Genomic DNA, 72,089 nt, shown 5'->3' with positions numbered 1-72,089 from the left:
TATGCTTTGCTTTAGGGAGATGTACATCACTGATCACTGTACTGGGCTGTGTATATCCACTTGTATTACTGTTGTGGGTCTCACAATTTATTTGTCTATTTACATTGTACATATAGGTGGATTTGGGTGCTAGTACATCATTGGTCTCAACATGTTCACTTGTGTTACAATTTGGGGTCATATTTGTTACATTCTTATCTACAATATGTCCACTTGTAGTACAATGGGGGGGAGAGGGTCATATATGATATTTTGTTGTTTACATCATACATATCAATCGGTTTAGATGCATCATAAGTCGTATGTTCATTCATAGTACAATGGGGGTCGTATGTGATATTTGGCTATTTACATCATGCATATCAATGGTTTTAGGTACATCATAGGTCACAATATGTTCACTTGTAGTACAATGGGGGATGACATGTGGTATTTGGCTATTTACATCATACATATGAATGGGTTTAGATACATCATAAGTCATATGTTCACTTGTAGTACAATGGGGTGTCACATGTGGTACATGTATTTGGCTATTTACATCATACATATGAATGGATTTAGATACATCATAAGTCACAATATGTTCACTTGTAGTACAATGGGGGGTCACATGTGATATTTGGCTATTTATGTCATACATATCAATCAGTTTAGATACATCATAAGTCGTATGTTCATTCATAGTACAATGGGGGGTTGCATGTGATATTTGGCTATTTACATCATGCATATCAATGGTTTTAGGTACATCATAGGTCACAATATGTTTATTTGTAGTACAATGGGGGGTCTCATGTAATATTTGGCTATTTACATATGCATATCAATGGTTTTAGGTACATCATAGGTCACAATATGTTCACTTGTAGTACAATGGGGTGTCACATATGGTATTTGGCTATTTACATCATACATATGAATGGGTTTAGATACATCATAAGTCATATGTTCACTTGTAGTACAATGGGGTGTCACATGTGGTATTTGGCTATTTACATCATACATATGAATGGGTTTAGATACATCATAAGTCACAATATGTTCACTGGTAGTACAATGGGGGGTCACATGTGGTATTTGGCTATTTATGTCATACATATCAATCAGTTTAGATACATCATAAGTCGTATGTTCATTCATAGTACAATGGGGGATTGCATGTGATATTTGGCTATTTACATCATGCATATCAATGGTTTTAGGTACATCATAGGTCATATGTTCACTTGTAGTACAATGGGGTGTCACATGTGGTATTTGGCTATTTACATCATACATATGAATGGGTTTAGATACATCATAAGTCATATGTTCACTTGTAGTACAATGGGGTGTCACATGTGGTATTTGGCTATTTACATCATACATATGAATGGGTTTAGATACATCATAGGTCACAATATGTTCATTCGTAGTACAATAGGGGGTCACATTTGGTATTTGGCTATTTACATCATACATATGAATGGGTTTAGATACATCATAAGTCATATGTTCACTTGTAGTACAATGGGGGTCACAGTCACGTGGTATTTGGCTATTTATGTCATACATATCAATGGGTTTAGATACATCATAGGTCACAATATGTTCACTTGTAGTACAAACACCAACTACCACACACAGGATCATTTCGTTCCGCTTACTTGGCGATCTATTATTCTGTAATTATCACCTTAATCATCGACAGCCAAGACCATCCGAGACGGGTGCGCTTCCCTTGATTGACATGATTGACAACACATTTGTCTTTAAAATACTACCAGCAACGACAGTTTGATCAGTGTTAGAGGTGCATACTCCATTAAATCTTTATGGCGGGACCAAAGAATTAGGTCGAGAGAACATGTTAACGTTTGTGTTTAAAAACACTATGTGCAATATATCAACCAAACTATGACCCATAAATATCAGTACTACAACTCCTACCTCAAAGTATTAACTGAAGAAAATGGTACCTTTCATGGCTCATTTTTGGTATAACCAGATGTTTTTACAACACCCCTCGTTTCGCACAAAATTTGAGTACTTTTTTTTACAGGTACCCCATACATGTTTCAAGCACAAGGCTACTTGACACAGTGGTACTAGATGAAATACAATTGCATACATTTTTAGCCCAGATGAAACTATTATTTTTTACAACCAACATATATTTATAACCATTACTTCTCTTTCAAAAGTTCGCTGCACCTCGAACTTTGACCCAGCTAGACGTTATTTGGTTTAGTCTGGCTTATGGGTGGATAACTCAAAGTGTTTGTGATCAACCTGTTCTGAATTTGACTAGATTCAAAAAGTTGGAGGCCACTTAGCTTTTGGCGTCGCATTGTTTTACTTAAGTTTCGAATCTGTTGCTATTATAACAGTAACTAACATATTGCCGCAAATTTTGACTGAAATTTGCAAATATCCATATACTAGTATTAATGTGTCTGAAATATCAAAGATACAGTCCCCATACTTTTTAAATTATTCTATATTCAGTAGGGTTACCGGGTTTAAAAAAATATATATTCATTCAAATCCATAGTTTGATCGCTTTTCAACTGGCGGTGGGGGGGGGGGGGGCTGGCGAGCTTCAGAAATTGGAGAGGGGGGGTAAGTTTTTTTTATCCCTCCCCCTACTTCCAACGCCTTAATATATGTTTTGACATGATGTTGTCACTAAATATAGATACAGTTAACTAGGCCTACTTGCGGGAAATTCCAGTAGTAGAAAGGGATAAAAGTGACCTGATGACTTGTTAGCGAAAAACGTCAACAACTGAACATTGTAACACTTCAAAACGTTTTAAAGAATTTAAATACACGTTGAATTACGTGGCAAAAATAACTTTTATTTGATATCATCATTTCTTTGTAAATTGTATCACTCACAACGAAGATGCCGCGACAGCCTCAACCCGTGAACGTCGATTCAGGAGAAAATTCGTTTGTTCAAGTTGGTGGAAATAACTCTCGAAACACTATGACGGTTCGGCACGTGGATATTAAAGCGGAAAATGTATACATTTCCGGATCGAACAGTCATTTCAATATACAGGCAAACAATGTGGTTATTTCAGGCCATGACAACGTTGTTAATACTGATTGTTTGGACATCAAGAGGGTACGCCGACAGAACAAGGAAAAGAGAACTCCTGACCACGAATGTGAGGTGACCGATTCTCACAATATGCAAACTCAGTCTGGTGATGCTCTGGCACAGATGGACATTACCACGACTCAGTCTGAAGAAGTAGCTCGGTGCCTGGGTGAACGCGTTAATGTTGGTGATGTTGTTCGTATTCTACGACGTGGTGACGCTACGGGGTTTTCTAGACGTCTCGCTATCGAGTTGTTAAAGTGAACGTCAGACAAGGCGGAAAGTTCTACGTCCTGAATACTTTTGGCCACAGATCGCCGAAATATTCAAGACGTGAAGTAGTAGAACGTACTCGACGACGACTGAGACAGAGATACAGTACCTGGTATTTTCTTCGTGATATTTGTGGCTTGCGACGAGAAAGCAAAGTACAGCAACTCTAATTGTGCTTATTAGGGCCCCACCGGTCCAACCGGAGGTGACAAACGTTTTTGTTTTTTTGTTAGCTCGAGTCATCTCCAGCCCTACCCCTTATTGGTATTGATATGTGTGGTATATACACACACACGCACATATCAGTATCAGTAAGGGGTAGGGCTGGAGGTGACTCGAGCTAGTTATTTGTCTGTCCGTCTCACTGGCGTAGGAAGCGGGGGTGGGGGTGGGGGTGGGTGGGGGGTGGGAAGGGGCATGTGCCCCCCACTTTGTGAGAGCAGCGATGGTTTGTTTTATATATATTTATACATGTATATATATATATATATATATATATATATATATACATATATACATACATACATGTGTGTGTGTGTGTGCCCCCTCCCCACGTTTTGGCACCTTCCTACGCTAGTGCGTCTGTGCACATGACTTTATAATGTAGAGTTACAGATCATGTGACTGCCATGTGGTTTTAACCCTTTTTGACAGTTATGACCCTTAAAGTTAGGAAATATTACAACCATCACATTTCATCACAGTTTTCGGGATTTTTCTTTGCAGTTAATGCTTCGAATTTCGTGACTAATTTTATCACATAGAGATGCAGATCGCATTTGTGTTTCATGGAGTTTTGCCCGTTTGATTTTTTGTTTGTCCATAGCTTTAATTTTGTGGAGAATTTGATGGATCTTGTGTCATAAATAGCTCAAATATTTGACGTGGCTATATCCAGTTAAATTCAAGCTCACATTATCCTTTATAAAAGTGATAGCTCAATACAATTTGATATGGTAATCAAAACTTTTAATATATATATATATATATATATATATATATATATATATATATATATATAACTATATATATAGAAAATGACCATTTACACATATTATACAATGAAATTATATTGGATATCACTCTGTATAGTCTGTCGTCATTGTACATTGATGGCTGCATGTGTATAATAAACATCCTGTTCGTGGAGGCAGCAGTAACAATCATCGCTAGTGTAGCTATAGTAACCAATCTTACATATGTTTAGCAATGTACCACTCTACCACTGTCAGCAGTAGAAACGCATATACATTAACATTTGTTGTGCAAATGTATTGCTTTAACAATACACTCAGAATGCTTGTTCATTTTGATATAACAAATCACGCCATTTGAGTGTATCCTTGTTAAGTATTTTGTAGTTTTATTGCTTGGGCCACACCGGGGAACCAATACTGTTAATACAGTAGAACAAACAGCATTCAAGATCACGTAGCTTTAGTATTATTACAGCATTGATAAAGGACTTCAGAAAATGTTCTTTCAAAATAATGATAGTGGACGGGCTTGTCTTTATAATTAACCAGGTGTGATCACGGTTTGGCGGGATGTAGCCCAGTGGTAAAGCGCTCGCTCGATGCGCGGTCGGTCTGGGATCGACCCCCGTCGGTGGGCCCATTGGGTTATTTCTCGTTCCAGCCAGTGCACCACGACTGGTATATCAAAGGCCGTGGTATGTACTATCTTGTCTGTGGGATGGTGCATATAAAAGATCCCTTGCTGCTAATCGAAAAGAGTAGCCCATGAAGTGGCAACAGCGGGTTTCCTCTCTCAATATTTGTGTGGTCCTTAAACATATGTCCGACGCCATATAACCATAATTAAAATATGTTGAGTGCGTCGTTAAATAAAACATTTCCTTCCTTCCGTTTTAAGTGCCCGTTTTAATAAATGTTTAAAGTTCATCACCCACAATGTACAATACTCAATTGTTATGAAAACGCGTCTCTGAGCATCTTTAATAAAACATTTCCTTTCTTTCGCTATCACCTATGCGTTTCTTTTTTGACAGAGTATATATATTTTAAATAAGCATACAGGTTAAATAATATTACCAAGGGAGTCAAACCAGGTTTTTTTAAAAATAGTCAAACCAGGTTTTTTTAAAAATACAGTCCTACATAGTCACTTAATATACATTACCTTTGCGATTGTAAGACAATCAAGAAACGGACAAACCATTATTATATTTAAATAGTCTTATTCAACTTACTGTGCTAGCACAACAAATATGCTATTCAACCTGAGTCATACCTACACACTGCAGAATTCTCTCCCTTGCCGGATATGCGCAATGCTATCCTTGCACGGGCTCCCTGTAACTTCATTCTCAATTCTGCAGTCCACCTGTTAACACCTGTTAAGCTTTGGCAAAAAGTTTTCTTTACTTGTAATTTTGTGTTTGTTTTTTTGGTTGAACTTGACATACGGTTGGTAGTTGGGAATTCTGTGTTGAATTTACCATGTCCGACGCGAGTTCGTTGACAGCTAGCGCACGGAAAGTTTGTGCGCGAGATGGTTGTCCATTTCTTTTACGACGTAAAGACACACACGTGTTGTGTCCGGACTGTCGGTCTTGTTCTCAAGACCGTCAGTGTGAGATCTGCGCCACGTGGTCTCCTGACCAGTGGGGTCGGTTCGGTTCGCAGACTCAGGTTTCGGGTACCAGCAAAATCTTGTCGTCTGCTTCGGCAGTAGTCGGCAAGTCGGACTTAGTGGGTAGGTCCCATAAGTCTGTAGACACTTCGAAAAGTGTCCGGAAAGGGGGGAAACACAAGGGTGTTTCTTCTTCGGTCCGTGTTACGAGTACAGTTACAGATACTTCGGGAGCGCCCCCCCGGGCTCCTATTGTGACCGTGGTACGTGAGCCGTCTTCGTTAGTGACGGCGCCTTCCTCTGTTTGTGTGGCTTCGTCGCGGGCGTCGCCATCGTCGTTACGGTTACCTTTACAAACAGAAGGGGGGCAGGGTGGAGTCGTCGCGGCACCGGTTTTGACGACTTCATCGGTTACCGAGCACATGCACTCCGTTGTGCATAGGTCCACTGCTTCGTCCGCAGAGCAGGTGGCCCCGACTTTGCCTTCGATTGCTGACAGTCGCTTCGGCACCTCAGCATTCTCAAGGCCCGAGGAGAGTTCTGCCAGTTTGCTTCGAACTGAGCCAGTTGTTCCGATGCCGGGATCCGTCTCTGATGGCATCCCGACCGATGTTTACCGTTGGGTGGAGGACTCATCCCGTTTGGGTCCTCCGTTTGCATATGTTTACCCCAAGGGTCCGGTGACTTCGGTAGCAACGGACATCTCCTCACAGTTTGCACCGTCTTTGGTCCCTACCTCTTCGACTTTACTCGATAGAGGACGAGGTTCGCGCAGATACCCCTCGGTTGGGGGTACTCTGTGGCCGCAAACTCCGACCGTTCCGCACTTGGCGCAGGAACGACCGTTAGGTTTTCAGGAAACGTTGTTTCGGAGTTTTGTGGAATTTTTGAACGCTTCGCCTCAGTTGGGATCATTGCTTTCGCAGACGGGACCGACGGGTGCGGCTTCCATTCCCCCCCCCCCCCCCCCCGCCTGGTTTTCCGCCAAAACCAGCAGAAACTGCGTCTCGACAGCAGTTTGACGATGCAGTTAGGGATTGTCGTTCGGTTCCTATTGTTTCCGTCTCGGGAGACGCTGCCCCAGGGGCGTCTCGATTAGGGGGAGGAGTCCATATCGATCTTCGGGATCCAGTGGACAGTGACCTGGCTTCAGAGGAAGCGTCGGTTGGACCGGATTCTGTCGCTGACCCAGCTCTCTCTCACTTCGGTTCGGAGGTAGAGGAGGAGTGCGATTATCCGGCGGTTCTGGCTTTTGTCAGGGACCAGGTCCGACAGGTATGCGGAGACGCTATACCTCAGGTTGAGGCCCAGCCTACATTCAAGGGTGTCTCCTTCGGGAACCGTTCTTTGAATTTGGTCACTCCTCGTGAGGAGTCGGGTTTACCACTTGCACAGGAGGCGCACAGTTCACTTTGTGACATTGATGTGTTGATCACTGGCAGTGATCGTATCCTGGGAGTGGGTGTTGATGAGTACCCAACGGCACTGCCTACGGGGAAAATCCTAACGGGAGCGCGCATTTTTCGTGCCGACTCCTATGAGACGTTGGGGGCGGATTTTCTCGAACATCCGGCGGTCGTTCCCGCTAGTGTCCGAGCCGCTTGTTCCCCATCGCCGCATGTGTCATTGCCAATCTGGAATCGTTCGAACGGCTGGCTAAGTCGATGTTCCAGGTTAATAACCATTTAGGTACGTTCCTATTTGGCTTGGATAAGGCTGTCGAGAGCCTTCCCGCGATGGCGAAAGGCTGTTTGGAGGCTGCGTCAAAAGCCTCTAAGCATATCGCTCAGTTATCTGGCCGATTGTTTGCGAACAGTCTTTTGTTACGGCGTGACCATTACCTGGCGGGTTTGAGTGCGTCAAACGTTGCGAAGACGTTTTTTCGTACACGTTCGGTACGGGAAATTTACTTTTCGGTCCCGATTTTAATATTGTCCTAGACAAGGATTTGTCGCGACCAGTCCCGAACACTCGACCCTCAACCTCTGGTAAACGTCGGTCCACGTTTTCGGGGTTCAAGCCTCCTCCTGTAAAAAAAGGCTGCTTTTTTACAGTCGGCTCAGATCCCTAGGGTTCCTGACACTAGGAGGCAACCAGGTAACAACCCGTCTTCCGCTAAGCGAGGACGCAAACGTCGTACTGCGTTCCGTTCTCAGTCCACCAAAGGCGTTGCGCCTACGGGTGGTAAGCGGTTGGGGTGAGGGTACGTGAACGATCGGCAGTTGCTTTCGGAGGTACCGTTAGCAACCATACCCGTGGGGGGCAGGCTCCGCCATTTCCTTCGAAATTGGTGCAAGCTGCCTGGTCTCGACCCCTGGGTTCTGTCGGTCGTTCGACACGGTTACAAAATACCCTTTTCTTCGAGCCCCCCTCTTACTTCCACTCCGAGAATGCCGCCGTTACCGTCCGCGGATCGGCGCGTTTTAGTGTAGAGTATGATTGCCGAGTTTCTCGACAAAGGGGCCATCCAGAGAGTCAGTCTGGACACTCCGGGATTTTATTCTCCTCTTTTCTTCGGCCGGAAGAAAAATGGGGAATGGAGACCAATCCTAAATTTGAAGCCACTGAACGTCTACGTCGATGTTCCTTCCATGAAAATGGAAACGGTTCATTCGGTCCGGAACCTGCTTCAAATTGGGGAGTGGGCCGTGTCGATCGATCTGAAAGACGCATACCTCCATGTCCCGGTGCACAAGGCGTTTTGGAAGTTTCTGCGCTTCCTGTTCGACGGGAAAGCGTACGAGTTTCGTGTGCTCCCGTTCGGTTTGGCGACGAGTCCCCATGCTTTTACACGTGTGGTAAAAGCGGTGGTAGGTCATGTTCATTTGTTAGGGGTTCGAATGCATACCTATCTGGACGATTGGTTGATCCCAGCTTCGTCGCAACAGGAGTGTCAGACCAATGTCGGGTTGGTTTTGGACACGATCCTCCAATTGGGTTTTATTCCCAATTGGGTGAAATCGGAGTTAACGCCGGCTCAGATTTTCACATATCTCGGAGTGGTCTTCGATCTTGTGGTAGCGTCGGTTCGTCCCACCAATGCGCGTATCCACAATTTCCAAACGTCGGCGCGACGTTTGATGGGGGAGCAAAGTACTACGGTACGATCCATCCACGTGGTGTTGGGCCACCTCGAATCTCTGGCCTCATTGATCGTGCGGTTCAGACGATTCAAACGACCACTCCAGTGGCATTTGTCCCCACGGTGGGACGGTCACAATTGGGACACGATAGTGCCTCTGGGCCCATGGTTCACTCATCCAATACAGGAGTGCCTGTCGGACAAGTGCATGTCCCTATCGGTTCCGTTGCACCCCCCTGCTCCGGATCTGATCCTGTTCACGGATGCGTCGCTGCACGGGTACGGGGCGCATCTGTTGGATCAACACATTTCAGGGGTATGGAATCTCTCCGAGAGGAAGCTTCATATCAACTGTTTGGAGATGGAGGCAGTGCATCGTGCCTGTCTTCATTTCCGGTGTGTTCTTCGACACCGTCGAATTCTGTTGAGATGCGACAATACGTCGGTAGTGGCATATCTCAATCGTTGGGGTGGAACCAAATCGGAGACTTTGGGTCGCAAAGCTCTTGCGATTTTGGAATTCTGCGACCAACTAGGGACCACTCTGTGGGCGAAACACATTCCTTCATCGGTGAATGTGTTAGCAGATGCCCTCAGTCGACATACCCCTGTTCAGACGGTGTGGATGTTGAACAAAGGGGTGGTCGCAGCGGTTCTTCGGGTGTGGGGCAGTCCACAGGTGGACATGTTTGCCACACGGTTGAACAACCAATTGCCGGTGTTCGTGTCCCCGGTACCGGACACATTGGCGTTGGAGTACGACGCGTTAAGTATGGATTGGACGGGACTGGATTTTTATGCCTTCCCTCCTCCTGTCTTACTCGGCAAGGTGTTGACCAAAGTGGGTCCAGGAACCTTGTCACGTGACGTTGATAGCTCCTCTGTGGGTGGCGCAGCCCTGGTTTCCACAGCTCCTGTCACTGTTAGTGGCAGTCCCGTTCCGATTACCAGTGTTGTCCGATCTACTCAGCCAGCGACTGAGTCAGACGGTGTGGCATCCGAAGCCGGAGGTCTTCCGGTTTCACGCGTGGAGGTTATCAGGGCTTCCTTGCGACGCAGAGGTTTTTCGACAAGAATTGCGCATCTCGTCTCTTCAGCAAAGCGCAAATCTACCGAGTCGGTTTATCAGTGTCACTGGCGTATGTGGGTTCGTTGGGCGAACGCACGGGATTTCGATCCCTTATCGCCTACTGTCAACGATTTAGCGGAGTACTTTCTGGCGTTGGTCCAAGAAAGGAAACTTAAAGTCATGACAGTGAAAAGTCACAGAGCTGCGATTTTCACTACTCTCTTAAACAGTGTGGATGTCGTGACTTTTCTACCAACTTGGTGTTGCATGATTTACTTAAATCATTACAATCCATGGTTGAACGACCTTCCATTATTCCGAAATGGAGTGTCTTTCTGGTGTTGCATGCTCTTAAGGGTGCGCCTTATGAGCCGTTGAGGTTTGCTAGTCTTCGTGCCTTGACGTGGAAGACTCTGTTTCTGGTTTCACTGGCAGCTTGTCGTCGGATCAGTGAGATACATGCTTTTTTTGCATGACTTGGTTGATTACAATTCGGACGGGTCTGTCACTTTACGTACCGACCCTATCTTTGTTGCTAAAAACCAGTCTCCAGGGGAAGAGTTTCCACCTACTGTCATTCACAGTTTATCTCGTACACTGTCATCTGATAACTCGGATAGACTTCTTTGCCCGGTGAGAGCATTGAAGTATTATTTGCAGCGTACGAAAAACCGGCGGCAGGGTAAAAAGAGATTGTTTATTTCTTATACCATTAGGCCGGGTGATGTCACAAAAAATGCTTTGTCTCGATGGATAGCAGCTACCATCAAGCTAGCATATGAGATGGCGGGTGATCATGTGTTACGGAATTTCTCTGTTAAACCACATGAGATCCGAGCCATTTCTGCTTCCCTGAATTTTCATGACTCTTTAGATATTATAAAGGTCATGAATGCAGGGGTTTGGAAAGGACGGCACACTTTTGACCGTTTCTATTTCCGGGATATGGCGGTTGGTCCTGACGGTACGCGTAGGATCCAGACAGTCATTGCGGCTCAACACGTCGTGTCTGTGCGCAGGGCAACGGAAAGGGGTCGACCTCTTTTCCGTCCGACTGCCATCGTTTCACACTTCGGACATGTTTAACACTCCACTCTTTTCTGAGGGATGGGGTTTTTTTGTAGTGTTGTCTACCGTTTCCTCTCCCTGGGGAGATGTTTTTCCTCCTTTTCATGGGGATGAGTTTTTCTTTTGGGAAGCCCCTTTTTATTCCCAAAAGTTTTTTTTGACTCCTTGTTACCGTATGTCGTGGTTCGTCCTATCTCCATGTCATTACTTCAAAGGAGCTTTTTGGGTACGGGTAAGTCCTCTATTTTCTTACCTCCTCCCATTAATGTTGAATTCACGTGCTCTAACGGTGTCATTGCACGTCCGTTATAGCATATTTGTTGTGCTAGCACAGTAAGTTGAATAAGACTATTAGAAAATTTGTTTCTAATTTTCATTATTATTCATACTTACCTAGTGCTAGCACAACAAACTATACCTCCCACCCACCCCTATGAGGCTTTCCCTCGGTGGGTGGACTTTGAACCGAGAATGAAGTTACAGGTAGCCCGTGCAAGGATAGCATTGCGCATATCCGGCAAGGGAGAGAATTCTGCAGTGTGTAGGTATGACTCAGGTTGAATAGCATATTTGTTGTGCTAGCACTAGGTAAGTATGAATAATAATGAAAATTAGAAACAAATTTTCTAAATTTATCACATTATTTTATGGCGGAATGTAGAAAAAAAAGAAGAAAAAAAACCCCATACAAAATTGACCTTTTCAATTGTGTTTACAAGTGTGCTGACGACGTTTCTAGTGAATTCAGCTATAATTTGCATTTGGCGAACATGTTATATAGTACATGTTTATCATTATCGTTTATCATTATCATCATCATCATCATAATTGTCATCGTCACTATCATCATCATCATCATCATCATCACTATTATCATTTTATTATCATCATTTTCATCATCAGTATCATCATCATCACCATCACCATCATCATTATTTATTAGTAGTAGTAGTAGTAATAGTAGTAGTAGTAGTATTAGTAGTTGTTGTTGTTTGTCCCACGGTATGACGTCGAGTTTTGTAGGAGTAACTTGTAGGTTGTACAGAACATCCCCCTTCTTCTGTTTAGAAAAATATTTAGGGTACCAAAACAAAGGAGGCACCATGGCCATTGAGGATGGACCAAGGCAGACGAGGAGCACGTATAAAAACTAAATATACTCACCTTTTCTGTGCAATCCATGCTTTAAAAGAAACTGCTCGGTAGCCCCCCCCCCCCCCCCCCCTCAAGTGGCGCCCTGGGCACATGCAATACCTGCCATATCCTAGGTACGCCTCTGATTGGTGTATTACAGGCAGCACTGAGTATAATTTATCCTTTATCGAATGAATCAGTTTCAACATCTTACCTTTAAAGGTATATTTTTCCCCTGTAATAAATCTTCAGCTTTAAAGGGATATTCCTGAGTTTGCTGCATTGTAAGATGTTTCCGACTAATAAAACATTTCTACGATTAAACTTACATATTAAGTATATTTTCTTGTTTAGAATATCCGTGTCTGTATATTCAATGTGTTTCTGGTCGTCTTAATATTTGTAAGAAGCGCAAACTGGATTTTGTCTTCAAATAATTTCGTACGTACGACAAAAAACATAATTACAATCGTTAAAAAAGTCGATAACATCTTAAAAATTGCAGCAAACTCAGGAATGTCCCTTTAAAGTAAATATTTTGTAGTCTAATTTTATAACGTTTTAGGAGGACCAAACTAATTAACTCAAAATGCCTGGAAGGCTGTGCATACTCTTTGTAAAGATAAAATTTTAAAAATAAACTGTTATAAAACGTAATGTTTTTTTCATGCTATGCAAAAATATATCAAACATTTACTTACATTTTGTTTAGTGTAAAATATCATATGCTTTGCATGCACTGACATAGCTTTGCAAATGGAGACTGACAAGGTTTACGAAATATGTATATAGTAGTTAAGATCGGTTGTTCCCCTGAACGAAAAGAGTAGCTCATGAAGTGCCGACAGCGGGTTTCCTCTCTCAATATCTGTGTGGTCCTTAACCATATGTCTGACGCCATATAACCGTAACTAAAATGTGTTTTGAGTACGTCGTTAAATAAAACATTTCTTTCTTTCTTTTTAATCTCTTGAATATTTGTTGTACAGTCTTATTAATATGCAATGTGGTAGCTAGGGTGGAGCATGGGGTCCATGACATTCCTCAATCACACACACACACACACACACACACACACACACACAATTTGGGTGGTCCCTCGGTATAAACCCTCGCTACACCAATGCCTACGCATCCATTTCCAACTTCAACGGTCCTGATAAACAGTCGAACAAGAACATTTATTATATTACATTTCTCCGATTTCGTCTATCTAGTCATTTCTTACCAATTGAGAAAGGTAGATGGTCAAGTGTACCGAGAGAACAAAGGACATGTACATTATGTAAATTAGACGATATCAGAGATGAGTTTCATTATCTATTTATATGCAATAAACCCAAAGATGCTAAACAAATATTATTTTGTGAGACCTAATGTGATCAAAATGAAAGAACTCTTCAACTGCAATCGTGTCGGTACTCTTAAAAAATGTGTGAATTTATTAATATTATAAATAGTAACTTTTCCTCCTGAAAACTATTTCATTTTGCTTGATTTTCTGTTATTGAGTTTTAAAATTTGTATCTATTTGTGTTAATATTTACACTATAGAGATATTACTCTTGCAATCTTGACGTATGTGTATATATATTTATTTCTTATATGTATACACTCATCTGATGCTACCGGTTGGTGGCCTTGAGCGAAATAAAGATATGTTCTATTCTGTTCTGTTCTGATAAACAATCAACCAACCAAACAATAAAACAGTTGCCTCTATTGATATATTCACTCAACACTTGTAAACAATATTGCACAGTACAGAAATTAGCTGTCGTGATTACATAGTATTGGATCCATATACAGATATTTTACATGTATACACATTTAACATAAATATTATTATTAAATGACAAAAAGCGATTCTGTTCGCACATTTCTGAAGTTAAAACAACAGTCAGAAGAATGTACGTAGTATCGCTTTGACGTCAATACGCATATTGAAATGTCATATCGTCAAAGGACTGTTGATGTTTTTTATGGTAACATTTCCGGCCATTTTTCCTAAAGTTTGTTTGTTTGTTTGTTTTGTTTAACGACACCACCGGAGCACATTGATTAACTAATCATCGGCTGTTGGATGTCAAACATTTAGGTTATTCTGACTCGTAGTCATCAGAGGAAACCCGCTATATTTTTCCTAATGCAGCAAGGGATATTTTATATGCACTTTCCCGCAGACAGGAAAGTACATACCATGGCCTTTGACCAGTTGCGGTGCACTGGATGGAACAAGAAAAAACCCAGTCAGCTGAATGGATCCACTGAGGTGGTTCGATCCTGCGACACAAGCACCTCATGCGAGCACTCAACCGACGGAGCTAAATCCCATCCCAGGCCACTTTTTTCTAACTTATTAACGGAAAATGTCGAAATGCCATAAATGGTGCGGTGGCTTAGGGGAATGATCGTGACTTGCTGGACCCAGGCACCAAATTTGGCACAGTTGTAGTTTAAGACAATACATATTTTTTAAGAGGTCGCGACCCGATTTTAGAGGTCAAGGTCAAGGTCAAAAGTCAAATTTAGACAATATCCTGAAAAGCTGTTTCAAAGTACTACATTAGGCATATATTTACCCTAAACATGTACACAATGTTTAAGAGGCGACTTACTCAATTTAGACGTCAAAGTAAGGTCAAAGGTCAAACTAAAATAGTATCAAGAAATTCAGAAAATAGTACTGAATTTCGAATAATTAAACGTGTACTTTGATTGCCAAATCCTCAATCGTTGTTTTTATTATTATTATTTATTATTATTATTATTATTATTTATTTATTTTTTTGCTTGCATTTTTAAAAGGTGTTACTTGAGGATCCGGAAAATACAAACTTGGCACCCTTGAACATTTCGAAATATTCAAGATGGCGTCCAAGATGGTTGTCAAAACAGAACTGACAGTATGCCAAATATGTTATGACTTACGACAAACTGTTCATGTCTATGACCGGTTTTTAAGGTGACATTTCCTGCATAGGTAGGATGGGTTTTTTTTTCCCTTTTTACCAGTCTGCAGATAAAATATAGGGCTCATTGTAATTTCCCATGATAACCTAAAGAATTTGTGAAATCTCGACTAACAGTATGTTATAATCATTACTAACTGCTTATGCATATATTATTTCATAAATGCTATTTAAAATGTAATTCCAATATACATCTGATTGTAAAACAAGCCTCCCTATTGTTCTCATTCTCGTTCTATAATGACGAACTTGGTATGGAACTTGAGTTTGAATCTATTTGTTTTTCTTTAAACACTTCTTGTTTGAGTATAATATATAGCCTAGATGAAATGCGTACACACTGCTCTGACATATGCAAGTTCGAGCTTGTATAAAAGGAATATTTGCATATGTAGTGTCCAAGCTGGTTTGTTCAAACTCAGACATCCAGGGCCAAATCACTGGCCTTGCCAAAGGTGTTGCCCTGGAAGGACGTGCCTGAATCCAAAGGGGCGTAGGAGCACGTAAAACATTTCACTTCAGTTCAGTTCAAACCCAGTAGGCAGTCCGTAACTATACAATTAGTACTACTTACCCACTTAACTACTTGCTTAAATCGCCGTAGAATTTTTTTTTTTTTTTTTTGCTTTTTTTTTTTTTGACAGTTGTTGAGGAGGAGGCTCAAGATCGATGTTAGTTACGCAACAACGCTTCGGAAACTATGTGATATATAGAGAATAAAACATGAGTGGCCGTTAGATACCATTTATCTCTCAACGAGTTGTTTTAAAATGTATCTAACGAGCGAAAGCGAGTTTGATACGTTTTTAAACAACGAGTTCTGAAATAAATGATACCTAACGGACACGAATGTATTATTCTATTTCTTACATATCCCGAAATATTATACGACGAATGTTTCGTTTTATCTGCTGAACGCGCTTCTTTTGCGATCAAATAACGACTCGTTTGTTTTGTCGATTTGTCTTAATAGTATACCCAATATAGTCTAACACTTGTGATTTTTCTAGATGACTTTTTTCATAATTAATGTCAATGCCTAAATCCTGCAATGTGTGAATCAATAAATCACAATGATCACTAATTAACATTTGTGATGCCATCAACAGAAAATCATCAACATATACAACTAGTCCAACGTCAAGTGCTCTGAGATAATATACAACTGGTCTGAGAAATTTTGCAAACAAATATGGGCTACATGACAAACGAAATGTAATACACACCATCTGTAGAAAATACCTTTCCACTGGAAAGCCAGAATTTGTTTGTGATCTTTGTGAACAGGCACATGGTGAAAATTACTTTTAACATCTAGCGATACTAACTAATCGTTATTCTCGATAATATTTGCCACTGTTCTAATGTCCTCATTTTTGTATGAAGGTGTATCACAATAACTGTTACTATGTTTCAAGTTATGAATTAACCGTAATTTACCATTTCTTTTCGGTACACAACCTAAAGGTGAAATGTAATTTGGAACATCAGTACATAATTCTATAGCACCGTCAGATAATAAACATTCAATTTCACTATCAATAAATAACTCTTCACTGTACTTAAATGTAGGGTTTTGAAAACAAAAATGTTGAGGTCTCTCTCTAAATGGTATTTTAATACCGTTGACAATCCAATCAATTACAACCAGTGAAGCGTCGATATTGCGCCATGCCGTCGACTGTAAACAAGGCATAGTTGGAGGGAGATAACTCTGGTAGTCTACAGCGTTTCATCGATAGTATTCGTCATGACTACGTTCCCGCTACAACAAACTGATATAATAATTTATATGTTTGTGTCCCCACCCCACCCCCAAATTAAACGAAAATGCCCGAATCTGGATAACAACTAATTTTAAGGGTAGAATGATGGAAATACATGGTAAAACAAAGTCTGATGTTAGCACATATCACCCCGAATATCTGTATCATTTTTGCCCGAAGCTTTTGCTTATGATAAATCAGATACGTTACGAATCAAGTCGTACTAAAATAAAATGGTTGTATTTAACTACCACTTGAAGTATTTTCTGTGATGACTAACTCAATGCTTCCATATTAAATATGTATCCAAATTATGCCAAAATGGGAGGGAGGGGGTGGGGGGGGGGGGGGGGGGGCAAACATATATATATATATATATATATATATATATATATATATATATATATATATATATATATATATATATACAGTGAAACTTCTCAATACCGGACCCTCGGTAAACCGGAATTCCTTCAAATCCAGACATTTTTCTTGGTCCCTTTTTAAATATCTGTGCAAAAGAGAACCTCGGATACCTCTTAAAACCGGACTTTTTACTTGATCCCGAGGGTGTCCGGTTTAGAGGAGTTTCACTATGTGTGTAATAAATATATTAAAAGAAACATCACTGTTGCCCCCCCCCCCCCCCCCCCCTCTCAGCTTCCTATGACAAAATACAACAAAAACCAAACCGTGAATCGCTGGAAAACGAGACGTTTGTATGTCATTGCCAAAAACCTGTCCATTCTCGGTGTGTGGATTTTTATAAATTTAATTATTTATATATTATTTGAATAAAATCTAGTTGAAATATTATATTTTTTTCCTTTTATGTATGCTATGTGGACATTTGTTTATTTGTGTGTTTTGCTCACTGCTTTTTGGTGAGGGGGAGGGTTTGGTGGTTCGTCCTACCCCCCCCCCCCCCCCATGGCATTGATCATGTTTTTGTCGATTATTGATTAATTAATTAATTAATTTATTTTTAATCAATAATTTCACAAAACTAAAAGAAAGTGTTTGAATGGATATATATATATATACATATACATATAACCCCCCCCCCCCCCCCCCCCCCCCCCCCTTATAGTATTAATAAATTTTGTATGGCGAATTAACTGTTAAAACGAACCAATGTTTTGGTCAAAATTGTGAATTTCAGTGTAAATTAGTCCATATACAGCGAACCGATCATAATTGTTTTGTATCTTATTTGTATCTTATCAATCAGTAGCATTAACGGCAATGCATCAAAAACGACTATACTAAAATCAGTCGGATAATGTCCGCGTGTATTTACGTAGTCGATTGGCATCAATTAAGAGAGTAATATATTGAACAATTAACGGTATGTTCTCACTTCACTGCTATTGTTCGCTTGTTTAAGTTCCCATTGGTTCCTTGACATTTTGCCGGTATCAAACAAGAAGATTGACAGAACAGAACAGAACAGAACTTTATTTCTCCCAGGCCGTTACACAACGGCATATGGGGAATATGAAATAACAATATTTGACAGTGACAAGATGGGTTTTACAGGAGATAAATATATATGTATACAGTACAATGCATATATGTAATAAAGTCACAATGTAATATGCAATGGTATTAACACAGCTATGTATGGTGTGGAACAATCATCATACTGCATATGCACAAAAATATACACTCATACATATATACGTATACACATACATATACATACATATACATACACACACATACATATACATATACATACATATACGAATACAAACACACACATACATGTACATATATACACACAAATCCATATACATATATATATATATATGTATATATACATACATACATACATACATACATACATATTCGTAAACAAATAGATAATGGCCAATAATGGATAGTGTATATATTTTCATTTGTAGGCAGCTGTAGTTTTAGGGTTTATGGAATTTGTTAATTATTTCTTTTATTAATTTACATAGTTTCTTAAGGGCACTTATTTTATTATTAGTCATCAAACGCTAATATTTCAGCATACTGGGTTTAATATAATAGTATGGCTTTAACAATGAGTGACGTAAATTTACGAAAAATGTGCAGGTGAATAAATAGTGAAATACATCTCCTATGTCATTTGTATTACATAAGGTGCATGTTCTGTGTTCCACTGGGGTGTTCTTCCGGCGCCCTGTTTCAATAGGCATATAATGGTTGGGGGTTCTAAATTTTAGTAAAGTAGTCCAGGACTTTTGTGGTAATAGGATAAGATATTTCTCTAAACTAAGATTTTCTTTAAATATAGCGTACGTTTTACCTCTTGATGATGTAGATATATCACTATTCCATTGTTGTAGATATTGATCATTTTATTTTAGTTTTACGTGGTCAAGAAACAGCTTTATAGAAGAAAAGTTCTGTGTCAGCCAAATATCGGTCATACCCAAGTTATTGAATATATCTTCCACATATTTCATCCATTTATAGTTCTATCCATTTAGAATTGAGTCGTGTGACATTAATTCGTGCAGCAGAAATGATGATTTCGTTCGTTTACCTGATACAATTCGGGCCCAGAAACTTATAATTCTTTGTTGAATAACCAGGTTCAGGGGTATTCTTCCCAATTCTCCATATAGCATGAAAAGTGGGGTTCCTTTTTTCATGGGTAGGATATGCCTCAAGAATGTAATATGAACATTTTCGACAATATCAGTATTTTCATAACCCCATATTTCGCATCCATATAAAAGAATCGGAAGTACAATTGAGTCAAATAGTTTTAGTTTACATTCCACTGAAAAGTTGTTATCTTTAGATTTTGATAGAACGAAGTACATTGCTTTTATTGCCTTTTGTTTTAGTATTTTTTTTATTATATTAAATTTGTTTAGTTTTGTAAAAGTTAAGCCTAAGTATTTATATTCTTTTACGTTTTCAAGTTCATGGTTTCCAAGTGTAAATACCTTCTTGTAATGTATGTATGTATGCCCACATACGACTGTCAGATCAAATGTCGGAATTTAACGTGCTTATATCAAATTAATGTTCAAACACGATCACTGGGGGCACAGTCTCTGACTTCCGCCAGAAAATGTGTCCCAAATGAGAAAAGGGGGTAGGGGTAAAAGAAAGCAACTGAAATTTGGAAATTTTTTTTATCAATGGATATATATTTTATAAAATTAATAGCCAAAAACTAAATTTGTTTGCGTATATCCAAATGTTTTATTTTTATTTGTTTAAATTTGTACGCAATTTAGACGGCTCACTAATTAAAAAATATTTTAATCGGACTATTAAGATAAATTTTGAACCAGATCTAAAATTAGTCCGAGTTTTAGAATCTTAATTGCCCAATGGCGAGTTTATACAAAATTAAAGTTTGGCTTACCATAAATTCAACTATATATTAAAATTTATAATTAATAATAATTAATCATCAAGGTTTATTAAGGTATATGGAAGGAGCGGGAAGTAAGGCAAGGTCCACTTAGGTTTTCATTCTCATTAATGTATGGACCAGCTCCACTCCGCACCCCAACATAGACCCACAAAACATTTAAATTATTTACTAAAATTTCATATACCACAATAAAACTAATAATATCGAGGATATATGTAAAGGGCGAGAAACTGGGCGGAGTTTAGCTAATATTCTGTTATCCCAGTACCAGGCCCAGCCACGCACCCCAACACAGCTCCAAGATAATTATAAAAATACAAAATAAATATTAATGGTTAAATACATATCTAAGGTACATGTAAGGGATGAGAAACCAGGCTAATATTCAACCTGTCAACCTTAAATATGAAATCAGCCCGGCTACGCATCCCACCATGGACCAAGATTTAATTTCTAATTATTTACATTATAATACATTAATATAAAATATTTTCACGTAAATATTACTGTTAAAAAAACAACAAAAAAACAACAACAAAAAACCCAAACAACAACCGCCACATATGTACCGTGAATATGTGTGCCATAGACTAGAGTCAGGGCAATCCCTAACCCTAAGCCAAAAAGACCCTTCTTCTTACCACATACCTTTCCGACCTACCAGCCATGACTCTCACCCACATGCACACAGGCCCAAGATACAAACTGTTTCAAACATTAAACAAATTTAATTTAATACTACAATGTGCGATAACTCTCTTTAAAATATTATGATACAGAGTCCCACACATGAATAGCTCAAGGTTCAAACAACGCCATCGATTATTATGTTAAATTATTCCTTTTTAAAAAAACAACCCAAACAACAGAACCTTCTGCACCGACTCTCGAACGATGAGGTTGTGTTCCGAGAACGTGGTGATTTCTCAACCCCCCACCCCCACCCCCACCCCCCACCCTAGGGGCTGTGCTGCGTACGCTTGGGCCTTTGTCCAAGTACCGCATCGAGCACGATGGCGACTCCGCGGACTGTCACGCTAATCTACGGCGCTGACAAGAAGCGACGCTCACCGAGCAGAAGACGGAGGAGGCGACCTAAGACTACGCGGGGGGGGGGGGGGGGGGGGGGGCTAACTTGGCGGCTCAACCGCCAGGGCCGGCCCCACCTGTTCCGAAGAGGAGGACGAGACCGACAAGGGCGGTGCAGGGTGATCCAAACCCGGTTGCAAAACCACCGGGGGCGGTTCATTCTGCGCAGCTGCCCCCACCTACTCGACCGAAGCACTCGCCAGGAGCGGCCCAGGGGGCCAAAGCTGTCAGCTCCACTGACAGTGGCAGCCCCTCCTGTAGACGTACCAACGCAGATGGAGACGGGACACGTGGTCATTAGTGACCCCCCAGCCAGCCCATCAGCGCCTCCGGCAGTTGTTGCTGACCCAGCGGCGGTCCAGCGGGAGTCCAAGAGGAGAAGGTGTCGGCGGCCACCATACCAAAGACATCCGACCAATCCGATTGGATTCTCGTCTGTGACAAGCTGTCATCAAGGTACCGAGGAGCGGTCATCGGCGACTTCACCGACAGCACGCATCTCAAGGGTCCTTGGAGTGATGATCAATGGCGCCAACTTCCATCCGGACAAGGGAAGTACCAGCTACAAGGAGCCTTACACTCGGACCAACTTTATGTGACGGCACAACAGGACGGACTGTACAGGCAGGAACTCCTGATGCCATCGATGTCCAACGCGACCATTCACCGCATCTTGAAGATGGTACTGCAGGACATCTATCCAGGAGCCATCGACAAAAACATCGCCATGTTCACTGAAGGACTCCCCAACTTCAGGCCTGAGCAGTCCATCACTTCGCCATGAGTCCTGCGGCGCCAACCTTAACCAGGACAGGTAACCTCCTTTTTGGGGCTTAGTTGGACTTTACATTTTTTGGCCGTGGCTCAAAATTCTTATGTTTATTTTTTTATAAATAGTCCAACGCACTTTACTTTGGCGCCCGTTCAATTGCTCAAATCACCTTAAAACCTTTTAGGCCGAGCAGTCAAATATATTTTTGGATTTAATTTCTTAGTCCGGACATGATTAGGATGCAGATTATTCTCCGTAGACTTAGGCTTTTGTGAACTTGCTAAATATTTTTTATTCCGCCCACCTCAAATTTACCCCCCCCCCCCCCCCCCCCCCCCCCCCCCTCCTGTCCCGGACTTAGTCACTGGCGAAAGTCAGAGATTAAGCCCGTGATAGGCGTGCGTGAAGCCTTCGTGGCATATATGCACGTAAAATAATTTACCTACCTACCTACCAAACAACAACGGTAATTATTGTTTTTGGTTTGTTTTTGTTTAAATAGGTAAGTACATGCAAGTTTGATCTGTTCAGTACAGTGGACATTATTTAATGTTTAAAAACCCTCTGGATTCTTGTAATCGTTGCCATTACCATTAAAAATGATTATTTTATGACACCAGCAACTCACTTGCATGTTATCAATCAGTAGCATTAGCGACAATGCATCCAAAATGATTGCACTGATAAGTCCAATCAGATAACGTCCGCTTGTCGTTACGTAGAAGATTGGTATTAATTAAGGGATTAATGTATTGAGCAATTAACCGTCTGTTCTCACTTCAATGCTATTGTGTGCTTGTTTAAATGCCAGTATCCAACAATAAGAATAAATATATATATACATTCTTACCTCGACCTTCAGACAATGAAGTTGTCTAGCGAGAACGTGGTGATTTCTCTCCCCCCCACCCTGGGGGCTGTGTTGCGTGTACTTGGCCCACTAGTCAAGTACCGCATTGAACACAATGGAGACAGTGCTGTTGTAACCTTGAGTTACGGAGCTACCAACTCATCAGGATCGAAGAGGAGGAACCGGAGGCGGCGACCTAAGACTTCGCAGGGGGGACCAAACCTAGCGGCTCAACCGCCAGGAGCGGTCCCACCTGCCCCGAAGAGGAAGATCAGACCAACGGGAGCGAGACAGGGTGATCCAAACCCGGTGGCTAAACCACCGGGGGCGGTTCATTCTGCGCAGCCGCTCCCAGTTTCTGACCGGAAGCACTCGCCAGGAGCGGAACAGGGGGGACCAAAGCTGTCAGCTCTACTGACAGTGGCGATCCCTCCTGACGACCCACCTGCTGAGAGGGAAACTGGACACGTCATCGTGACGGACCCCCCAGCGAGCCCAAAAGCGCCTTCCACTGATGATGATGTTGTTGCCGACCCTGCAGCCGGAGGGGAGTCCAAGAGGAGGAAGATGTCAACGGTTTTCCGAACCGGGGACATTCGACCAATCCAAATGGACTATCGCATGTGAAAACATCCCATCCAAATGGCAGGGTTGTATCCACGGCGACTTCACAGACACCAGCCAACTAAAGGGACTCTGGAATGAGAACAACTGGCGAAACCTACCCAACGGAATTGGGAAATACCAACTGCACTCAACAGGAACTGGCAACCAGATCCACGTGACTGCAAAACAGGACGGACTGTACAGGCAAGGACTCTTGATACCGGATATGACCAACACAACGATCCATCGTATCCTCAAGATAGTGCTGAGAGATATATATCCGGCAGCCATCTACAGGAATATCAAGGTCTTGATTGAAGGACTCCCCAACTTCAGGCCTGGACAGTCCATCACCTCACCATGAGTCCTGTTATACCAACCTCCTACTAACCTTTACCTCCGTGAGTACCAACCTTTTTTATTGGGCTAGTTAGACTTTAAACGTTTTGGAACCAGTTCTAAATTCTTATGTTTATTTTTTTATAAATAGTCTAACGCATTTTACTTTGGCGCCCGTTCAATTGCTCAAAATCACCTTAAAACTTTTCGGCCGAGCAGTCTTAACCATTTTTGGCTAAAATTTTAGAGTCCAGACATGTATCGGTATGCAGTACTCTTTGTAGACTTAGGTAAAAAACAGGCTTCACCGAGGAATCGAAATTCAGCCAATCAGAACACGGCTCCCACTCGGTGTTACTTCTTGTTTATGAAGTGTCTGCTAGTCGGTCCGCGCTTACTAAATGGCTTTTTTCCAAATTCCGCCCACTTCAAACTTACCCCCCCCCCCCCCCCTCTGCTCGGAGTCAGTCACTGGCGAAGTCAGAGGCTAATTCCGCAGTGGGCGTGCCTGAACCTTCGTGGATAGGGGCACGTAAATATAGTTACCCATACCCATACCCATATATATATATATATATATATATATATATATATATATATATATATATATCCATTCAAATGTGCATTATTCCCAGTCTGGAGCTCCACGCGGTAAGACGAGTTTGTTTCGCTTGTGCACACTGCATGTGCTTTCGTGTGCTCGACTTGGGGGTCCTTCATTTCGTTGTTTTTGTCAGAGAAATGAAGTTTTCTGCTGGAATGTATGCGGCCATTGGAACTGATTGAACGTTGGAACGATTCTCGTTTTGACAGCCTGCACCACCAGGTTGGATTCCTTTTTAGCGCGATTCTTTGCCTCCACGTCATTTCTCTGTCTGACTGTCGAATTGTTTTTTTCGTGACTCGTATGACGGCCATTCTGCAGAACGCCACGGTTGTTCGCGTTTAGTCTCTACATGTCCGAGCCTGTCTTAGCAGCACTGGAAGATTGACCTCCCCACTCTAAGAAGAAATAGGAAGCGGGGTCGGCCCCTACTACTCTTTTTCTAGACTTTACCTTGCTTTATAGTGATACCATCTCGTATCCACCGAAGTCGGGCCCGTCCGCACCACTATACCAACCTATGACGACTGGACTATACCCTAGTCTGATACTCTCTCTCGTTCAGACGGATCCGGCTTCTCCAGATCTGTATTTCAACACAGCACTACACCTTCAACGTCTATCGATTGTCAATCTAGGGGTTTTCTTGACGGGATGCAACCCATCTCGTCCCTTTAAGCTGTGCACCCAAACGGCCTTAACGAGGTCACTCATGTGGACATATCGATCGGACTTTAAACTTTTAGATCTGCGTTCAAAATTATGTTGAAATTACTTCTTTCTTTTTTTAATATTATTAAATAGTCCGATCCTCTCTTCTTTCTCTTATTTAATTTTGGACTGTCCTTCTAATATGCTCCAAATTATATAAATATTCGGCCGAGCAGTCAATTCTTTTTTATTTTTGGCTTGTAACCTTTTTATTTTTTTTATTTATTCTATTAACTTTTTTACTAATTGCTATTTTAAAAATTCTGCCCATTTTCAACACACCCCCCCCCCCCCCCCCCCCCCCCCCCCCCCCCACTCCATCCCGAGTCAGGCCACCGATCACCGAGGTCGGACTCGGGATGGGCGTGTTCGAAACCCTAGGGGTATATGGGCACGTTAAACTAGTTATCATCATCATCAAATGTGCATATATATATATATATATATATATATATATATATATATATGTATGTATGTATGTATGTGTGTGTGTGTGTGTGTGTGTGTGTGTGTGTGTGTGTGTGTGTGTGTGTGTGTGTGTCTATATATATATATATATATATATCGCTGTTACTTTTACTTTCTCTTGTGTACAAAAGATTGAATATTTCCGTGTTCGATCGTGTAATCAACTATACATTTACATTCGAAACAGTCGTTCATAGCCTAGTGCGCGACATGTAACTCGACAGAAACTGAGAGAGATCAAAGGGAAACTGTGTTCGTGCTAGCTAATTAAAGAAATATTTCATGAGTCAAGTATCCAAAGGTTTAGTCAAAAGGTAACCCATTACAGTTATACATTCTATTTATGAAACGCAGATGGTAAATTATATTCGCAGTTAATTTTAACGGGAAAGTAAAAGCTAGTTTCTTGTGGGCGTCAGTATGTGATACTAAAGTTAGACGCGGGGGTTTTCCCAATAAGTGATGGGGAATGGGTGTTTGGCGAAACTCCCAGTTGAACAACACTATGAACTCTTGCCTCTAGTGCAACACTAACTGTGTTAAGGATGAGTTCTTTTAACCGTGTCTAATTTTACTCAGATTTACGTTTTAATCTAACCCATCCTACACTGTTTTTGTTTTTCAATCGAGAGACTGTGACGATCGTCAGCAATGTATGTCATAGTATGATACCCCCCTCTCTCTCGCTCTCTCTCTGTGTCTGTCTGTATCTGTCTGTCTGTCTGTCTCTGTCTGTGTCTCTCTCCTCCACCCCCCCCCCCCCCCCCCCCCCCCCCCCCCCCCCCCCCCCCCGCCCCCCCCCACCCCCCCCCACCCCCCCCCCCCCCCACCCCCCCCACCCCCCACCCCCCCCCCCCCCCCCCCGTGTGCAGGTTGTTGTAACCTCACCGGTGGGCAGGGGTTGGTGCGTGTGCTGTAACCTCACCGTGGTGCAGGGGTGTAACATTCTCTTTGAGAATGGCCAATACAGCACAAAATTGAAGTTTTGAGTAAGATTCAGTGTCCGTAAAATTCTGTGATATTTGTGTTTTGGCACAGTTCTTTACACTGGTTTTGTTTGTCTTGAATTTTTATATTGATGTTGATCATCCCTTTATTTATTTGCATTACCATAGTTTGACACCCAATAGCCGATGTATCTTTCGTGCTGGGGTGTCGTTAAACATTCATTCATTCATTCATTCTCTCCTCCACCCCCGTCAATACTAATACTGTTATGGTTCAGTACAATATTTATAAATATAAATACAATATACATAATACAATAAAAAGTATAAATACAAAAGTATCAGTCTTTTTAATCTCTTTTAAGAATCTATAGACGTCACCAGCGATGTTCATAAATATAAATACAATATACACATATATAATATATACATACAGAGACCCCCCCCCCTCTCTCTCTCTCTCTCTCTCTCTCTCTCTCTCTCTCTCTCTCTCTCTCTCTCTCTCTCTATATATATATATATATATATATGTGTGTGTGTATGTATGTATGTATGTATATATACAAACACACACACACACACACACACATATATATACATACACTCATGTATATGTATGTATGTGTTGGCTGATGGTCCTAGATGTGATCATAGATAAATTAAAAAATCAGTATCGGTTCGGTTCAGTATTCATGAATTAAAAAGAGAAGGAAAGAATACAAGATGTAGAGGATCCAGACACTCCAACAAATGTTAAATATTGCACTTGATCCTGCAATCACTATATATAGTGGCATGATATGATTACTAAATACATATGTGTTACGTGTGTGTGTGTGTGTGTGTGTGTGTGTGCGCGCGCGCGAGATATGATGACTAGATAAATTTCTTTATTTTCGGTCACTGACTAGTTATGATCAGCTAAGGAATGGCCTATTGTTAAATGTTACTTATTATTTTATTTCCATTTGATGATTTTGATTTTTTAAAAACGTTCATAAGACAATATCTGTTTAAAAAAATAAGAAATAAATGGTTGCTATTTAATGACTATTTTGTTTTGGTGTATAGATATTGTAGGCCATAGGGCATTCAACACGTGCAAGCTTAGAAAACGATAAACTTGTGTAACAAAATTGTTAATTTCATTAATATTTCGAATTATATAGGATTGCAAGATAAATAAAATAATCGGCTCCTGTCTTAAGATATCGGCTTTATCCTGATCAGGTCGAATGGTGAATTCACCATTCTAACCATTCCAGGATAAAACCGATATCTTAAGACAGTAACCATTTATTCTCCATAAATATACTCAGCAGTTCAGTTATGTATCACAGTGTGCTTTTCAGTCTCCACAAAGTTCTGTCTTTGTTGTTTGTGTCAGTAGTAAGTTCTGACCATCCCTGAGATGCCAGTCCTGCAGATTGGACATTCGTCCAAGACCAGTGCGCACTGCCCACAACAAACAAGATGTCCGCATGGTACGAACGTGACTTGAATCTGGCACTCCATGCACACTTTACACACAAATCGATCGTGCAGTTCACGACTCTCGTTCTCAATGTCTGAGCATGCATGTTCCGAAATATTGTTTCCTGCTGGTTTAGCTTCACAATCTTCCGTCCTGGAGTTAGTCCCAGCTTCGTTTTTCTTTTCTAAAATAACAGACGCCAAATCTTCGGCGTTAGCAAACCCAAACTCCTCTCTCCTTTATTCTAGATTCAACTATCAGCCGGACGAAATCTCTCGGGTATCTAAGTTCTAGGACAGCTTCTATCTGGCAACTGTTCATGGCTTATTCAACTTCATTTTTTGTCGTCAGTTTTTCGAGAGTGTCTTCCGTACCACAAATTGTGGATTCCAGAACGCTGGGTGTTGTTGTTTGCTCACTCCTTTCATCTTCTCGAACAGCATTCCTATAATGTTAATTTTAACTAATATATACTAATATGCAGAGAATCATATTGTATGTTTGTAAAAATTCCAGTTTATTCAGTTAGAGGGTTTTAATAAACGACTTAAATAATAAGTGTAAGTTGATATCGTTGGAAACGGAATACTTTCCGGATACTGATTTTTAAATTTATCTATGATCACATCTAGGACCATCAGCCAACACATACATACATATACATGAGTGTATGTATATATATGTGTGTGTGTGACAGTAGGCGCACTTCACTCTGTCAGGCTTGGCGTCATCTCCATGGTAATAAAAGCCAGCACGTGCAAGTAGTTCGGGAATTTGTTCCTTGGACCGCGGCCAGGCAGAGACTAAATAGAAAAAGGGTCTACTTGGTTCATATTCGACCCCCCCCCCCCCCCCCCCCTCCAGGTCCAGATCACGCTACGCCCCTGTCCCCTTTCCACTGAACACAATAAACAACGCTTCATGTACTATATGTGGAAAACAAACAAAAATAAATGCTTGGGATGTTTTATTTAGTATCTATAATCCGACCCATCTTCCTACAAATGTTTTTGGGGGGTAAATAATTTCAGGTTGGTTTGACGTAAAAAGAAAAGTAAAAGTGTTTTGGAAATTTAGAAAACAATCGGCTCTTAAATAAATAACTTGTAGTAAATTCGTCAGTATGAAAAAGGCGTTTACCGTGGTATGCTATCCTGTCTGTGAGGAGGTGCATATAAAAGAACTCGTGCTGCTAATCGAAAAGAGTAGGCAATGAAGTCGCGATAGTGGGTTTCCTCTCTCTAAATTGCACAAATCGCCAGTAAAAGGTGTCGGCCCCGCACTCTAATTTTATTTTTTCCAGACATGAAGATTATTCTCCATATTTAGTTTTAGGTCTTTGACCTTTTTATTTATTTTATTTATTGCAAATTCCGCCCACCTCCAACTTACCTCCCCCTCCAAACGGCCTTAACGAGGCCACTCACGTGGACATATAGATCGGACTTTAAACTTTTTGACCTTTCAATTTTTTTTAAAAATTGTATTAACTTTTTTTACTAATTCCTATTTTCAAAATTCTGCCCATTTTCAACTCTAACCCCCCCCCCCCCCGCCCCCCGCCCCCCGCCCCCCGCCCATCCCGAGTTAGGCCGCCGATCTTATCGGAGGTCGGACTCGGGGATGGGCGTGTTCGAAACCCTAGTGGTATCTATTTATCTCTCAATATGTGTGGTCCATAACCGACGCCATATAACCGTAAATAAAATGTGTTGAGTGCGTCGTTAAATAAAACATTTCCTTCCTTATTAAAACTAAAAGGGTACTTTTTCAGAGTTGTTGGTGTTGGTTGTTGGGGGTTTTGGGGGTGCAGAGGACGAGGGATGACAAATGCCCAATGCTTCCCTCCTCAAGCCTAGTGTGGCCCTGAAATGTGAAATCATTCTGATCGTCAAAACGTTGATAAAAGAAGTTTGTTTTGTTTAACAACACCACTAGAGCATATTGATTTATTAATCATCGGCTATTGGATGTAAAAAATTTCCTACATTTTTTCCATTAATATCAGGGGATCGTTCATATGCACCATCCCATAGACATGATCGCACTTACCACGGCCTTTGATATACCAGTTGTGGTGCACTAGTTGGAACAAGAAATAACCCGATGGGCCTACCGGAGCGATCCCAAACCAACCGCGCATCAAGCGAACGCGTTACCACTGGGCTACGAACCCCCCCCCCCCCCCCTCCCCCTCTTTAAGACGCTGTTCAAAGCTCGTATCTCCGCACAAGGCACGTACACGGAGATACCCGAAGAGGAAGTTTTGACGAGTTCGTTAAGGTACGCTCCATGAATCACAGCCAGGTACTTGGTCTGTAGTCATTCCCCGGAAGGAAACATCCGTCTTACTTCATCGTTTTACAATTAAGGAAACTGGTTTCTCAAAACTCCACCTGCACAAACCCGACCTTATTTGACGTCGTAATTTTGGAATGATATTGCAAATTTTTGTCGTTTACTGGCACCGGTAGTGTTTATTAATTCAGTTTAATCACCGCCCACACACACACACAAACCAAACACCCGCTACTTAAGAATGGGAATGTGTGGGTTTAGTTCCTACTCTATATTGTTGTGGCCGCGTCTCAAGGATATCAACAAAGTCCAGAGAATACAAATAACATCCACAGATGACAAAGACGAAGTGTTCCAGTTTTCAGAATTATAAATTTATTTAAAGGTGATGATTAAATGGAAATAAAGTTAATGTTCACGGGTAAGTTTCCAACATATAGATAGATAGATCTCTTCCTTTCAGATATAGTTATATTAAACCAGTGAGGACTGCATCTCCAATAAATGTAGGCTAAACAGCTTGCAGTTGCTTATAAATATTGCTTCCATAAAACAAGTTAATTAAATAAAGATGGTAAAGTTAATAAAATTTGACTTTAAAAATATAAGTAAAAGTTATTCCAGTGTCAATTTAAATGTATGCAATGTAATAAAGTTGGAAAGTTGGACAAGGGGACATGTCTTTAATGTTTGCTTGTCAGACCGCGAACGAGTGACAGAACAACTGGGAACTGGGAAACTCTATTAACGTGCCCCTATCCACGAAGGTTCAGGCACGCCCACTACGGATTTAGCCTCTGACTTCGCCAGTGGCCAACTCCGGAGCGGGGGGGGGGGGGGGGGGGGGGGGGGGGGTAAGGAAAGGAAATGTAGGGGATAATTTAAAAATGTGGTATGACCACTTAAAAAAAAAGAAAAAGAAAAACACTTTGGGGTCTACCATTACCTTATATCTTATATTATGAATTAATATTAATGGCACCAAAAAACACTATATCATTCTATTTTTTTAACTATATAATTAGTAGGTGCATAATAAAATAATTTTTCAATCGGGCAGTTCCAAAACAATATATTATACAATTAATTTAATCAATTATTTTAATTTATTACTTAGTCAACTTAGGCCCTGGAGGATAAAGGATTCGCAAAGGGGGGAACCCCGCGCCACAATCAACCCGGCGCTCCAACAGGCGGGTGGCCCATTCCGGTCAGTCCGGATTTCCATTGACGTCAGCCTTTTATACTTTTTCTTAAGTACCACGTGATGTCATAACAGCCAATCAGAAATTACGTCACGCTAGGAAGAGATCTACCTTTACAAAATAAATATCATTTCATTTAATAATTACGTTATGCACACAATTGCTCAATAAATAAAGTAATTGCTTTTTGGTCCAGCTTCCGTTTGCAGTTTACAGTTTGTAAATGCACACTCTAAATCCTAAGAAACTTCAACTTTTGTAAATACGTCAGTTTAACCCATAGCAAAAACATTACCAACTTGAAATAATTAATTCTGCGAATTTCTAAAGTGCATAAAGATAAAACTAACATTTCTTAATTGCTTTTTTAGTCTAAAATTTGCGTAAAACAATTTTACAGAAAAAGCCTTTAGAATATTTATAAAAACGACATTATTAACCAGGCACAAAACACGCTCATTTTGCATAGCAAATACATTGGGAATTCAAGCTAATAATACAAACAACTTCTAATGTGCATAAATATGGCACTATCACTACACAATTGCTTTTTTGGTCTAATTTCAATATAAACTAGTTTTAATGAAAAAGTCTTTGGGGATATTATAAAAACGACATTATTTACCTGGCACCGAAACAAGCTATTGTGCATTGCAAATACATTGGGAATTCAAGCTAATAATACAAACAAATTCTAATGTGCATAAATACGGGACTATCACTACACAATTGCTTTTTTGGTATAATTCCAATATAAAATAGTTTTAATGAAAAAGCCTTTGGGAATATTATAAAAACAGCATTTTTATACTGTTGTTTACAAACATTGTGTACCGATATATCAGACCTTAGCAACCAGTATGTGTAAACAGGTTCTCAGCGTACAAGGATATAGTTCCTAAAAACATTAATATTACAGTAATCAGTTATTACCTCACTTAATTAATAAAATGACTTGCCATAATGTACAAATAATATTAGGATACGTTTAACTAAAAAAATAGCTAATCGATCGTACAAGTTTTGGAGGAAAATAAACTTTACTGAAGGGCAAGGTCAATCCCGGCAGCCATGTCAAAACAGTCGATCAAATGGAAATTTATCCCAGGTTTATTTATGAGCCCATGGGATGTTTTCAGTGTGTAAGTACACACACTTTGCAGTTATGGAAATATTTACATCAATAATATTAATGTCAACGTTGTGTCATAGTTTTTATAAGCACAGGAATTTGGGAATTAAATAAAGTCGAAGACTGCAAGACCAAAACACGGACGTCAAACATTAAATTAACACATTTAGCGATCGTAATATACTAATATCCCATAAATAAATTACGGCAACTATTTACAAACATAATTTCATACACTATGAACATATTATTATGAAATACAACTAAATGTAGCTCTCATTGTGCATCCAAACGATCACTAATAATAGTAGTTACGTAATTTCGTGTTTGCCTATAGTGCGCGACACGACAAACGGCACTACGAAGAATTTCATTAAACAATAGCTATAATAAATGGCATAGTTCCAGACATTACAGAATACAAGCAAATATGCAAATAATTACTACTAAATGTAAAAATAAATATTTTGTTTTGTCCAATATTAAAATTACTTGAGAAAGGTCCACGTCACAGCACAGTTACGAAAATTGTTGGGACAGCCATGACAATATATATATCACGTCATTGACAGAAATAGAAGGGGCGAGACGTAGCCCAGTGGTGAAGCGCTCGCCTGGGGTAACAAATACCGTGGTATGTACTATCCTGTCTGTTGAATAATGCATATAAAAGATCCCTTGCTGCTAATTAATCGGAAAGAGTAGCCCATGGAGTGGTGACAGTGGATTTCCTCTCTAATTTTCTCTGTGGTCCTTAACAATATGTATGTCGCCATATACATTTTGTAACACCATGTTGGGTGCGTCGTTAAATAAAATACTTCTGTCTTTCTTTCTTTCGTTCGTTACACAGGCCTCGGTGGCGTCGTGGTTAGGCCATCGGTCTACAGGCTGGTAGGTACTGGGTTCGGATCCCAGTCGAGGCATGGGATTTTTTATTCCAGATACCGATTCCAAACCCTGAGTGAGTGTTCCGCAAGGTTCAATGGGTAGGTGTAAACCACTTGCACCGACCAGTGATCCATAACTGGTTTGTGCTATCCTGCCTGTGGGAAGCGCAAATAAAAGATCCCTTGCTGCCTGTCGTAAAATAGTAGCCTATGTGGCGACAGCGGGTTTCCTCTAAAAAAACAAAACAGTGTCAGAATGAGCATATGTATGACGTCCAATAGCCGATGATAAGATGAAAAATCAATAAAGACAAACTTTACTTTCTATAACGCAAAATCAGTTAAAATGACTAACCACCCTCAATCACTTTACGTTGATGTCATTTGGTCAATATTACTCGGTTTCCCTTTCGTATTTTCTTTTGTTTCTTTGACAATAAATACTGAAGATGAAAAACAAACAAGTCATCTGTAATAGGGGGTACATAAGTAGCCATTTACACCGAGTGATCATTCTACAAATTGTTCATCTTGCCGACATGTTAACTATATAGCCAATTAACTATAGTTATTCAACAAATTAACAGCCGGGTGTATATTAAAAATTGTTTTATTTAACGACACCGCTAGAGCACATTCAGTTATTAATCATCGATTAATGGATGTCAAACATTTTGTAATTGGAGAGAAACCCAGCTACATTTTTCCATTAGCAGCAAGGGATCTTTTATATGCACTTTTCCACGGACAGGATAGCACACACATTGATATATACCAGTTGTGGTACACTGGCTGGAACGAGAAATGGCCCAAAGGACCCAACAGCGGGGAGCGATCCTAGACAACTGCGCATTACCACCTGATGGTAGAGTTTCTAAAAAAAAACCCAGAAAGACTTATTTTGTAGTTAAATCAGTGTATTTTATAGTTAAGATAATTATTATATGAATATGGATTGAATATGATTGTTGTTTTTAGTCTTATAATTGCTCCAGCATTTCTTGAGGTGACAGTAAACCTCTGGTTCAGGGTAAATAAGCACACACAGAGGGTACGTTAAGATCCATTTACCCTGTGTGATGCTTCTTCAACTTACATTATTTAAATTTCATTTCAAATGAATTTTTAACTACGCTTGATATTACAGATGGAGGAACCTTTTTGGTATTCACGTGTTTTTCGTTGGTTAAATGTAACGACAGCTACTTTGCGTGCTTTTCGTTTTAACTCATTTTCGTGCTCATATCCAATTAAGGTTCAAGCATGCTATCCTGGACACGTCAGATATCTGGGCTGTCTGTCCAGGACAATGGGTTAGTTGTTAGTTGTGAGTGGTTAGTGAGAGAAAAGAGGGTGTAGCGGTCTTACTCCAACCCATTGAGTAGTTAAAACTCGCTCTGTGTGGGAGCTGGTACCAGGCTGCGAACCCTGTACCCACCATATGTCCGATGGCTTAACCATGACGCCACCGAGGCCGGTGCGTGCTTTACATTATTTAGCAATACGAAAGGGGAAGTAAGAAGACTACATTGCCCCAGTATGTGACATGCTATTAATAGCCACACGTCACTAACGGGGAAATTAAATGGGGAAAATACCGATCTTTATAGCAGAACTAAGTCTTATTTACGCGAGTCAACGGCTCCCGCTTGTATATGGGGGCAGGATGATTTTTGTCCCAATTAAATGAAAATGTCCAAATCTTTATAACAACATTTAGCCATATTTGCATTAAATGTACCACCAAACAACTATATAGGGTTCTAAACGAATCACTAAGCATTTTTAGATGGATTACAACTAATATTGTGAGTAGAATGGTGGAAATACACTGTAAAAAGGTCAGCTCATTTTGCCCGAACATCTTCATCGTTTTTACCCGAATGCGAAGATTTGTTCCAGCACCGGGAGGGGGGAGGGGAGGGCTGTTGATACCCCCCCCCCCCCTCCCGGACCCTGTCTAGTACGTTTATGTTTATACATATAACGTGAGATTGTGCTACAACGAAGAAAACAAGCGGTATTATTAATTGACAATGTGTAAATAAGTATTTTTAAAGTGGACATTAAAATGAAAAATGTACATGTATTACTAGTCTACCTCATAAGAATTTGAAGACCAAGACACATTGCGTATAATATTAAATGTAAATATGTAACGACCGAATGATAATCGAGACTTGGGAAAAACTGAAGTTGGTAATCCTACTTGTTTAATCTCGTTCCAGCCAGTACACCACAACTGGTATATCAAAGGCCGTGGTATGTGCTATCCTGTGTGGGATGGTGCATATAAAAGATACCAAATGTTTGACATTCAATAGCCGATGATTAATAAATCAATGTGCTCTAATGGAGTCGTTAAACAAAACAAACAAACCATAGCTGAAACTGGCGTCCATGTTTCAAAATGGCGGTAATTTTCTTTGTAAGTTGGCATATATGAGAAATTAGTATTTTCTTCAACAATGGCTGTGGTTAGGCATAACCAGTTGATTTAATATTGTCTGGTATTGCATTCTGAATATTGTAATGTTTATTTTGTAGCAGTGTTTTAATATATTTTAAATATTTGAGAAAACAGATCTAGTAATTTATATAATGGACGAGATACCTCACTATTACTATTCTGTAACTAGTGTAAAGAACATAAAATCAAAACTAAATCATAAAACTGTAACACAAAACTTTAATTTAAAACTATAGCACAAATTTAGTACACCACTTGGTGAATAGAACAGAATATACAATAAAATTGAATGAAGAAAGAATACACAAGTTATTATTTTTTTTTTAGTAAAACAAATATAAACTCATGAGTTTAACTAGATCACCAAACGCTCCGGGATCTAACGCCCATTACACCCAATAGCCCAAACTGGATTTTACTTTCCAATATTTGTTTACGAACATGTATATATTTATGGAAAGGTATCTTTATACAAGGAACAAAACATCCATTAAAACTATAATAATTAGACAAGACAAGAGATTTATTCAGTTACTTAGGCCACATGACCAAGATAACTATTTTTAAAAACAAAAACAATTAGTGCTCTATGGCAGATTTCTCTATATAAATTATACTTTTCTGTTTCTAAAAGACATTTATCAGAAGGATATGCCTTTAAAAATAAGTATTAATTCTATTATGCCAGTGTTAATAATAATAATTAAAAGCTATCCAAGAACACAATAATTAGATAAGCCAAGCATGTACCACGAGTTACTAATACAAATATCCTGCTACGTTTACTGTACAAAATATAGACATAGGCGTCGGAAGCTTTTGCTCGTTAGATACGTTTTGAAAGAACTCTGAAGCAGGAGGTTCTCTGAATTATGGACCGTTGACATAATTCAATTATTTTTATAAAATATCAGTAATAAGTGGAATATGCCTGTTATGTAGATGGTTCAATAAAGTACTTTTTTATTTTATTTTTTTATTTATTATTATTATTTTTTTTTTTTTTTTATTTTTTTTTTTATTGTCCCCAGAAACATAAGCAAGGTCAAGGTTGGGGCCTTGAATTATTGCTGTACATAGTATTATTGTATATACATAAACGATACATAATTAAAGCTATACACTCGTATATAAAGCACTTATTAAACAATATGTGTATACATATGCATGTGCGTGTGTGTGTGTGTGTGTGTGAGAGACAGAGAGAGAGAGAGACAGAGAGACAGAGAGACAAAGAGAGAGAGACAGAGAGACAAAGAGAGAGAGAGAGAGAGAGAGAGCAGACAGACAGACACGGACGTGTGGAGTAACAGGGATGAAGCCGAAGATAGACGAAAGGGGACACAAACGGCGCGAGCCGTATGCACACATATATAGTATTCAATATTGAGATGAAACAGATAGGCTTAACATGATACTGTAAAACGGGATATTAGCAATGCAAAAAAAGCCTTACATAACTGAAGAGGAAATATTCTGGAGACTAAGAAGAAGAGTACTAGAAATAGAAACAAAGAGTGAGAGAAGAAGAAGAAAGGAAAAAAACAACAAAAAACACCCAACAACTTTCTTGAAAGATAAATAAGATCTTAAAAAGAAAAGAAATTATAGAAAGTCGAGATACGTTTTCCGAACTGGCGATATTTTGCATAAAAATATGTTTATTAGCTTATTCGTATATTTTGTTATTAATAAGTTTATACATCAATTTATACAATTTGTTTGAGGAACTGCTGCCAAGGTTCCCACTGATCATCAAAGTCTTTATACAGGCAATTTTTATAAAAGATATATTTTTCAATCTGTATTTTATCAATAATGAATCTTAGCAATGCGTTTTTATTTAATCTGATCTTTTGTAATTTCGTTCTATATATATAATACTTAATATTAATAATGAACCAATTAATAAAACAATGCTTTTTTGTTATGATACCAAATAAAACCATGTTTTTATCCAACTGAAAATGTTCACCTGTTTTTTAATGCCCATTCTTCTACTGTTTTCCATAGGACTAACTTTAGAGCACTCATAAAATAAGTGTTCCAGTGTTTCTGGCATAAGATGGCAAAAATCGCAAATATTAGAATCAACATATTTTATTTTATTTAGAAATATATTTGTAGCTGTTATCCTATGTAAAATTTTATACTGAAACCATAATAAAGATGGGTCTTTAATAGTTTTGAATGGTAGAGCATAATACTTTCCCCATACTTGTGAAGTCAAACCCAAATACTGAATATCTTTTTTGGGACGTAGGAACTATTGTAGTGCGATTTAATATTGCGTATATTTGCTTACTTAGGTTTGTATCTTTTAAAAATAGTTTCATTTTAAACGGAAGAATTGGGTTGCAAACAGTGTTAAAGGGACACGCCCTAGTTGTTAACCATTACGCCGTTGTTTTTCGCTATTAAACCCATTTTTCACAAATAAAATTACACTTTACTTACATTTTATTATTTAGAATATACATTTCCATTCTCCTGAAGTATTTTTTGGTAATCTTGGTAATCCTGATGTTTGTAATACCACGAAATGCATTTTTTTTTATTTCTTAAAAACGCACGCGCCACTGAGAAAAAACCGTTGAGCAGACGAGGTCCAATCTATTTTTAGAGGGGATCTTTCCGTTTCAACGTCACAGATGTTGGTATACCACGTGGCCGTTATCATTTTGGTTCGGTTTGTTTTCTCGTGCACGGTTCGCGCAATCAACATCCGATTTGTTGTCGTTTGCTTGTCGTTCATTTGTGAGGTTTTTCTTCACAGTTCGTGCACATTTTCATTAACAATAATGTTCAGACAAGTAAGTATCTCAATACAAAACGTTACAAACCCTTAAAACGAATAAGTCTTACGATATCTGGAGAGGACAGAACAGTTGGAACATGCCCAAGAGTGGTGAAAGGAACGCACCCCAAGTCTGTGTGCACTCTGGGAAATTTGTCGTGACATAGGCATTTCTGTGCTTCTACCGGTGACATTAGAATACTAACTTTCAAAATTATTTCAAGTAATTGAGTCACGGGGATTCCCATGGTATTTATCGATATAAAACCTTTTTTACTCCATTTTATAAAAACGTGATCTAAGTGTGTTACAGGTTTGTAGATTAACCAGAATTATAATTAATTTTCGCGGGCTGAAACTAGGGTGTGCGACTTTAAAACTTTGGTTGTTTGATTTTGTTGTTTTATAAAGTACTTTTAGGTACAAATCAAATGTATATATTGTCATATAATTCTTTGTTGGGTAAATAATTAGGTCAACCATCCGTGACAGAGAGCCTTTAAAACTTGATACATTGATATGTTATTATATGAATGTGATCTTTATTCATTATGTTGGCGCTGTCAAAATATAGAACATGTTCTATGTCTTCTGCTGCCAGATCTGTAGTATATAGTGTGTTTTGTCATATTCGATTCAGTATCGGTATGTTCCTTTTTTTTAACTAGTACCATACACGCCAGACCGTAAAATCGATGGTCGCCCAACTGACTACCTTTGTAAAATTTTCAGTCGCCCTTAGCCAATAAAGATCGGTATGGGCGACTAGCGATTGCTAATTTTCAACCCTGTATACGTTGTGTATATGTGTGTATTTCATTCTTTTCTACATAACACTGTAATCTTACAGTTTATGAGAATAAAGTCATTGTTATTGTACTTCGAACTTTGACCCATCAGATGCTATTAGGTGTACTGCTACCTACAGTCAGTTGCCAAGTTACCAACTTTTATCCATAATCTGCAGTATCATTGTCGTTATTATTTAATTTAGTAAGCAATGCCAAGTGCTATGATAATGGGCAAAAGAATAACAAGGGTTTTATGAATTGTGCCGGGGCTGAACTACTGGAGGCACTCTTCAGTTCATCCAAGGCCTCTTCGGCTGTTTTTTGTATCGTATCAATGGCCTCTTTGCCTGCGTTCTTTACCGTATCAGCAGCATTTTCAAATGGTTTCTTACCGGCCTCTTCGCCTTTCTTTTTCACTGCATCCACAAGATTTTCAAAAAAAGTTTTTTGCGTCATTTCCCAGAGATTCCAACGCTCGTCTGTCAACTTCCTCACTTGTGCCGACGATGCTGAACACGTCTCCCTGAATCAGACTCTCTATAGCCGCAATGTTCCCTGGCTTGTAGATTTCTGTCAGTTCGCTCAGTTTACCAGACACACTGCAGAACAGAACAGAACAGAACTTTATTACACCCAGGCCGTTAGGCAACGGCATATGGGGAAACATGAATAATTACATAATATAATGTGACAAGACAGGACAGGGTTTACAGGCGAACATTAAATAGTAAATAGTATAGTATATGAATAGTTAAATTATATAAATACATTAATACTGAGATACAACGAGTGGATATGAATGAATGAATGAATGTTTAACGACACCCCAGCACGAAAAATACATCGACTATTGGGTTCGAGTGGATATAACAAAAATACATTAATACAATAAGCAAATAATATTCGGTATAGTAGAGTAATTGAAGTTCATTATATAATTTGTTATACAATGTCATGTACTAGTATATTTCGATTTATTAAAATAAGGATATCTGTGATATAATAATAAAACATATTTAACTCGAGTGATGTGGTATATGTTGATACAAATAGCTATGGTCTTTTAAATTTATCATTAATTTCTTTAATTAATTTGCTGACTTTTCTTAGGACACCTATTTTATTACTATTATTCTGTTCAATTATTTAGACCCAAAGTTTTTTGCAAATGTTACGTTTATGTCCTATTCGATATTTGTTTTCTTTGCATTTACATGAAAACAAACCCAAACCCCGACAGGTTTTATATACAAATCATCATATAAAATGCACGAAGTTGACTTAATTCCACTTTTTAAAATTCTCTGTGTCTTTTGAATGCACGTTATTTCGCCTATAAATAACGAAGGTCATTTGCATATCAAAAGCATCATTCTATAGTGCGTTTCAAACTAATGTTCGGTTCTATCGTCCTATCCGCACAAATCGTAGTATGACCTATATTTAAGTAAATATCTGTAAACATGAAGCAGGCGCGGATTCAGGTGGGGAGTTCAAGTGACAAAACCTCAGTTTGAAAAAAAAAATATGTATCAAATATTATAATTATATTGTGGAATACACAAGCGCGCGCGCAGAAGGGAGAGACAGACAGACAGAGAGAGAGAGAGAGAGAGAGAGAGAGAGAGAGAGAGAGAGAGAGAGAGAGAGAGAGAGAGAGACGTCATTTATGTAACGACGCACTCAACATATTTTAATCTATGGTTATAGGGAGAGAGAGAGAAGAATATGGTATGCATGCGATTGGTGGAGGTGTGACCCTCTGCACAACCCCAACCCCACTTAAGGCTTCTTTTGTATATGGAGCGGGACGTAGCTCAGAGGTAAAGCGTTCGCTCATGGTAGGTCGACTGATCGATCCCACATGGTGGACCCATTGGGTTGTGTCTAGTTCCAGCCTGTGCACCACAACTGATGTATAAAGGCTGTGGTATGTGCTATCCTGTCTATGGGATGGTGCATATAAAACGTCCCTTATTGCTTATCAAAATTGCTTATCGGAAACAGTGGCCCATGTGGCGGTAGCGAGTTTCTTTCTCACTGTCATAATGCTCCTTAACCGTTTTGTCTGACGTCACATAAACGTATATCAAATGCATTGAGTGTGTCGTTAAATAAACATTTCTCTCGTATGTATGTGCAGTCTATATGCATTTCTAGTCGATTAGTTTATAGGTTGTTAGGTTGTTTGATAGTGAATGATATGGAAATAAAAAAAATTGGTGTTAAAGAGTTCATGCATACATTAAAGTAATACTCCTGATGGGTATGGAGAAATAACTTAATCAGTCGACGAACTAATTTCTTCATCACTATCTTCGTTAAGGGGGACTATCACAGGGGGTATTTTATTTCTTATAAAACTATTTTGTTTTCTAAAATCTTCTTCGATCTTTATTACATGTTTAACTGCGTCAGAGAAGTGTGTAGGTGTGACAGAGTTCAATGCATGTGCAAGTTCTCTCCGCACCGTGGTCATTTTACCATCATTATGACGAGCTATGTGCCCTTTGACTTGACTCCAGATCAGTTCTATCGGATTGAGTTCAGAATGTCTTGGCGGCAGTCTTAGACACAAGTGCCCATGGCGTTCAGCAATATCATCAGTAACAAATTGCTTTGCATATTTGTTACTTTTCGCAAGTTCATAAAGAACTGGCTTTGTCATGTTACTCTCAAAAGGTATATTTTTGTTTCGTAGCCACGACTGAATTTCTTCCTTTTTAGCGTTTAGTGCAGGACATCGTGTAATCTCAGTTAATTTGTTGTGGTAGCTTGCGTTATCCATGACGATAACAGAAGGTTCTGGTAGAGAAGGCATAGTTGTTCTTCAAACCATTTGATGAAATTGTCATGATTCATCTCACCATGATAGTCTCCGTCTGTGTTTTTTAGCCTCAAAGATCAATTCACAGCCATCTGTCAATCCATATTTATCACAGCCAGCATGACAAATAATAAGTCTTTTTCCCTTCCCAGTCACCGAACAGAGTTTAGGAACTCGATCAGCAGCGTCTGATTTCGGCAGGTGATTGGCGGTACTTGTGCCCGGGTGGATATCTGTCCAGTGGTGAGATGTTGTGTGGTTGACATTCACCCAGGTCTCATCTTGATACACTATTAAATGCCCCTGTTCTCGTAAACTGGATATTTCATGGAGATAGGACAGTCTCCTGTCTGATATATTGGCGTCCTCAAAAATCACTTTTCCGGTTGTAGACATATGTTGGTATTTAAAATCGAGGTCATGGAGTGTTCTTCGTAAAGTTGATATGGATATGTTGATTCCACATTCCTCCCTTAAAGCCACGTTAATCTTATGTAATGTAGGTAATTCGCCCTCTCTATAAAATCTGTATACTCGTCGTCTAATAACATCTTTATCAAATAAATCGATGAGTTTTCGGTCGCGTTTTTTAACAGTGATTTCTGTGCTTGGATTTGTAGAGCTTAGATTTTTCACAGTTCTTTTTACTGTTGAAACCGAAACTTTAAGTGCAGCGGAAACTCGATCGACAATTCGATAAGAAGCATACCTAGGTCTACCGCGCTGATATTCATCTTCAAAATAATCGAAAACGTTCTTAATACACGATGTCACGGGGATCCTATAATACCAGTAACTGAATAAAACACGAATATCCAAATATCTCTTCTAACTGTATATCTATTAGATCTCTCTGTATCGGGCAGTATATACCCGCGTGGCTCGTCTCTAGGTATGATCAGAGATACGATCTTATATAAAGTATGTATAATATAGCACGTTTAGTTCACTAGAAAACACAACAAAAACACAATACACTTTGGAATCTGTATTAACCTATGCTGACAAATGTACTGCCGCAGTAGTTAATTAACAACAACAAATAATAACAACCCAGAACTTAATTAGTTAATCTCTAGGTGTCTAGTTTACACAATATTCTAATCACTTCACCGTGACACAACACCCACACGTGTGATAATTGAGAAACGCTTCCACGGTCGCGCGGAGGTATTACGTAACAAAGTGCCCACCTGGGCTTAAGTGCATATTGGAACTGCACACGGCCCTCTAAAACAATTAATATCGCCACAGGCGAAAACAAAATTAAGAGCATGTGCCGTCACACACGATTTTACATCAACTGAAGTGTTTTTCGATTTACCCATATTTTACCTCAAATAACAATAACAAGAATGTCGACTAATACATTTTCAATGAATTTATATACCCTACCTAACTTGTATTTTACGTGGTTTACACATTGCTACAATAGCACGTGCAGTCATAGATCGAAATAATGATGTTATTGACCAAGCAATGCTATCGTATTTTGAACATTCAGGGCTGTGTCTGCGGGATGAAAAAGTGGTTGAACCCATACGAGTCCGAACAATAGCCCTTTGGTTTTTCGCATTACAAATGTAACACCCCACCCCCAAACCCCAGCCCCTAGCACCACTAGCACCACCCTAAATACTATATATCTATATATATATATATATATATATATATATATATATATATATATATATATTACACGTATGAGGAAAATTAAATAACATTTTTATTATTATTTGATGTTGGTGGCCTTTGACATTTTTATCCCCCCCCCCCCCCCCCCCCCCCCCCCCACCCCCAACCCCCCACCCCCCCCCCCCCCCCCCCCCCCCCCCCCCCCGGGAGCAGGCCTCTCATGAAATTTATGTGTATGTTTTCAATGATGTCAGTGTTTTCATAACCCCATAATTCACATCCATACAGAAGAATAGGTAATACCATTGTGTCAAACAATTTTATCTTACATTCTATTGATAGATTGTTATCTTTAGATTTAGATAAAACGAAATACATTGCTTTTGTAGCTTGTTGGGATAAAAAAAAATCTTGTTGTGTTGAACTTGTTTTGCTTATTAAAAGTTAAACCTAAGTATTTATATTCTTTAACGTTTTCGAGAACCGTATTTCCGATGGTAAATGTTTTCTTGTAATCATTGGTTGTGCCATTGAAATTAATATTTTTGTCTTGTTGATATTGATTTTAAGCTTCCATTTATTACAATAATTGTAGAACATGTTAAGGGTATGTTATAAATCACGTGGGCTCGTTGCTAGGAGGGCTGTGTCGTCCGCATATAGCAGGGAAAGCAAGCAAATACCAGCTTCAAGAAATATATCGAGATCATCGATAACAGGAGTCTCCAATGCAGTTTTGACTAAGAAGATTAAATATAAAGAAAATAGGACAGGTGACAAATTTTCACCTTGACGCACGCCGATGTTACATGCGAATAGTTCCGAGTATATATTGTTAGTGCAAATGCAAGATTTAATACCTTGATACATTTGGTGGATAATTTTGAAAAAATTTCCATTTATATTATTGTCTAATAATTTTTGCCACAAGCAGGTTCTGGGGATCATATCAAAGGCCTTTTGAAAATCGATAAAAGCACAGTATAGTTTCTTTTTCCTATTTTTCAAAATTTCTATTAACCAGTGAATACTAAATAGATGGTCGGTAGTAGAATAGCCTTTACGGAATGCTGTTTGGGATTCGCTCAATATGCTATGTTCGTCAATAAATGAATTTAGTCTTATGTTTAAAATTGTGGTAAATAATTTAGAACAGCAGCACAACAACGTTATTGGTCTATAGTTTTCAGGCATCAGTCGGGTTCCTTTATTTTTAAAAATCGGTTTAATAATTCCTATTAACCATTCATTAGGAAAAATACTATGGTCTAGCATAAGGTTAAATAGTTTAACGTAGATCGGGATCATCAGATCGATAGAAGATTTTATATACTCGATTACAATGTTATCTATTCCAGTTGCTTTGCCATTTTTCAGTTGTTTAGTTGCATTTCTTATTTCGCCTTCTTCAATTTTTCTGTTTAAGATATTATCGTTATTTATATCGATATCGTCAAGGTTTAATTCGTTCTCGTGATCAGATTCAGGCGGCTCTCCTTCATTGAGGTTTTTATAAAAATTAAAAAAATCTTCTATGGGCGGTAGGTTTTTCTCCTGTTTCTCAGGTTTAAGGATTTTATAAAAAGCTTTGGGTTCGTTTACTCTCAGATTTCTCATTTGCTTTTCAATTTTAAATTTCTGAGCGGACTGTTAATTTTTAAAGCATTTTTTATATGATTTACTTGCATTAAGCAGACTAAGTTATTTTTTAAAGTTCTATTTTTTGTATATACTTTCTTTGCCTGATGGTATTTACAACGGAGAAGTCGGCACCTGTGGGATTTTACAAATAGTAATCGCTTACGTTTAGTGTACGAAAGAAAGAAGTGTTTTATTTAACGACGCACTCAACACATTTTATTTACGATTATATGGCGTCAGACATATGGCTAAGGACCACACAGATTTTTTAGAGGAAACCCGCTGTCGCCACATAGGCTACTCTTTTACGACAGCAAGGGATCTTTTTTTTTGCGCTTCCCACAAGCAGGATAACACAAACCATGGCCTTTGTTGAACCAGTTATGGATCACTGGTCGGTGCAAGTGGTTTACACCTACCCATTGAGCCTTGCGGAGCACTCACTCAGGGTTTGGAGTCAGTATCTGGATTAAAAATCCCATGCCTCGACTGGGATCCGAACCCAGTACCTACCAGCCTGTAGACCAATGGCCTAACCACTACGCCACCGAGGCCGGTTTTAGTGTACGAAGGCTGGTTTGTGTGCCGTGCTCGGGTTTTCCCAAAAGTGGATGCGGCCGCGTCTAAAAATAGGTTTTTCATCGCATCGACGGTCTGGTTCACACGTGCTTTGATATTAGACCTGGGCCCACTATACACCCCCCCCCCCCCCCCCCCCCCCCCCCCCCCCCCCCCAAGATTTTTCAAGATGAGTATATCTTTGAAGCCTATCCATAGACATATTCAAATCAGCTTGTCTGCAGGTAATCTGTTGGTGGGTGTGCCTGTAGGGCATGTTTGAGTGTATGCACCCTATTTATTTTTAACAGGGCAAATTTCTGATCAAGGTGAATGTTCTACATAATTTTCAAAAATATTTGAAAATAATTCTGGACTATATCACTGCTTTTACTTTAAAGCTGGGTTACTGGTGAATGTATTCCACCAAAAAATAATACATTTTTGGCATCTGACTAAGCATAGTGAGTCAATGAATTTGAAATGTCCTGAGTATTACAAACATAGTATATGAAAAAACTGCATGGCAATGTTCAAGTTAACATCCAGACATATTTTGAACAGGTTTAAGACCAAATTATGAATGCTATTCATGCTAAATTACATGTTCATAACAACAAACTACAAAGCAATGCAATATATGTAGTATGGATATAGTACCGGGGGTATACTCACCAGCAAAAGTTACACAGTTCCCGATATACGTAATTCTCTATGTACATGTGTATATACTAGTATACATACCGTACCTAAAACATTCTGATCCTTTTATTATTGTATTGTATTTAATATCTGAAGGCAGCATTACTGAAATATGGTGCAGTACATGCTGTCTAAACCATTTACATGGATATTTTGAATATTTTTATGTTACACACAAGTCTTACAAACATAAAAAGTGAATTTACATACCATTCTAGGCAAGTATGCATTACATATACAATTTATCTGTCTCACAACAGTTCATCTTACAACAGCTAGGTTTTTTGTTGCCTTTTGTAATATTTTAGAATTGCAGTTCTATTTATATTATGCTTAACTTATGTTTTGGTGTATATAATTGATATCTACATAGAATATTGTCATCAGGCAAATATCTCACACTATAAAAATCTAACTTTCATTCCCAATTCTCAATCATTTTATGTGACCCAAATATGATATATGTGAAGTTTACAATTTTCTATTTCTACATCCTTCCTTTTATTCTATTAAGTAGATGTTAATAACAATTACAAAACAATATAATATGAGGTATTAATAATTATATACTTCTCAAAATAAGTTACTAGTATGCAATGCCAGAAATGTATTAATTTCTATGTATACACATACTTAGGATTGCCTGAAGCCTTTTTTATCAAAAAAACAAATTGACCTGGCTTTTTTCTATAACATATTGAGGCTTCATTATTCAAATATGGTTAAGTATATGGAGTTTATATACTATGTTCACAAATTTATGAAGATGTCCCTCTGTTCTTAGTACCAACCAATTATAAGTACCTTTCCTCGGCATGTGTGTTAAAACATTTACAATTCATCTATCTCACAGAAGCTTGTACTATTTTTAAAAACATTTGTATTTAAATTGTGCTTAATTTATGCTTAGGTTTATATAATTGACATCAGATATAGTCATCAGGCATATCTAGTACTTGACTTTCTTTCCTATTTCAGTCTTATCATCTGACTCAAATATAATGTCTGTTATGTTAACAATATCTGTAATTTCTTATTTTGTCCTCTGGGCCTTTGCTCTTGTTCCTCCCTCAGTATGTCAACAGCTCATGTTATCAGATCACAAACCATCCAATTCAGCTTCAGTATTTCTTTGGACATTTCTCAGCCATTTCTATGTGGTTGAGGAATACCCTGGACTTTGTGATATGACTAATACCATATGAGACCATGGCAATTTGCTCTCTTCCAATTTGCTCTATTGGTACAGCATATTTTCAGGGAATATCTACTGGATGGAAGGTTTGCAACTAATCCACAGTAGCATAATAACAGCATTCATGGTTTGGCACTAAATTTCTCATGTGAAAGGGGTTCTTCCAAGCCACACTTGATCTAAGGAATCCCTACAAAGATCTTAAGAGACTAGAAGACCATTTAAATGAAAAAAAGAGAAAACTTTGCCCTCAGCTTCTTGGGAAGACGGTTCTATTTGTGAGACAAAGTACATGTTTCAAATGCAAACCATATCTGAGGGTGTTGTAAAGTGCACAAGAAGATGCAGAAACAAAGATTATACTTCAATGTCTGTACATTGCTGCCAGTTCACCATCTCAGATACGGACATTTGTATACACTCAATTTGGCAACAAGAGGCATCTTATAGATGTGCACAGCATCATTAAGGATGCAGGGAAGACACCAACTAGCAATTCCAGCTGTGCTTGTCATTACTGGCTATGATACCAACAGTGCTTTTATGCAGAAAGGAAAACTGGAGGTTTTGAATATTCCCAAGCCTTCCTTGAAATGTTGTTAGCTCATGGAAGTTCAGCAAAAATTGATGTTCATATATTTAAGAAGCAGATCATTTCATATACCTTCTCTATGGGAGTGTAGGTGCAAATAACATACAAAAAGATCATGACTTGAGAAATATCTGGAAATGTTTGTTGCCAAACCAAGGATGATAATATTGAACTACAGTAGAGTATAAATCAGCCTTCTCCACTCTACATGTATGCATTCACTGAGAATGCACATAAAGAGAACAAATTGCCAAGTTGTCATTTGGTATCAGTCATGCCAGGCATACCAGGCTATTCCCCAACCAAATTGTCATATGGCTGAGAAATTTTAGAAGGCACACTAGAGATGAAATAGTGATATGATACCATGAGTGCTGATGGACATACTGATGGAGGAACCAGAGTAGTCTGGAGAAGGAGAATACCAGAAATTGTGAACATGACAGACATATTTTAATTGCATGAAAATGCAAAGGAATATGAAAGGAAGTCAAAACTTTCCTAGACAATATTTGATGTAGAAACTAATTATATACACTTGAGCATAAGTTAAGCACAATGTAAATATAAAGGCAAATCTAAAAATATTACAAACACAGACTAGTATAAGATGAACTTCTGTGAGATAGATGACTTGTACATGTAATGCAAAAGAAATTATGGTAGGTACACAAAACTGATGCTTTAAATTTTTAACACTGGTGTTTAGTAAAGAGGGACATATTCATAATATTGATGCACATACATGTATACTCAACAAAATTGATTAAGGGCTAGTAAACTTTCTTATATTATAATATAATTCTTTGTTACTGTCATATTATTTTAGCATGTTTTGGTCATATATATGGCTTCTATACATTGTTTCAGTAAACCTTTACTGGTTATACATGCAAAAATCACTGGGTATTTCACATACTTATGAAAAATATTGAAATGAGCATTAGGCAAGTATTTGTTACACATTTGTTCAGAATGTTTTTTGTCATTGTGTTCCCTCAAAATTGTTATTTAAGTCATTAAGTTTAAGAACATGCCACAATGCTGACAACTTTCAACAGAAGAAGTTGTATTTTCCCCCATATTTAAAGGAAAATGCTAAAATATCTATTGGACCTTAATTAATTTTGTTGAGTATAGTATAGGCAGATATACTGAATCATATTTGAATAATGCTGCCTCAATATATTAAATACAGTGCAATTTTTAACAGTAAAAGGTTCAAGCAGCCCAAAATATGTGTAAATATAGAAAATAATGCATTTCAGGCATTGCTTATCTTCTGCCGATTATCATTATTCATACCACATATTGCATTGTTATTTGGTTTGTTACTATTAACATCTAGTATAGGATGAATACCATTCACTACTATCTTTAAATGTTACATTACCTACATGCTTATCACTGCCTACTCTGCCATTTAGTATATAGAGATTGTGTGCTTTACATATGTTTAATAATTTAACACCATGCCCATTGACTTTTCCAGTATCTTGATCTATCAGTTCGCACACCATATGACTCTAGTTTGTAAATTTCATTTAAAAAGTTTATCATATCAGTTTCCATGTTATTTAACTGTTCTGAATCCATATCAATTACCGTGTAGTCAGGCAAACATTTTGTTCTTGCATTAAAATCTCCAAAAAGTAAAATTGGGTTACCTCCCCTTTTAGCCTGGGTAATTTCATGATCAATAATATCAAATGTGTCTTCTTTATAGTATGGGGATCCAATAGGGGGGGATATATACCACACCCACTGATAGTGTTTCTTCAAGACCTGTGAGAATGGCAGTGATTTTGAACCAAGATATATATTCGGAAATGTTTGTGTCATTAAATTCTATATAGGTGATTAGTTCTTGTCTTATACCAATAGCTATGCCACCAGATTGGCATACTTTTCTTTTTCTGTTGTTTAAATAAAATACATAGCCTTGTATAAATGTGCACATATAATCTGTTTCGTTGGTTTTTGTTTCAGTAAAACAGAGGGTATCATGCTTTGAGACATAATCTACAAATTCCGGTATCATTAGTTTGCTTCTCAGTCCACATACATTGATACTAATGAATGATAATTGAGCATTCTGACCAGATAGGTTAGGGATATTTTGTACAAAGTTGATATTAGGTAAGGGGGGGGGGGGGGGGGGGGGCACTCGTCAAGAACATTGGAGCATCCCTTGATCGCAACGAACGTGGAACATCCAAGCGCGATACCAGCCGTCACGATAGCTCTTTTAGTCCTGGGCTTTTCTGTAGAATGAAACAGAAATCTTCATCATACAGTCAGATAGTTTCTTGATTCGTTGTATTAGGGTGCCAAGACGTTTGGCGCGAACCTTATTGTTATTGTTTACGTTACGTTTCTCTCTCTCTCTCTCTCTCTCTCTCTCTCTCTCTCTCTCTCTCTCTCTCTCTCTCTCTCTCTCTTTCTCTCGCTATTTTGAGTTTTCAATAAAAGGTCAGATACGGACTGCCTCGAAGTTGGTAGATGATTAGGTCATCGGTCCATCAGAAGACCGAGTTGTTTGTTGTAGAAATGCGACAACAAACTTGAAACTTCAGTTTGTATAAATGTTTATTCAAAACGTGTTGACTTAAAGTCTTGAAAATGTATGGAGAAAATAAATTATAATTTAGCTTTAGTTATATATTATTTTAAAAGATTATTTGAAGACATTTACCAAATCTTAAAACTAAAGAAAACAACAAACCTTGTATTGATTCCGAAGACTTGACAGCGATAAGAATAATGAGCAATACACGAACTGGATGAGCAGCTATCTGAAACACATTTTAAAACTGTTTAGCAAAAATAAATACACACAAATTAATATCGTACATCCCACGTCTATATACTGTTATATTTACTGGGGAATCTGTAGCTTTTGCTAGTAGATGAAAACCTCATTGCCAAGTGTGAAGATTGTTGCCTTTCTCAGTCTATAGCTTTAGGGTGTATACTACCAAATCAAATTTCATAGACGACAATAGTAACATGTGGCTAAAACTCCTACCTGCAGCGTATCAGTTGACATAAAAACCACGGATATAAAACTACCACCCCTCACCCTTAAAGTGAATCAGAAAAATGGGGGTCAAGCTGTTCATTTCAGAGATAACGGGTAGCGTCTATGACTACCCTAGTTCCGCACAAAACTTTGAGTACTTTTTGGTTTACAGGTACCCCATATATGTTTCAGCTACTTGACACAGTGGTACAAGATGAAATAAAATAGCATACATTATTTGCCCAGCTGAAAGTTATTTGGTTTAGTACTACCTGTAGTCTACGTCATGTCATAAATTGGAGCTCTTTTTGTGAGTGATGTGGAACTATTTTTATGACGTTTAAGGCTCATATAGACTGGTTGCTGCGCGTGAGTGTGGTCTGGAAAAAAACCCCACACCAATCATCGTAATACGAATAGGCGCGTAAGTGCGGTCTGGAATTGTTTTTTTCTTCAAAATACGAATAGTTTTAACGAGAGCGACTAGATTGGAAGCGTGCGATGCGTGCGTCTACAAAACGTGTGCGGCCAACAGCAATGAAATAATCGTGTATGGTGTATATGCCCAAAACGCGTGCGGCCAAGAGCGATGAAATAATCGTGTATGGTGTATATGCCCAAAACGCGTGCAGCCAACAGCAATGAAATAATCGTGTATGGTGTATATGCCCAAAACGCGTGCGGCCAACAGCGATGAAATAAACGTGTATGGTGTATATGCCCAAAACGCGTGCGGCCAACAGCAATGAAATAATCGTGTATGGTGTATATGCCCAAAACGCGTGCGGCCAACAGCAGTGAAATAATCGTGTATGGTGTATATGCCCAAAACGCGTGCAGCCAACAGCGATGAAATAAACGTGTATGGTGTATATGCCCAAAACGCGTGCGGCCAACAGCGATGAAATACTCGTGTATGGTGTATATGCCCAAAACGCGTGCGGCCAACAGCAATGAAATAATCGTGTATGGTGTATATGCCCAAAACGCAAGCTGCAGACTCATCAGACACAATAGTCAAACCGCACGTACGCGCCGCATCCAGTCATTATGAGCATTTCAAGTAAATACACATGGGAACTCATTTGCAACTTATGACAAATGAAAAGAATGATATAATTAGCGTTCCAGCCTCACGCTTGCCGTATGTAGTTATATACAATAGTGATAAATAAATACGCACATAATCAAACAAATACGCAATAATAAATTAATTAAATGAATAAAGAAAGAAAGAAAGAAGATTAGATTAATATTAATTACCTTCACATCATATTGAAACAACGTGAATCCCTTAGTAAGTTTTAAAATAGTTTATTATTCTGACTGAGACTGTGTCCAAAGTAAGCGGCACATATAAACCTTTTCATATGAAGCTACCCATTCAACCAAAATAACAACTAGGAAAACCAGTACTCGATACTAAATATAATAAACATATTGCGTAAATATCTTGTAAATAATATATATACGTAGATCTATATCAGTTGGAAATCTACCTCACTGCAATGTTGTTTATACTGTTATGAACATATAACAAACGTTGACACGGAATGAGGTTCCTCGCTCTTCTTCAGCAGACCATTGACTGCTTACACGGTCATAACTTGAATTTCTTTGGTTGTATCTTGACGTGGAACTATTTTTATTACAAGTGACGTGTTTATCATGAGTAAAGTAAAGTGTGTTTTATTTAACGACGCCACTAGAGCACATTGATTTTTTTATCTTATCATCGGCTATTGGACGTCAAACATATGGTCATTCTGACACTGTTTTTAGAGGAAACCCGCTGTCGCCACACAGGCTACTCTTTTTACGACAGGCAGCAAGGGATCTTTTATTTGCGCTTCCCACAGGCAGTATAGCACAAACCATGGCCTTTGTTGAACCAGTTATGGATCACTGGTCGGTGCAAGTGGTTTACACCTACCCAGTGAGCCTTGCGGAGCACTCACTCAGGGTTTGGAGTCGGTATCTGGATTAAAAATCCCATGCCTCGACTGGGATCCAAACCCAGTACCTACCAGCCTGTAGACCGATGGCCTGCCACGACGCCACCGAGGCCGGTTGTTTATCATGAGTGACGTGGAACTATTTTATAGTGTCTGCTAGTGACATGCAATTATTTATAATTCATTCTCAATAAAATCAGACTACTTAGATATATCGATATATTCCATAGTAACTATCCTACAATAAAATGTAATTGAATCAACGATATCTGACAGCTTCAAAGTAATAATTATAATAAAATCATGGAAGCAAAATTTGACCGAATTGACATTCACTTTACTAGTACATGTAATAAATATATTCAAGCCCAAACGTCTTTCTTTTAAAGATGAGAACTAATGTTAGGTATCGGTATTAAGTGTTATAAATGCACAGTGTATGAACGGAACTGTATAGTTTGTGGAAGTTGTGATTATGTATAGCGACGATCGGTCACTTGCTGTTGTCAAGATGTTTCACCGGTTAACTTATTATTAATATTATTATTTAAAATTATATTTATTCTATAGGCTATAGCGAAGAGATCAATGATATAAATGGTTTGTTATTGTAACGATATACCATTTAGGGCTTGAACATTATTTTTTCACACTCATTTTAGTCAGTTTTGTATGCAGATCAGTACGAAAAATGGCAAAACGTTAAATTCACCTGCGATAAAATAATTATAACAATATTTCACAAAATTTGTTGTGATACCCATTACGTTTATATTTATTAATATATAACTTATAATTGTTTGACGTCTAAATATGAAAAATAACAAAGAATAACAGCTTTTTCCATCCTTACCCATTTTTTCTTCACTGTATGTTGCTTGCAAGATGACTGTATAGTCACTTGATATGGCATCAGACTAGATTTATCCACCCATTTGGTTGTCCAAAATACGAAAACTAATGCGAGAAAATATAGTTTTCTTGTTATGTGATTAATGGCTGGGGAGCTGCTTTGTATACTGGATTGTTACACTGGGTTTGATAGGTAAGCAGGTAAGAGGATGCAGTTAGTGAATATGTGCACTTGGTTTACACTGGATACTGCATACTGTCCCCCAGAGCACCTTGAAGTCATGCACAATTTGTGTAAAATGCACAGAAATGGGTGTGATTCGGTCCCTTAGCCCACGTGTGTTTGTTTACATTGATATAACGTGGAAAAGAGCTGGACAACAGAGATCGTCCTTTTGAGTGTTCATTAGGCCCAGGCAGGTAATGTTTCCTGTGAAATGCTAATGGCCTGGTGAAATTAATAAAAGTGCTACAGCCACTGGGGCTACATGAGAAAACATTTTGAAATTAATTGTGGTCTGAGGCCATATGTGTAAAAATTTATCTGTATAGACATTTGGTAGATTTTGCTTTTGCTTTGTCAACTATATATATATATATAGTTGACAAAGCAAAAGCAAAATCTACCAAATGTCTATACTGTCAAGTGAATAAACTAGTTTAGTCACTAAATTTATTTAAACAATTCATGCAAAACAATGTTTAATTTATTTTCAGAATATATTTACATTTTGGAACGTAAATAAGAATTCTTGTGCTATTTTGATATGCGATATCACATTTTTACTAATACTATCGATCATAACATTATAAAGCAGTTCATTCTGAACTAAAATTAATGTCTGTGCAGTAGGTTCCAAACCTGCCAATTGACACTTTGGCTTTGTGGCAGAAAATAATTTGAGGGTACGTAATAAAAACAAAACAGATATTAAATTTAAACTCTTTCCAAAATGGACACAGCATTTCATGTACTTTGATAACATTTAATCACCAATTTTCTTACTATTATCTTTTTAAAAATTATAAAAATATATCCATTAATTTCCAAGATTTTAGGGTACGTGATTTTACCCTTGGTATCCTCTAGCGGAAGCCCTGTTTGTGGTTTTAAATATTATATTTACTGGATCGACGTTTCTGCTGGTGGACTATTAGTCCCCGAGTGCGCCGTTGCAAGTTCTACAATTACTGTATATAAATACACAATTGTCACACTAGTAATATTTGACAGTACACGGTCTTAACTACAGGTTAAAGTGCTTCTATTTTTGAAGAAGTCACGTTGGCAGGTTGGATAGGACGCTGGAATGTCAAAATGCCATTCGAATCGGTGCAGTAGGTTCGAAACCTGCCAACTGACACTTTGTGTGTTTCTAAATATTACCATAGTACACACATTCATAGCTTAAAGGAATGCTAAAGCAAGGCTTTTGGGCCGGTGTGCACATTCAACGATACATAATGCACATTATTGCTTAATATCAACAAGTATAATCGTATAGTTAATTAATAAAACGGTTAAATGTGACGGCTATTATATATACCGGGCGCAGCCATTTTGTACCATCCCAGTGAATACGCCCTCTGGCGAGCTGGTGGTTACGTAATACCTAACGTGTCACGTCAGGAATTAGTCTTCGAATTGAAGAAACAAAACATACCTGATTTTTGCAGATGCATCGCAATGTTCTGTAATGATATCTATCCCAGTAACACAGCAACGTGTATATGTGGTTTATTTTTCAATACAAAATAAACCACCATTGTCAAAGTGTTGAAATAACTGTATTATATTTTGTATATAAATTAACCCACGTACTGAAATAATAGTCGGAGTGTTTTCTTGCTTAATTGGTCTTTTCTTTCCGTGGCCTGTACCTGTGGTTCTTGATTGGTAGGTGTATATTTAGACGGTCCCTAGACACTGTGTCTAGACACACTAAAAAGACGTGCCTCTTTTATTAAGATCACAGGGTATTGTGTGATAACCTCAAATCGTAATGGACTTTACCAGCTTTATTACTGTAAGTAATTCTGCAAAACCCTTGATTAAGTAGACTTTCCCATCTAAAATCACAAAACTGACAAATTACGTAGTCCCAGAGAAAAGAAAATTATCACTTGGGTATCGTGAGTGGTCGTTTTTGCTCGAACGTATCCTACCAATAGGCCTAATAATATGCATTTTTTCTTTGGATTTTTTAAAAGAAAAAAATACTATAACTCCATTTCATTATATTGATGCAAATTGAAATATATTTAGTTAAACAGTTTATTATACTCTCAAGTCATTTATGTTCTTTTACAAGTCAGGTTGATGAAAGTGAAGCGCCTTGTCGTAAATCAGAGCATTTGTTTACACTGTGCATAATAGAGAAGTTGGACCTGAGCTGACGTCACTTCGCGCCAAGCTATACCACCGGACGTCACAAAAACGAAACAAAATGGCTGCCCCCAGTTAGCAGGAATAATCACGGTTTTTTATTAATTCTAAAATTACGCGTTTTTCATTTGTTAAAGTGTCAGTATGTGTTGGTGGTCCGGGTATGCATCTTTCCAACACATAAGGCTCTTGTTGGAATTTAGTCTACCTTTAACTTTGGTCAGTTCTGCATACAAATCAGCACTGGAGACAGGTGAGGAAAACGTTAGACAAATTGTGAGTAGCCTGGGGTAAACAAAACCCCCACCAAAGTCTCACAAAACACCACTATTTCAATACGAACTCCTATAGTGTAGTCTGCCACTCTGCCTAGTGGAATTGTCTCAATTCTGGAACATGTGCTTCCTATGATTGTCTCTCAATCCTGTGCCTAACTCGTCCCAGACATGTTTAATAGGTGACACATCTGGTGAGGATGCCGGCCGATTCATACGCTGGATAACGTTTTGTATGAGGAAATATGTTACAACCCTGGCATGGTGGGGTCTAGCAATGTTTTGCAAAACAAAAACACCAAGGCTAATTTGGCGACGTGACGGAAGATCTAAAGGCTAAAAAGTCTCGTCCCTATACCTGATAATTGTCAGGTTTCTGTGGGTAATGTACAGAGGAGTCATAATGTGCAGAAATTCTACCGCATACCATAAATAGTTAATATAATGAGCTCCGTAGTCTAGTGGATAAGCTACTGGACAATCAAGCTGACGACAGTGGTTCAAATCCTGTCAAAGCTGGCTCACACATTCATTCATATTTCTCATCTATCACCCTCTGCCTAACATTCTCATTATCTGAATATAAAAATCTTTCCAATTTCTCCTACGATTTCAACCTGTTTCCACCCTTTCTGTCACTTTCCTCCGACTCTGTCTTCTGAGCTGTCCATACCATCGCCTACCTGTCTCAACTTCCTTCACGGACCCTGCACCCACCTGGCATCCTTGTCCTCTGCCGCTAATAAATCTGGTCTGACCCACGACACAAACTAACGACCGCCGGTAGTAGTGCTGTATAGTAGGTGGTTACAAGTGTCTCTTAACAATGCCAGAAGTAACTACTGAACACTCCCCAAAAGAGGTCAGACTAAGCTCACAGCTAAAAGCTGATGGGGAATGGCAGGTGTGTGGCACATATAACCACAACAGACAAGCACCTGTTGCGGTTGGAGAGACAAGGATTGGGATGTGGAGGTGGACAGCGAAAGAAGTTGAAAAATAGGAGTTGCCAGATCGGGAAGAAATGAGACGGAATTCAAAGTGGAGAAAGGAAAGGGGGCAGTGGGATTATATATATATATATATATATCTATATATATCTATATATCTATATATATATAATCCCACTGCCCCCTTTCCGTTCTCTCTCTCTATATATATATATTGACCCTGTTTGACCTTGGCATATACAAATCTCGCACCTGGACGATAGAAACGGATTCTAGCGTAATTGAATTTCAAGGCACACCTAAACTCTTCTGTGTCATGAAGTGTTTAGCGCATGTGACGTCTTCCGTTGCAAGTTTTTTTGCGTGTATATTGTCTTCCGCTATTCAGCAAATTTTTGGCATGTGTAACGTCTACACCAGTCTTGACATGCTGTCCGAAAGCTGGGAGAATATGTGGTTTAACTGCTTGGGATATCACGTGTTGGCTCGTAGACTATCGCGGCTTGTCTGGTAATAGATGTGTGTACCTGCTGCAACTTCAGTTGGTTCCATAAGACAGTGATAGTGCAGATATCCATATTCAAAGCATGAAAATGTAAATAAATTATCATTTTAAATAATTTTTAAAAGGTTATATTTGCCGGAAACATGTTAAAATGGCTATAAACTCAGATTAGCCCCATTACAAAAACAGCGATAACTATACATCACGTTCATATTCGTTTAGATGTCCAAAAACTAAGGCTTAACGACGTTTACACAGAATAAGAGTAAACAATCGGATGACAATTAACTATACAGTTGTTTTTATGAACACCACCAAGTGACTACAAATCAGATTTGAAGGAAAACTGGTAAAAGCCTTGTCTATTGCATGTATATTATTTTTAAACATGTTTTTCAACTTCAGTATGCCTAGTGTCATCCATACATCTTCAATTCAACAAAAATATTTCGAAACTGTGCACACAATCTGCTTTCAAATTGTGTCAAATTGGATTTTTAAAATGATTTTTATCTGGTAGTGATGAATGAAATGCTTGAATACGTTTGTTCTTTTTTATTTATATGTATAAAATTTGGTTGTGCTAATTTGGGATGGATTGTTTTTGCCAGAACAATAATTTATATTTTATATTTATACATGGAAAGAAGATAAATATGATCAAACTTACTCGGACTAAAACGTCCAACTGAACCGAAAGTACGTGGTCGTCACTTAACATATATAGTCACAGCTTCCGGAATTAAAAAAAGAAACAAACTATAGCAAGGGGTCCAACCTAAACCGTATGACACGTGCTTGAACTTCGTATACCACTACCAAAATGGCGGATAAAGCTCGCTTTTTTTCAAATTTCCTATTCCAACCTACTCTAACATGATCTCTGGGCTTAATTGAATACCACCAAACCAAATTTGTCATATCTTTTCATAAAATTGTTCATCAATGGACTTTTGAAATTTTTAGATATACTGCATTTCCACAAAGTTCCGTTCTGCAATAAACTGCCTTTTTCTACAGAAAACGACTTGCTTATCATTTCAAAATCACTGTATGTCTTTAACTGGGGATGGCGAACAATTTCCCATTCCAACTTTTATCAATAATAAATTACAACAAATGTTTTTTTGAGTTTATTGCAAAACGACACGCTAATGCCTTTTTTCAAAGTGTCTTTTCGCAATAAAGTGCCGAATTGCAATAAACTGCCTTTTTCAACAGAAAACAACTTTCTTATCATTTCAAAATCACTGTATGTCTCTAACTGGGGGTGGCGAACAATTTCCCATTCCAACATTTATCAATAATAGCATACATTTTTGTTGTTGTTGAGTTTATTGCAAAACGACACGCTAATGCCTTTTTTCAAAGTGTCATTTCGCAATAAAGTGCCGAATTGCAATAAACTGCCTTTTTCAACAGAAAACGACTTTCTTATCATTTCAAAATCACTGTATGTCTTTAACTGGGGGTGGCGAACAATTTCCCATTCCAACTTTTATCAATAATAAATTACAAAAAAACCCAAATTGTGTTTATTGCAAAACGACACGCTAATGCATTTTTTTCAAAGTGTCATTTCGCAATAAAGTGCCGAATTGCAATAAACTGCCCTTTTCAACAGAAAACAACTTTCTTATCATTTTAAAATCACTGTATGTCTCTAACTGGGGGTGGCGAACAATTTCCCATTCCAACTTTTATCAATAATAGCATACATTTTTTTTTTTTTTTGAGTTTATTGCAAAACGACACGCTAATGCCTTTTTTCAAAGTGTCATTTCGCAATAAAGTGCCGAATTGCAATAAACTGCCTTTTTCAACAGAAAACGACTTTCTTATCATTTCAAAATCACTGTATGTCTTTAACTGGGGGTGGCGAACAATTTCCCATTCCAACTTTTATCAATAATAAATTACATTTTTTTTTTTGAGTTTATTGCAAAACGACACGCTAATGCATTTTTTCAAAGTGTCTTTTCGCAATAAAGTGCCGAATTGCAATAAACTGCCTTTTTCAACAGAAAACGACTTTCTTATCATTTCAAAATCACTGTATGTCTTTAACTGGGAGTAGCGAACAAGTTCCCATTCCAACTTTTATCAATAATAAATTACCAAAAAACCCATTTCAGTTTATTGCAAAACGACACACTAATGCATTTTTTCAAAGTGTCATTTCGCAATAAAGTGCCGAATTGCAATAAACTGCCTTTTTCAACAGAAAACGACTTTCTTATCATTTCAAAATCACTGTATGTCTTTAACTGGGGTGGCGAACAATTTCCCATTCCAACTTTTATCAATAATAACATTTTTTTTAAATTTGAGTTTATTGCAAAACGACACGCTAATGCATTTTTTCAAAGTGTCATTTCGCAATAAAGTGCCGAATTGCAATAAACTGCCTTTTTCAACAGAAAACGACTTTCTTATCATTTCAAAATCACTGTATGTCTTTAACTGGGGGTGGCGAACAATTTCCCATTCCAACTTTTATCAATAATGGCATACATTTTTTTTAAATTTGAGTTTATTGCAAAACGACACGCTAATGCCTTTTTTCAAAGTGTCATTTTGCAATAAAGTGCCGAATTGCAATAAACTGCCTTTTTCAACAGAAAACGACTTTCTTATCATTTCAAAATCACTGTATGTCTTTAAGTGGGGATGGCGAACAATTTCCCATTCCAACTTTTATCAATAATAAATTACCAAAAAAAATATTTGAGTTTATTGCAAAACGACACGCTAATGCATTTTTTCAAAGTGTCGATTTGCAATAAAGTGTCAAATTGCAATATTTTTCTTTAATTTCCCATTCCAACCTGTAGGTTATCAGACATGCATTTTGTGGTAACCTGTAAGTGGGTTAGCAGGCACTGCGATTATGTCAGTGCCTTCATGTACGTGATGTATACTATTTTTATGTACGTTATAAATACTTGATATATATGTATAGCGAATATGATTGGTGTAAATAATGTATGCTTGAAGTACATAACATATGCTTGCGAAACAGTGTATGCTCGATGTGGCTAGTGTTTACTTCGTCTACATACCGTATACTAGTTGCACATGTCGTATACTTGAAGTTCTTTATGTATAGTTGCTACACATAGCGTATGCCTGGTGCAAATAGTGTATACTTGATGTGCATGTTGTGCACGTGATGTACATAGTTTATGCTTTGTGTATGATGCACATAGCATATACTTAATGCACGTACCATAAGCTTGATGTACATTGCGTTAACAGGATGTTCAAACGTATACTTGATGAAGATATCGCACACTTAATACATAACGTATTTCTGATGTACACAATACATATATAGTACATATATACAATAGGTACATCAAAGTGTAGGGGCATATGCAGCTAAAATAGGTCTCGTGGGAATTTCATGTCGATTTTTAGAACCAAGGATATTTATAATTAATATTGTATACAGATACAGAAAAATATGGTTCCATTTTTTTATAATGAATACCCAGGCCAGTTTGAGGTCACCAAAGGTCACTACTATAACGTTTTTCAAGGAGCTAAGTGAAATAAGGTGTCACTGTATAATGTCCTTAAAATATTGGCATGTAGCATATTAAAAGAAAGCACATCATGTAAACTACATTGAAACATGAATACATGTTTCGTTTGTTGTTGTTAGGGGCAAATATAGGAATTTGAAAGGAGGGAGTCAAAATGTTTAGAGTGCCAACCACTTAGATATTATGTCACATTATCAAATCTACCACAAAGTTTGCACAGTTTCTATCAAAAAGGGGTGTTCAGTGTCCCTTAAACCAAGGGAGTGTACACAGCTCTCTGCTAGTGTGTACAAGGTGGGCATTGACTACAGCGCAAGTAACTATGTCGAGAAATGTGTCAGTGTCAAATGGGTAGTAGGTTTTTGTAACTTCGGACCATAAATAAATTATTTACGTACAAAATTGGGATTGTTTTACCATCCCTCCCCTCCCTCCCCCATCTACACCTTTTAGACATGTGATCGTAATCCCCCCCCCCCCCCCCCCCCCCAACCAGGATGATAGTGATCTACCACTCTGAAAAGTACATTGGACCATTTTACACTAATACAAGAATTAATTTTGGCGTATGTACTGTTTAGTGAATCCCCTTCCTCTGTGGTCTCTTCGTATGTAATGCACGAACCCCACCCCACCCCTCCCCCCCCCCACCCCCGGAAATCCATACTTTCTGGATGGTCCCTTGCTAAAAGACAAAGTACATTTAAAGATTGTTTTTAAAACCGTTAATAACACATAGTGTTCGACTCCACTGCCTGTCGCAATACAACAAATATTAGTATTTCATAAAAGGGGCTTCACCCCTTCCACCCTGGTTCTGCCTGTGTGATATACTGACATGTCTCTGCGTAATAGTATAGCCTTGACACCTTTCCACAACATTCTTTTTGCAGCGATATCAATGGGATTTTTGAAATGCATTAAAGGACTCTGGTAGCATTGTCCACACGGTCTTGTAACTGTCTGTTGGTGTGAGATCTAGCTCAGTCAGTATAGTGCTCACCTGTGGTGTTTGAATTGAAGGATTGAATCCCTTCAATGGACTCAAGCTCTGATTTGTTTTCTTGTCTAAACCAGTGCCCCACAACTAGTACTCAAAATTAAAATATAGCGGGTTTCCTCTTAGATTATATGCCACAAAAACCAAATGTTTGACATCCAATACCCGTTGATTAATAAACTAATCTGCTCTTGTAGTGTCGTTTAACAAAACAAACTTTAATTTCACAGCTTTCTGTGTTATACAGTTGTGCATTTAGTTGGTAATGGCAATTATGGTACACTGCTTTTTTGCATTGTATTGGGGTTAAAAACACTTTCCGTGCTCTGTGGATGCTGATCTGGCTAGAAAGTTATGTTAGTTTATTTACCACCTCCCCAGTGGCTCAGCATGTTGTCTGGCTCCTACTAAAAACATGTTGTCTGGCTCCTACTAAAAACATGTTGTCTGGCTCCTACTAAAACATGTTGTCTGGCTCCTACTAAAAACATGTTGTCACAGCAGCCAAAGGAACCTGGGCAGTGAAAGACACCTGTCAGTTCCTACAATTCAAGACATCACATGAACATCCAGATATCGAAATGAATTTCCAGCATCAAAAGCAACCCATAGCTATAAATATAATGAGTTTTTTTTAGATGTTGCTGCTATGACCAGAACCAAGAAAACTATGCATTGTATGTATTTGGATCTTTGAATGTCCTTCATGTTCTCTGGATTTATTATCACCTAGAGGTCGTTTGAAGCAAAAGTTATACGTGTAAATAACAATAAATATGCTAAATTCTTACACCTACACGGGATTTCATGGCAGCTATAGTGGCCATTTTGAAACATGGCTGCCATGGCAACCGTCAAATAATTCTGCAGTGTTCCTATATTAAAAATCGTTCCTAACGTATATCCTGAAATGCAAAATGGCTTGTTTTTATCCCAAAAAAAACACACATTTGTCCTTGATGTTGATGAGTCGGATGGTGATTTGAATACTGAGTGAAACCTTTTAGTTGAAATGCGTGCATATAAATATTGAGGCCAGATAATATAGTATGCTCATCATAATAACAAATGTCATATATTCCTTTATGTTACCTAAAATACAGATAATTTAGGCATATATAAATTTGGTAACATTGTCGTAAAAACTAAATCCACATAGGTTTCCGAAAAAACCAAAAAACCCAACGTTTTATAACTATAATAAAATTTGGCTATAAATATCTTTTATGACCCTGTATTCTTACATAATACTGACTTATTTGCACCATGCTCACCACAAGCTATCCATCGATATACTACATGTCTATGTTCTGAAGGAAAAAACAAACAACCTCTGACATTGAGGCTATAAGTCGATTTGGGGTAATGACCTTGAACAACGTCCTTGACCTTCATTAAAAAAATGGAACCATATTTTTTGTAATCTACATACTATAACAATTACAATGATGGATGGTTCCCAAAGATAACATTCAAGTCCCATGAAATTACATATGCCCCTACACTATCAACTAAAGTCTCGAAATTAAATACTAGGTACATGAAATATATATAACATGCACTTACTGGGCCCAAAGTATATCCAGTATACAGTATTTTTTATTAAGTATACAATACATACATATATTATATACATGAAGTATGTGCTACGTATGGCATGTGTAGTAAGTATATAGTACACGTATTAAATGTCTTCCAAGTATATGAGATATAGACTGCATACAAGTATACATTACGTAAATACGTGTGTGAAATATTTGCCAGGCACATCAATAATAGGCATTATGCACCAAGTATACAATATTTACGTCAAATATTAATAATGTCATAAGGTGTTTGGATCGGTGGATCTAATTGTCTTTGGACACTAATTCTCTAGTTGGGATTGTTCCCGTCCCAACCAGTGGTCAACGACTGGCATATCAAAAGTCCCTGGTATGTGTTGTCCTGATTTTGGGGAAGTACATACAGAGATGATAGAGAGTATAGCATATCCTTGATGTACATAGCGTATGGTTGGTGTACATAACGAATGGTTGATGTACATAGCGTATACGTCATACACTGACGCAATGATACGTGATACACTGATATACCTGATGCAATTAGCATATACACCATGCACATAGTGTGTGCTTGGTGTACCTGGTGAATATATCATGTACACAGCGTGAGTGTGAAGTATACATAACGCATGCTTCATATACATAAGGTATGATTCATGAACATATAGTATTCTTGATGCAGATAGCGTATGCATGATGGACATAGATAAAACTTGATATATGTAGCTTATGGTTCATGTACATAACGTTTACATGATATTCACAATATGTACGTGAGGTGCATATCATATGTTTGATGTGCATATCGTATGTTTGATGTACATAGCGTATACGTGCTGTGCATAGAGTATACCTGGTGTACACTGTGTATACATGACGAACATAGCGTATCCTTGATGTAGATAACGCACGGTTGGTGTACAGGGTGTATACGTGTTGTACATACGTGATTTATTTAATGTATACTTCATGTGCATATCATATACTTGATGAAAATAGCACATAGTTGATTTACCCAGCGCATGTGTGCACATAGCTAATATGTGAGGTGCTTAGCGTATGCTTGATGTACACAACGTATGATTGGTCCATATAGTGTAGACGTGATGTACATAGTACCTATTTGAAATATATAGCGTATACTTGAAGTACCTAACGTATGCTTGATGGACATAGTATCTGCATGATCAAAAAAGCATATTTATTAGAAATAGCATATGTATGACGCATATACTTGACTAGTGTTGCACATGCTTCATGTACATAGTGTATGTTTGGTGTTCACTGTGTGTACTTGATGTGCATACTGTATACTTGATGTACATGACGTATGCTTCATGTACATAGCGTATGGTTGATGTACATAATGTATATTTGAAGTGAATAGCTAATACTTAATGTACCTTAGCGTATGCTTGGTGGACATAATATACTTAATGGAAGTAGTGTATGCTTGATGAATATAGCGGAAGCTTGATCAACACAATTTAGCATTGATGTACTACTTATATACTTAATGTATATAGAACATACATGATGTGCGTAGCGTATGTTTGGTGTAATAAGTGTGGACTTGATTTACATGACTTAATGAACACAACTTCTGATTGATGTACATATTATATGTTACATGTACATAGCGTTATGGTGCCTAATATATACTTGGAGTGCATAGCGTGTACCTGAAATACCTAATATATGCATAGTAAACGTAATGAAAATAGCATATGCTTGATGAAGATAGTGTATGACTGATGCATCTATTGTATTCTATATACGTATGTTTGGTGTACATAGTGTCTACTTGCTATACCTAGCGTGTACTTGATGTACCTAGCGTGTACTTGATGTACATAACGTATGCATGGTGTCTTTAGTGTTTACTTGACGTACATTGCGTATACTTGATGTACATAGCATATGTTTGTTGTAAATACAGTATACTTGATGTGCATAATGTGTACTTGATGTTCAAAGCGTATGGTTGATATATTTCACGTATGTATGATGCACATAGCTTAGGTTACATGTACATATCGTGTGAATGATGTGCGTAATATGTGTTTCATGTACACAGCATATGCATTATGTGCATTAGATATATTTGATGTACATAGTATACGTTTGATTCACATAGTGTATACGTGATGCATGCAGTTCATGTATAATATGCTTACTGCATACTTCATGTACCCTGCGTGTATCTGAATTGTGTAGCTATACTGTATTGTATATGCATGATGCATTCTGTAAGTATATTGTGTATACTTCTTGCACATGACATATCGTACACATATGTACATAGTGTTTATCTCATGTGTATATTGTATACGTATTGCACGCTGTATGTACATAATGTATGCTTCATGTACGAATCGTATACTTGATGTACTTAGTGTATATCTTATTTGCTTAATGCAAACTTTATGTGCTTTAAATACTTTATTTATTTCATATATTCTTTGTGCATGTAGTATATATACTCTGTCAAAAAAGAAACGCATTGGTGATAGGGAAAGAAGAAAAGTGTTTGATTTTACAAAATATAGTTTTTTTGGTACAATGTTGCTGAATGACCATGTTTGTTAATGTTCCTGGAATGGGACAGCATGCCCAAATGCACCCTAAAACAAATTTAATGCACGTTGTGGCACGTTGTGTGACAATTGCAGGAAATCAGCGTGAAATGGTCAGATTTTGGCGAATGCACGTTGAACTCGGGGAAAAGATTGGGGTAGTGATGAGTATTTAAAGCTGTAATGATCGCAATTATGCTTCATTTCCATTTCGACGTACACGAGTTACAAGACGCCAAGACTAAACCTGCCGAATCGAAACAATGCAATAGGCAGCCTCCAGTTAGGAGAATCGCAGTCAGCAGTCGCACGCCACATGAACGTCCATCAGAGCACCATTGCACGTCTCTGGGACAGGTACCAGCAGTTTCAATCAGCTGAAGACCGGCCCAGAAGTGGAATACCTCGCATAACAACTGCAGCACAAGATCGCTACATCCGGGTTCTGCACTTGCGTCACCGAACTGCCACAGCAACGAACACTGCTGGACGCATACCTGGTTTGAGAAGGGTGTCTGCACAAACTATTCGGAACCGACTTCGAGAAGCTGGTTTACGGGCTAGGAGACCGTATGTTGGCCCCATCCTGCGACGTCAACATCGACATTTACGTGTTCGCTGGTGCACGAATGTACAGGGGTGGAACTTGGGAAAGTGGCGGCGAGTATGGTTCAGCGACAAGTCACGTTTCCTTCTACAGCGACGTGATGGACGACAACGTGTTTACAGACGCCGTAATGAACGTTTTGCCAACTGCGTCGGCCAAGTTGACAGATTCGGTGGAGGGAGTGTCATGATGTGGGGAGCCATCTCATACACCGGCAGAAGTGGACTTGTGTGGACTTGTGTTCGTACAAGGCAACCTGACAGCTGTACGCTACCAGGATGAAATTCTTCGCGATCACATGCTTCCCATTTTGGATCGATAGAGAGAACTCTTTCAGCAGGACAATGCCAGGCCAAATACGGCACGTGTAGCAATGGTTTTCCTACAGAATGAGAACATTACTGTGCTGCCATGGCCATCAAGCTCGCCAGATCTCAACCCCATTGAACATCTATGGGACGAATTGGACAAACGTGTACGCCAGCGTGACCCGGAGCCTCAAACGCTTCCGCAACTGTCACATGCACTGCAGGAAGAATGCACTACGATTCCACGTGCCCGGATTCAGAGAGTCATTCAGTCTATGCCAAGGAGATGTCGCGCAGTGATTGCTGCTACTGGTGGCCACACAAGGTACTAATTTCATCGCCCTTGTGCGACGCTGTTTGGTGACGAAAACGCCACTGTCGTCAGTCCATAGCAAGGACATTGTCACATACTTATGTCAAATATGACTGCGATACGATCATAAATAACGAAATTATGCCACTTTGTATTAAAAAGATAATTCCATGAATATTTCGCCTATGCATTTCTCTTTTGACAGAATATACTTATGTACAATATCTAGATACAATAGTCTCCCTTCTTCGTGTATGCAATGTATACTTCACGCGGTATTGTATACTTGATGCATATTTCACGTACGTAGTGTATGTTTTTTGTACTAAATGTATATATTGGATTATGCGTGCACTGTATACACTGGGATAATGGCGTGTTGCATTTTAGTGTTAATATACTTATTGTACTTTCGGCATACTTGATGTCTGTAGTACATACATTATGTGCTTCGTGCTTACTTGCGAGTATTTTCTAAAGTTAAAGTTTGTTTTGTTTAATGACAACACAAGAGCATATTGATTTCTTAATCATCGGCTTAGAGGCTTACAGAGGAACACCGCTACATTTATCCATTAGTGGCAGAGGATCTTTGACTTTCCAACAGACAGGACTGCACATACCACGGTCTCTATATACCAGTCTGGTTGGGATGGGTAAAACAATCGTAGCATGGGTCCACTGACGCGAGAGAGAGAGAGAGAGAGAGAGAGAGAGAGAGAGAGAGAGAGAGAGAGAGAGAGAGAGAGAGAGAGAGGGAGGGGAGGACGGGAGGGAGGGATGGAGGGAGGAGAGAGAGAGGGATGGAGGGATGGACGGAGAAAAAGAGACAGAGGATTGACGGAGAAAAAGAGACACATGAAGAAATGGATGGAGAAAAAGAGACATATGAAGAGATGGATGGATGGAGAAAAAGAGACATATGACGAGATGGATGGATGGAGAAAAAGAGACGGATGGATGGAGAAAAAGAGACAGATGGATGGACGGAGAAAAAGAGACATACGGAGAGATGGATGGACGGAGAAAAAGAGATATATGGAGAGATGGATGGACGTAGAAAAGGAGATACATGAAGGAATGGATGGAAAAAAAGAAACATATGAAGAGATGGATGGATGGAGAAAAAGAGACATATGAAGAGATGGATGGATGGAGAAAAAGAGACAGATGGATGGACGGAGAAAAAGAGACACATGAAGAAATGGATGGAGAAAAAGAGACATATGAAGAGATGGATGGATGGAGAAAAAGAGACATATGAAGAGATGGATGGATGGATGGATGGAGAAAAAGAGACAGATGGATGGATGGAAAAAAAAGAGACAGATGGATGGAAGGAAAAAAGAGACAGATGGATGGATGGAGAAAACGAGACAGATGGATGGACGGAGAAAAAGAGACATATGGATGGATGGAAAAAAGAGACAGATGGATGGATGGAAAAAAGAGACGGATGGATGGATGGAAAAACCCACGAGACAGATGGATCGATGGAGAAAAAGGAAGACAGATGGATGGAGATAAAGAGACAGAGAGATGGCTGGATGGAGAAAAAGAGACAGGGAGATGGATGGATGGAGAAAAAGAGAGGGAGACACAGAGAGACATGGAGGGAGGGTGGGATAAACAGAGACAGAGAGATATGGAGGGATGAACTTTTTTGCCAAAATCCAGGTAATGGGCCCGTTATATGGTGTCGGACATATGGTTAAGGACCACACAGATATTGAGAGAGGAAACCCGCTGTCGCTACTTCATGGACTACTCTTTTCGATTAGCAGAAAGGGATCTTTTATATGCACCATCCCATAGACAGGATAGCACATACCACGGCCTTTGATGTACAAATCGTGGTGCACTGGCTAGAGCGAGAAATAGCCCAATGGGCCCATCGACGGGGATCGATCCCAAACCGACCGTGCATCAAGCAAGTGCTTTACCACTGGGCTACGTCTCGCCCTTTAAAACGAAAGCCCTCTGGGCCCGCCAATAGGACGTGTATAACGTCGATCAAATATATCATAATTTTCTAGTGTACCGGTATATCGTTTACCAACTACATGTCAAAAGAAACCGGGGGCCTGTGACCCTCCCCCCCCCCTTCTACCCCCTACCCTCCCCTCGTTCCTTCCCCTTAACTAAAAAATTATTAACTTTTTGGTCCTATTATATACATAAATGAAACACAAACAAATTGCTTGTCTTCCCCGCTCTAACTCAACATAATAGCGTGTGCCTTACATTTCACATAATATTTTATCGTTACTATGGGCCTCAACTAATTAGCAACATGTTGGGCGATATTCAGTACACATCGTGGTGTAATCAAGCCCTTTCCATTTGAAGAAAAAGTTTAAATTTGGTATATTATAACAATCATTGTGTGGAACCGACAATGGATATTGGTACTGTCGTAATGACAAGTAGAGAAAATAACTGTTAAAGTTTTGTCTTTTTAATAACTTACTGTTGGGGGTCACTTACCATTAATCAAGTTCATACAAGTTCATATAACTTTAATATAGCAGAACGCATTAAGCGTAATTACGCATTTCTTTCATTAAAGTTTTTAATTGCAACCGTACCGGTTATTTTTACAGTTTCGAATGACGTTTAAATGTATTATTCAGAATTAATTGTGGGAGTATTTATTTGCTAAACGTCTTAAATACAGGTCTATAATTGTTTTATTATCAGTTATAACTTTAAATTATAGGTTAAAACAATTGTATCGCCATAGCTGAATCATGGTGCCAAAATATGTAGCACGATTATAGCTACGACAATACCAATATCCAATGCAAGTCCAACATAGTGTTAATTAGTGATAACATTTTTATTCACGTAAAATACGAAGAAAAAAGTTAATGTTTGTTTTGTATAATAAAACCACTAGAGCACACTGATTTTTGTATTAATCATCGGCTATTGGAAGGAAGGAAGGAAGGAAGGATATGTTTTATTTAACGACGCACTCAACACATTTTATTTACGGTAGGACATAAGGTTAAGGACTACACATAATAAGAGAGGAAACCCACTGTCGCCACTTTATGGGCTACTCTTTTCGATTAGCAGCAAGGGATCTCTTATATGCATCATCCCACAGAGAGGACAGCATATACCACGGATTGTGATATACCAGTCGTGGTGCACTGGTTGGGACGGGGGGGGGGGGGGGAGCAATCAGAAT

At 38.6% G+C, this 72,089-nt stretch overlaps 1 protein-coding gene across 1 annotated transcript; it reads right to left on the bottom strand.

Moving 5' to 3' along the window:
* Window positions 1–28,207: 28,207 nt before the first annotated feature.
* On the bottom strand, window positions 28,208–62,223 carry LOC121383732 (E3 ubiquitin-protein ligase MYLIP-like). The gene is made up of 6 exons (XM_041513829.1): window positions 62,206–62,223; window positions 51,757–51,826; window positions 51,238–51,295; window positions 40,377–40,480; window positions 40,160–40,297; window positions 28,208–28,482 (listed from the first exon to the last, which is right to left on the bottom strand). The coding sequence occupies exons 1-6, from the start codon at window positions 62,221–62,223 to the stop codon at window positions 28,208–28,210; spliced, it is 663 nt and encodes a 220-aa protein (XP_041369763.1).
* Between the last annotated feature and the right edge of the window lie 9,866 nt (window positions 62,224–72,089).

Source organism: Gigantopelta aegis, chromosome 10 (genome assembly GCF_016097555.1).
Source record: "Gigantopelta aegis isolate Gae_Host chromosome 10, Gae_host_genome, whole genome shotgun sequence".
Classification (NCBI taxonomy): Eukaryota; Metazoa; Mollusca; class Gastropoda; order Neomphalida; family Peltospiridae; genus Gigantopelta; species Gigantopelta aegis.
This window is presented reverse-complemented; position numbering and strand designations above follow the sequence as displayed.

Coding starts and splice junctions, on each gene's coding strand:
- LOC121383732 (XM_041513829.1), bottom strand. Junction 51,296..51,756: donor GTCTTCGGAATCAATACAAG/GTTTGTTGTTTT, acceptor TTCATTCTACAG/AAAAGCCCAGGACTAAAAGA. Junction 40,481..51,237: donor ATCGCGCTTGGATGTTCCAC/GTTCGTTGCGAT, acceptor TCTGTTCTGCAG/TGTGTCTGGTAAACTGAGCG.